The sequence below is a fragment of the Convolutriloba macropyga genome, chromosome 1, assembly GCF_964194025.1.
Source record: "Convolutriloba macropyga chromosome 1, txConMacr16.3, whole genome shotgun sequence".
Taxonomy (NCBI): Eukaryota; Metazoa; Xenacoelomorpha; order Acoela; family Convolutidae; genus Convolutriloba; species Convolutriloba macropyga.
Genome location: NC_134468.1, coordinates 68782967 through 68838425, shown reverse-complemented (window position 1 = coordinate 68838425; position 55459 = coordinate 68782967). Strand labels below are relative to the sequence as shown.

The window sequence follows — 55459 nt, the reverse complement described above, 5'->3', positions numbered from 1 at the left end:
GTTAGTGGCGTGACAAAGTGAAACCTAAAAAGGATTTGGTGTGACTAAAACACTACCGAAGACGATCATGAAATATAGGAATTGTGTCCTTTATACTCTCACTCCTTCTATACCAACCTAACTTATGCCACTTTCTCTTAGAGTTACACCAGACTTTTGAGAATTTATTAATTTTGTTTGATCTTACAGTTTTCCTACAAAAACTTATAAGATTAGGCGTCGCCTGACAAAGATTTTGCAAGGCAATTTATCAGGTCTTCGAAGATAGATTTTTTTAATCAGGTCTCATAAGATCTTACACAATATTAGTTCATTTTTGTCAGATCTTACAAAATAAAAATTCTGCCCTATAAGATCTTGCACGATAAAAACTCTGCTGGATAAAAATTTTTATTGTGCAAGATTCTATTTTAATCTTGAAAAATCTTGTAAGATAAACATTCGGAAAGCTGTGAATCATCTTCTTGATAAGATTTTATCAGACCTTATACGATGAAAATTCTTTAGGTGAGGCATTTTCTTCAACTAGAAGACAATTCATAGTTGCTTTCAAGAAGAAGTAAAAATCTATAGCATGCAAAATCTAAGTGTCAGAGAAACAAATACAAAATTATTTTATATTGTCTTTGAGACTTATAAGATATTGTGAAAAAGTTTATTCGAGTATCAGGAATTTATATGAAGCGGTGATTATCAAACTAGGCTGAAAGTTTTTTTTCAGAGACTTAAACTCTCCTGGACTGCTAAGTTGAGCCATAGTAATTAGCCGAGACTCAGAAAAAAACTGACGCCAAAATAAAATCAACAACCTTTTTGTTTCATAATTGATTAGTTGACCTACGTGAACTTTTATCCTGTAAGATCTAATAAGATACTTATCAGATCTTATAAGATAACAATTCAGCAGAATGAAATTATTATCTTATACAATCTGATAAGTATCTTATCATATCTTACACGATAAAAGATCACGTAGGGCAAAAATTTTATCGTGTAAGACCAGATAATATAAAGGTTTTTGATCGGCATCTCATCAGATCTTACTTGATAAAAATTCCAGAACCACTGGGGTATTAACATCAACTCCGCCATAGATCTCTTACGAAAAGCTGATCACAGATCTGAATGTCGGCAAAAGACGGAAAAAGTTTTTTATTATGTTTAGATCTTTTTAGAGCTGATAGGAGAAATTTAATTGATAAAGCTTTAAAGCTTTTTGCAGCTACGGTTGCCGCACTTACCAGCAATAGCAGTGAGGACAATGTTGAAGGCTTTGGACCATCCGGCAGACCACTCAGAACAGCCCACTATCTCCAGTACGAGGAACACCAGAGTGATGCCAGACACAATGGCTGTCACCACTTCCAAACTCCCGATAGCTTTACTGATAACATCTACTTCTTCGTAATCAGGAGTGAAGCCATGCAGGGATCCAAAATGATATATGTCTAAACAGGTTTTAAAGATTAGACGGGAATTATCAGATCATTATCGCACTGATAAGACGTAGCTAGTTGAGGTCATCCTTCGAAATGCAGATTTTAAACCATGATCAAACAATTTCCCAAAAACAAAATATAAGCTCACGTTATTTGTGTCATATTTTTAAACTCTCGTTGGTGTATATTCAATCTAAAAAAGTTTATTCAAGCTAATGTTTATTCAAGGCCAACGAGAATAAAATGGAAGAAAAATGGTAGAAAATGGTAGAAAAAATATCTGGAAAAACTGAAGAGAATAATGTCAGTAAAAAATATGTTAATTTTGAAGGCAAAACCCGTTGCAGTTACGACTAAGCTCCTTTTTCGAATCCCCTTGCTCTATGGATTTTCTATCAACGTGCCCAATGAAAATGACTTCAATCATAATGTTCGGGGCCGATCAACAGAACGACGTTTCAAATGACGCTAGTGAAATTGCCAGACGAACCAAAATATTGAAATTTTAATGCTGGCCAATAAACTTTGAGAAAATGGTATTATTGTTTTTAATTGGCTGATTGCTCACACACGTCTCCATGTTCTAAAATAGGACATCACTGTTACTGTAAATTAGCTGAGAAAGCGCGATAGGCCAAAAAAGAAAAATTCTATTTTTTTGGGGATCTCACTTTCGGTTGTGATTAATTCATATGATGTCCCAGAAGCTGCTGTGGCATAGCTATGGCCCAAGAGACATGACCTGATGCGGTAAAATATGTAATCAAAAATTAAGCTACGTCCACTTTAGGTGGACGTAGCTTAATTTGCGCATAAAGATGAGCGCATAAAGATTGTGTTTTGAATTTGCGCATAAAGATTGAGCGCATAAAGTTAAAGTGTTTTAAATTTCTCAAACAATAACAATCGTTGAAAATTCTATAATTTGGTAGATCTTTTTGTTGAGACGTCGCCATTTCAAATGGTGACAATCACAATTGTTTCAACTGAACGACAATTGCATGCATTCTCAAGGTTAGTCCTTGCTAAACATTGACATTTCGACTATTTTATCCATAATGTATTCCTCAATCATTCATAATGACCAAATTAAAAGAGAAACAAGGAAGAAAGTATTATGCAGAGATTTGTGGACCGCTTTCTGTAGCCATGCCTCTCAATCGTTGTGGGATAGAATCCGGAAACAACGGGCCACTTATCGCGGTTGAGTGGCCCGTCAACTATTTTTAAATTTTCAGCGCATATAGAGATTTTGCATACATTACATATTTTTGTTGGCCAATTAAAACAAAGTTTCGGTGTCCATTTTAAAGTTTATCCATTTTAAAAGCCCTCACAGTAGAACAATTATTTATGTCTGCCAACTGATGAGCAAAAAACCAACAACAATTTCCCGTGAATTGTGTTCTGATCAAATAATTTCTTAATTTTGACTAAACCATTTGCGTGATTACGTAATGTATTACGGCTTCTTATTGCAGAGATACATGAAAGCTGCTACCCTAGTCAAGCCATGATAGATTTTTAATTATTCGAAAAGTACAAATTTGTTATAAAAATGTCTATCAATGCACATTTTAGAAATTGTTAGAACATTATTTAAATCATGTTGTAAGTTTTAAAATTAATAAAAGTAACTTTACAAATTTATAAAATAATTTTTTATTTCACAAAATGTTTTTTTAAGTTTAGAGCACTTGATTTGTATTTTGTTTCTTTTCACAAGTTACAAATCAAGTGTAAATCAAGAAAAAAAGATTCACAGAAGATCTCCAGTCCCTAGCTTGCCTTGCGATGCTTTTTTGAAAATGTTGACATCATTGCGTTCAATTATGCAAAAAATGGTGATATTTAGCTCCGAAGAGCTAGTAGTTTATGTTGTCATTTTGCACATTGTTCAAAGTACATATTTTCTATTCAGTTAAATATGCAAAATACCTTTAGCTTCACATAATCTTGTTTTTAACCCCCCTTATGAAGACAGGAAATATTTGGTGAATAATGTTTGGTGCATTTTTAACGGATTCTTATGGAGTCATTTTTTGATTTATGTACCTCAATGACAGGCTGAAATACCCTTTGAGTATGTTTTCTTGTAATTTTTCATTTTGTGTGACAAGCAGATCTCGGCTTGTTTATTTTCACATCTGAACAAATTTTCATCCGCTCAATTCCGAGGTCCAATTTGACTGTGCCCCCAGTACGTGTTTGTACCCCCATGTTATACCCCCACTTCTCTCGTAGTTACAGAACACGCACCATTACAATATAACATTATGAGGAAATATGACACGTCAACTTCGGTGTCGCAAATAACATGCATCCACTAAGCTCGGGACACAACGTGAAGAGACCTATAGTCAATTATACAGTATTGATGAGACTTTGGCTTTTTCGGTATGAGTTTATGAGTTTATGATCGGACTCAGCTGTGATCAAATTTTAAATTCTTTTTGCTGTCTTTACTCAATGGTGTTATTTTGAACCCACCCCTGCTGCTTATTCCAAACGGCCAGTTCATAGCAAATTTTGAACAAACCCCTCGACGTGAAAGCCAGGCCTCTTTTTCTCCAAAAAATTTTGATGGTAACGTTTAGTTTTCTTTTTTGTTTTTCAGATTCTTTGTTGTGACGGACTCTGCTTCAACCCCTGTCTCAGTGGCATTAAAACTTTTACCCATCATGCGTGTGTGCCATTTTTCATAGTGACACACATTATAAATTGAGGTCCCAGTCAGCACTGATGAGGTCGAAACATAAGACATTTTTGATTTTTTTTCCATTTGTCCCCCCCCCCCCCCCCGCTTAGTGGGTTCCTACTGTTTGCACCATCCAAACGCAGATGCCTTTCGTAAATAATGGTTTCCCTTGTGATGAGCGGATTCAAAACTTGCAAGAATCTTGGAAAATATCAATCAGGGCAAAAAAATAAATCGGGGTACAAATGCTTTAGAAAATATCTTTGAAGCAAATTATTGTTAATTAAACAAATTACAAAACCTAATTCAATGAAAAAAAATTAGCCCGGATTCAAAATCTTGCAAGAATCTTGCAAATTTTTGAATTCTGGAAAATTTATTTGTGTATTTTTGGTAGCTAAAACTAACTGAAAACCAAATATCATGACTGATATCAGAAATCTTGATCAGCAAAACTGAAACTAAATGACTTTTTTCGTAAATGCTTTTTGAATGTGAAATCTTGCAAGAATTCAAAACCAGGGTTATTATGTAATGACACGTACTCACTAGCTCGGGGCTCATAAGGTACTGGGGGCAGGGGGAGGGAGGACACAGACGGAAAAGATTCCAGTTCTTTCAATGCAGAACGCATACGTGAATCTGTTTTGAGCAAATCTGACTGTCACCCAGAACCGCGTAGTGGCTCCAGACACTAGCCAAAAATTCGAAATGACTGCTATGAAGGGTCACATAACGTTGCTTAAATCACGCAATTTGGCAAATTTTTAAATTCGGAAATATTGTGAAAGTCAACTTTTGACTACGTATTTGGGATCTTCTGACATTTGGCGCTACTTGTTTTCAGCATTTTAAAACTTTGTACTTTGTACATGTGTGTTTTATGTATAGGTTGCATGACTCTGCTTGGAGTCTCATGGCGTTCATCGAAAATCATGTAGAACTTCGAGAACTTCATGTAGATGTTAGGCCAGAATCTTGAAGTGATTTCTACAGAGTCCTAACTTGCTTAAAACACTCACGGGCACATTTTGAAATGCCGAAATTCTGCAGTGCCAGAAGTCAAAATGCCAGAAGTTGCAACTTAGCCAAAATTTGAATTCCGTTTACTTTGGTCATTTTAAAACGTGCGCGTTTCGTGTTTTAAGCATGGTTAAGTGACTCTGCAGAAGTCTCTTCAAAATTCTGACTTAATATCTCGAACCACTTCGCGGTTCTCGATAAACGACAGAAGTTCTCAGTGACTTCAAGCGGAGTCACTTAACCATTACTTAAAAACACGACAATTGCACGGTTTAAAATGACGAAAAAATCATAAAATTTACTCTCTGACTGTTTACATGAAAACTTCTGGCACTGAACTTCCGTTAAATATACTTGAAACAAAAAAAACTTCAAATCATTCAAACAAAATAATATAGTAAACATCAACAAATTTCTTAAAGAATCACATTATAAAATTTTCTGTTGATTGTTTTCCTCCTAAAAATAAAAATAACTTTTAAAAGCTCCTACGTTACTAGTCAAAGGAATTTTTTCATGTTGTGAGAGCAAGAAGTCACTCAACGTTTTCTTAAAAACGTTTTCATTTTTTGCCAATCGAAGCCACTGTGGTAACTTATTCCATTTTTATACGCATTGACGAACAATCGAATTCATTCCAAAGCTGGTTTTGTCATTTTGTCTAATTTTGAATTGTTTTGTTCGAGTATTTTGATGAAGAGTCAGATACCCGTGAAAATTTTCAGATTTTTCTGGCCTAGTGATATCATAAGGAAATTTTTTAGCAAAATTTTTGCTATTATAAGCGCAGCTGGAAAGGTCTTTGTCTGGATTAACAGATCTACCGCTTTGTCATACTTTTTGCGTAGAAAGCACAACTTTATACCCCAGTTAATCTGTCGGTTAAGGCGTTTTAGTTTTCTTGCAAATAATTTTGAAAGGAGATTGCCAAAAATGATAATTGTGAAAGCCCAAGTGATTTTAGAAGAAGAATGCGCGCGATCAGGGGAACTTGATGTCTTATAAGGTTAATTGATCTTATAATATAAGCCAACTTCTTCAAGGTTTTATTCAGCAGCTCATCGAAACTAAGATTCCTGTTATTTTGAATACCAAGATGTCTGCAAATTTTTTGTATTGTGAGAACTTCGTTTATATAAAAAAATCCGAGATCAGAATTTTTGCGCGAGAAAAAGATGAATTCGATTTTGTTTTTATTAAAAGTCAGTTTGTTCATCTCCACATATTCTTCTTTTTTTTGTAATTTTTCCGTGACTTTTTCATGTAAGCTACTTTTCTGTCCACAACAGACATACTTGTGTCAACTGCGAATTGAATTACCTTTTCCGTTGTGTTTATATTAGATGAGAAATCGTTCACATATAAAAGAAAAATGAGTGGTCCTGAAACGGTTCCTTGTGTCACACCGCGATACACAATTTCACAATCCGAGAACATGCCATTAAGTTTTACCGTTTGTCTGCGGTTGGCGAAAAATAAAAACAGTAATTCTTTCGCTTCCTGGGAAAAACCATACATTTCAATTTTTTAAAGAAAATGTTATGCAAAATGTAAGTAAACGCTTTTGCAAGGTCTAGAAAAATTGCAACAGTTTTTTGCTTTGATCTAAATTAGCCGAAACTGTTTCAACTGCATCTAAAACTGCATTTGTTGCAGACTTTTTTTTCTGAAATCCAAATTGTTCCTTAGTTATAATTTTATGCTTATCAATGAACTCCATCATCGGAGTCAGAAGCAGGCGCTCAAAGAAAGATTTTTGCAAAACTCGGAGTTACAGAAATTGGTCGATAATTTGTGCTATCTAATTTATCAATTTTTGTACATTGGTGTTACATAGGCTAGTTTTATTTAGTTGGGAACATTTTCTCCTTAATGCCTATAGCTATACCTATAGCTAATTTGCAAGACTTTCTGAGCCGGATTGAGATTTCACCAGGTCCTGCTGCTTTGTTATCGTCCAGCGAGTCAATGACTGAATAAACTTCTTTTCTAGTTACAGTTCTGAATGTGAATACAGGTAAATTAAGTTTATCAGGGTATTTACAAGCAATATCCGAACCTTTTAAAACAGCTAGTTTAGCAAATGATCTATTTAGACAATTGACAATATTTTTTGATTCCCTCGAAATTTCACCACTGTTTAATCTGATTTCATCAACCTTGACACTTTTTCGAAGCCACTGTGGTAACTTATTCCATTTTTATACGCATTGACGAACAATCGAATTCATTCCAAAGCTGGTTTTGTCATTTTGTCTAATTTTGAATTGTTTTGTTCGAGTATTTTGATGAAGAGTCAGATACCCGTGAAAATTTTCAGAATTTTCTGGCCTAGTGATATCATAAGGAAATTTTTTAGCAAAATTTTTGCTATTATAAGCTCAGCTGGAAAGGTCTTTGTCTGGATTAACAGATCTACCGCTCTGTCATACTTTTTGCGTAGAAAGCACAACTTTATACCCCAGTTAATCTGTCGGTTAAGGCGTTTTAGTTTTCTTGCAAATAATTTTGAAAGGAGATTGCCAAAAATGATAATTGTGAAAGCCCAAGTGATTTTAGAAGAAGAATGCGCGCGATCAGGGAAACTTGATGTCTTATAAGGTTAATTGATCTTATAATATAAGCCAACTTCTTCAAGGTTTTATTCAGCTGCTCATCGAAACTAAGATTCCTGTTATTTTGAATACCAAGATGTCTGCAAATTTTTTGTATTGTGAGAACTTCGATTATATAAAAAAATCCGAAATCAGAATTTTTGCGCGAGAAAAAGATGAATTCGATTTTGTTTTTATTAAAAGTCAGTTTGTTCATCTCCACATATTCTTCTTTTTTGTAATTTTTCCGTGACTTTTTCATGTAAGCTACTTTTCTGTCCACAACAGACATACTTGTGTCAACTGCGAATTGAATTACCTTTTCCGTTGTGTTTATATTAGATGAGAAATCGTTCACATATAAAAGAAAAATGAGTGGTCCTGAAACGGTTCCTTGTGTCACACCGCGATACACAATTTCACAATCCGAGAACATGCCATTACGTTTTACCGTTTGTCTGCGGTTGGCGAAAAATAAAAACAGTAATTCTTTCGCTTCCTGGGAAAAACCATACATTTCAATTTTTTAAAGAAAATGTTATGCAAAATGTAAGTAAACGCTTTTGCAAGGTCTAGAAAAATTGCAACAGTTTTTTGCTTTGATCTAAATTAGCCGAAACTGTTTCAACTGCATCTAAAACTGCATTTGTTGCAGACTTTTTTTTCTGAAATCCAAATTGTTCCTTAGTTATAATTTTATGCTTATCAATGAACTCCATCATCGGAGTCAGAAGCAGGCGCTCAAAGAAAGATTTTTGCAAAACTCGGAGTTACAGAAATTGGTCGATAATTTGTGCTATCTAATTTATCAATTTTTGTACATTGGTGTTACATAGGCTAGTTTTATTTAGTTGGGAACATTTTCTCCTTAATGCCTATAGCTATGCCTATAGCTAATTTGCAAGACTTTCTGAGCCGGATTGAGATTTCACCAGGTCCTGCTGCTTTGTTATCGTCCAGCGAGTCAATGACTGAATAAACTTCTTTTCTAGTTACAGTTCTGAATGTGAATACAGGTAAATTAAGTTTATCAGGGTATTTACAAGCAATATCCGAACCTTTTAAAACAGCTAGTTTAGCAAATGATCTATTTAGACAATTGACAATATTTTTTGGTTCCCTCGAAATTTCACCACTGTCTAATCTGATTTCATCAACCTTGACACTTTTTTCACTCGGACTGGCCTTCTGTTTAATTATTTTCCATTGTTCCTGACTTGTTGGTAGTTTTAGAAGAGATTGATGCAAAAATTGTTGTGCGCCTCCCTTAGTCTCCTATTAACTAAGTTTCGTAAGCGCTTAAATTCTTTTTACGTCTCGCTGTCAGGAATTTTTTTCCATTTATTGAACAAAAAAGTTTTTGGGCGATCAAATGCTTCAATTCTTTTGTTAACCAGTGCTTAGAACTCTTAAAATTTTCTCCCCTTTTTTTAACAGTCTGAATTGGTGCGCGTTATTTAACAATTTTCTGAAAAATATCGATGAATGAATCAAACATATCGGTGCCATTCTCACATTGGTTCATTCTACGCCATTCGGCGAGGGCAAGATCTCTGTTAAATTTGGAGCGTGAGAAAATATTGATCTCATTTTGGGGTCTTCCCCATTATAGCCCCCCCCCTCTAGTGGTCAGATAACCTATACCCCCATTATGGTAAATATACCATAATGCGGGGCTATAACTTCATGGGGTCTATATTGGAAAAGACCCTCATTTCGTGTGAATTTTCCAAATTTAATTTTGCTGATCTCTGGAGCATCAGGTTATAAAATGCTGTATTTGGTTATATAGAGGTCAAAATTTTAAAACCTGCAGAGCTCAAAGCTGGTGTTTCAAGCAAGGTTTCATGAGTCCGAATAACACCAGGATTTTCTCAATGACCTAATCAGAGTCACACGCAACTTATTCGTAAATTATGAACGCTGAAATCAAATTGTTACCTTTTATTGATGTGCAATTTTGTGTCGACAGATTTTTGAGATGACAAATGACACATATTTCCCAAAATGAAAACTCCAGCTCAGTTAACTGTAAAGGATCTTGTTACACTGTTGAGGGGACAATGCATACCCCTCTCACGTTCTAGAACTCATTGTCGAGAAAAAGTATATCTTGCAAGGCATCTATTCTGTTTTGCCCCCCCCCCCCCCTCCCCCGTTACAAAATTATATGTAGCACGTTACTATGGCAGAATCTTGCAAAACATTGCATCGTCTTGCAATATTTTCATCCAAAATTGTGCAATATAAAGTTTTGCTAGAAAGATCTGGGTGTGCTATAATTTCGTTTGAAGGCTATGATGGGAAAAACCCAATAATATCTTCTTTGATAAACAGTTTGCAGCCTCTTGAAAGCTATACTTTTATTCATACAAGACCATGCTTAAACTATTGGTTTCGACTAAGGCGGGCATCTCACGCCAACTATATATTTTTAACTCTCTAAATACGTTAGATGACCACCCTATATTTCCTTCCTAAGAAACGGAAGATCAAAATGAGATTATTTTGAGTCAATAACTTGATAAAAAATCATTGTTGTAAACGGAATAAGGTATTAGTTGTCAGCTGTCGGTGGGGCAGGGGTATGAAAAATTTTGCTTCAGTCGTTCAGTCTGTAACAAGATCCCATTACCAATTTTGATGTTTCATTAAACAATTTTGCTTCGAACACACTCGGTTTGTGAGTAATAGAGCTCAAAATAACTGTGAAAAGTAAAGTAATACAAACGAAAAGCAGAACAATTTTCCCATTTTCCATTTTAACAGATGATTTCTTCGCAGGGCATTAATTTAGGCACCTGGTCATCATTTCCAATCAAACTACTTCCGGTCAAATGTGTTGGTTATGCTTCGACAAAAAACAATTAAGGCTGGGAATAAATTCGAAGGAATAAAGTTGATAGCCTTGATAAGAAACATACAAAAACATGGTTAGCCTTGCGTTAGCCTAATCGAGAAATTTTGGTTTTTAAACATAAGAAACCGTTGGTATCGTCATTTTTTATAGCCAAAACGACAAACGACATAATTTCTTACGGTTTTTTATTCGGCTTCATCGTTTTTGTTCGGTATTTAACATAAAAAAGATTGGACATCGTCGTTTTTCAAACGTCAGGGAAATTCGAAATCGTCCAGACAAATGTCATGAACTTTCATCTTCTGGGTTCTAAAAGCAGATTAGTCCAGCAGACCGAACAAAAAACGGTCGGCAGGTTTGGTTTCAAACGTAACCAACCGTCAAAAAATTTGGCTTGTAAACTACAAGAAAGTATGTCAAAAGTAAGTCATTGTGAATTAGTAAATAGAATTTGCATCAATATTCACCAAGTATGCTATATTTTTTATTTCAAAAATTACCAAGAAATCTTTATTACTTCAATTTGATTTGTGAATGAGCTAAATAAAAGATTTTTATTAACTTTGCACATTTTCGATAATTTTTCTCTGAGAAGTTCGTTTGCAATGCCTGCAAAAAGAAATCTATCAGAAGGTTTGACTACATTGTAACAGAAAAATCAAAATTTTCTATGGTTAAAAAAGAACCGACTATTTCTTACATCTGAAACCTAATATACCGACGATCTCATACGTTTGAAAACCTAATAAACAAACTCTTCTGAAGCCGAACACACCGAATCTCTCAAACGTCCAAAAACGGCGATACAGAATCTTTCTTACGTTCAAAACCGACAACGCCAAACAAACCGAACGTACCGGCGCTTTGAAAGTTTGAAACCAAACATAATGAGGGTTTCTTACAAATTTATTGTCGTTTTTGTCTGGTCTTCACTACTAGAGGGATCTTAACATGTTGCTTTGCCACAAAATATTATGACAAGTAAAACCTTGCAGCATATTTGCATGGCTATAAAACATGCAAAAAAACGTGCAGCGAACACCGATTTAGACCTTGGGCCTTGTTTCTCTTATTTTTACCTATTTAGGATTGCAATTATATTCCAAATATTCATGATTACTGGAAATATTATCCATCTCTGACATTCTGTGGGCTGTACATTGCAGCCTCAAAATGAAAAGAGGAAAAGTTAAAAAAGTAGAAAACAAAACTTCCTATATTCCACCAAAATTGTGCCAATTTTGATGATGCAGAAAAAAGAAACGAAAGCTGTAGGATGAAGATAGAGATGGGAGTGATAAAATTAAAAGTAAAATAATCGGGAGAAGCATTTGTTTTTGTTATTTAACCAAAACCGTGGGCTTCGTTTGCTGGGCATTGTTTCTGCTGGACCGAAGATTTTCCCGAAAACTAGGGGAAAATGAGATACGCTTATTTTCAAATGTTTAGCACTGAAACCTATAGAATAAGGAGCTAAATGCTCTGAAATTTTGAGTACATTCCAGTGCCTAGTGATGTAATGTTTTTAGATGAAACTTAGATTAGAAAAAATTTTAAGATAGAGAAAAAGTTTTTTAGTCGAAAATTTTCCATGTGTGCAAGAACGAGGATTTGGCTAAAAACCTAGCTGTGAAGACTACATTACTGAACGTATTTTTAATTTATTTGCAAAAAGCTCCCTAAAAAGTCCTTACAATATCACTTGACAAGAATTATATTCAATTTTACCATTGCATTGTTTTATGATGAATCGCTACTATTACACAATAATACTTTGGTCTGCGTTGTACAAATTTTTAAATGAAAACGGTCGAAATAAAATTCAAAGTCAAATTTCAGTAAAAAGTGGTCAAATAAGGTAACGTTAAAACCCATTGACTATAATCAGGACGTATTAAAATGACCAGGTGAGAAGCTACTCAAAAATTAATTAAAGGGATATCTCAATAACTGTGCTTTTATTTTCCTAATGCCTTGAAAACAGACCCAGATAAGAAGTAGTGAAAAAAATATGGACTTTTTAGAAAAGCATATTATCCCCAGCTTCTCATTCCAGAAAGGAATGACTATTGAAAATACATTAAAGTTTTCTTCACTTACACTCTTGAAAAGAGGTTTTTTTTAGAAAATTTTTCGCTACCTCATTTTAACAACTTGCTTATTTTTTGATCGTACACAAAAAAAATCATTTCTCAAAAACAAAAATCAAACAATTTTGTCAATTGTTTTTTAACTAAAAAGCTTCCTTACAATTTTTTCTTTCTATCAAACACAATAAAGATGAAAAGCCGTTTCATTAAAATTTCATTAAAAGTACAGAAAGCTTGCAAAAGTACGAAGAAAGGACTGTATTTATTTTTAATAAATTTTGTTCTAGTTTCTTTTAACTCAGCGCATTTTACCTTTCCCTCTCCAAGGTATCTCAACACTATAGAAATTTCAAAATTTTAAACAATCTAATTTAAAGATCCTGCAATACGATCTAATGAAAAAAAAGGTGGACCTTAAAAAAACGACGAAAATGCTAATTTCCAAAAAAGGAGAGAGTGCTATTTTTGCTGTTTTTGTTAATCTGAATGTTTTGGAATTTTTTCTGAGTGCTGATTGATTGCTCTCATTGAGTAAATTGATCTGGCTTCAAAAAAAGAATAAGACTCAATTATTTTCACTTAAAACACAATGCTTCAATACAACACATAAAAATTTTAAATAGTCTGCAGAACGTTTGAGTCAAAATTTAGATAACATTGAACAATTACTGTTAGATTTTATTTCTTCTTTATTCTTCAATTTGCTGCTAATAAGTTCATTCGTCTATCTGCTATGATTTCATCGGCGTTCATTAGGTATCTTTTTGATTTTAAAAAAGCTTAATTTTGAAAAGTCTATATAACATTTTTCTTCATGTTTTTTCCGTCCAACATTGAGGTGAAGTAAGCTCCATAATTGCTACTGTAATACTCCGATAAATAGTTCGGCATAGTTTATATGTTTCAAAAAAGCTGTGATATTAAAGCAATTTCCCCCCACCACCACACACAAACACCAAACACCAACACACAAAACGCAAAAGTCACAAATGATCCTTGTATGATTGCAAAGAAATCATATACGATTCTAGAATAGTTGCAAGAAATCAAAAATGATGGCTGCATTATATTAGAGTTTTTGGCACTAGTCAACAGTATTTTGCCATATACCAGCGTGTATCTTACCAAGAAAATTTAACATGTTGCAAAAATGACGATTAAACTGTTTCTTTTCTGCATTTCAAGGTTTATGTAAAAATCTTGCATAGTTAATAGGAAATCAGATATGATATCATTGCATGACAACCAGTAATTCAGAAAAGTCATATATGACCTTGTATTATCACCATGACTCTGCCTGATATCAAGTAAAATTCTATGATGGGTGACCAGGGTAATTACTCAATATTCCTCTTAGCGTTGGCAGATTCATTATAGCTGCCTTTTTATAAGATATATATAGGTTGCAGATCGTGAAATAGTAGTCAAAGCACAAAAGAGTAATTTTGGCATCTGTGTTCTTGTTTTCTACATTTTAAGTGTCAGTTACCGCTTGTTCACAGATCAACTATACATAGTCGTATTTACGTAAGAAAATTCGTGCTCGTAAATTAATATCACATTTCATAGACCTTTTGCAGTTATATTTTGATTATCGTCAACATTTGAGAGATTATTTGGCGCTGGCGAAGGTCAAAAGGTTATAGCGAAACAGCACCTTCATTTCGCGCTTTAATTTGATATCAACTGTGCCTTACAAAGTTTGTACTACTGACTTTTTTCAATTTTCTGAGCTCCAAAGAGCCACTATTGAAAACAGATTTTAATTATCGGAGGCATAACGGAAAGCCAACTACACAGTCGTGAAAATGGAATCTCTTGTACTCCAGCTGTACCAAAAACTCCTCATATTTTTATTATCGACACTCATCTTAAGCTTCGATTCATCTTTGGGAAACAGTTTAACGTGTCGGAGGATACGCTCCTCAATTCCTGTCAATAGGGATAATTTAATAGGAAGATGGTTTGTGGTGAGAAAATCAAAAGACTCATTGGTAAACGAATACTCTTCACTTTGCATGCGAAGCAACATTTCTGTTCACACAGACAGCCGTGGTATGTAACAAACTCCACAAGTCTTATCGATATTTTTACATAGGCATATAAATTTTACGCCCCTGTCCCCTCTCCCAGCCGCACCTGCCATATTTTACATATAGTAAAGTGCTATATAACAATACATAAATTGTAATTGAAGGTATAAAAAATACTGAGGGCTGAAACAGAATAGATCCGATATTTCTAAGGAACCGACTTGCAAGCCATTTGGCGAGAAAGTTTAAATAAATCTGTGGCACTTTGCCAGTTGTTACTTCATTTCTTATTCACTACACTATGGCATCACCCCAGAAAACTAGCCAGCGTAGCTCGGAAAATGCGCATTTTTGGAGACAATTTTGACGACGAAAAAACTCGTCGTCAAGTCGCCAATTCGCTCTATTTCGTAATATTGTGTAAGCGTAAGTAAAAAAAAAAACGGGGTTCTAATGACGTATCAGTTCAACAGGCGTTTCTTAAATTGTCTTGCCCTGCTCAGCTGCGCATAATATGAACTGCCTGTCGCATAATGAACTTTCTTTTGACTTTCCAGTGTTAACAAAACAATTTCCATAACCTTTTGACAATTGTGCAAGGGCAATAAGTCTCGGATTGAAGAAACTTATATTTTAGAAGATCTTGGATCTCCCAGCTTAGTGGGCTTATATCTTTCACGCCCCCCAGGGGCACGTGCTATCTTTTACATAGGCGCTATAAAAGATGCATAGGGGGGAGGCACTATCGCCGAGGACTTTTGCCGGGGAGGACTTTCGCCGATCGATATATTCATTGTAGAGAGTTGAGACTGGTATCATTAGAAAGCTCGCCCAACGTAGAATATGGCTTTAAAACGGTTTTTTTTGTTTTCGTTTATTACAGGGAGTTATCCAGGTTTAAACTTCCGAGAAAAGTAGAGTGAATTCCGTTGTTTTTATTCACCTTTTCCGGAATTTTTGCCTAAATTGTCGTCAATTTTGCTAAAATTTGTTTCATTTTTTAAAAATAATGTTTTAACGACTTTATTTTTAACGACAAAAAAGAATTTTTGATTAAATTTTTTGTCAAAAATTTGGGCTAAATATTTCAAACTTCAGCCTTTTGCAGCAAAAACAGCACGAAATAAGCTTCTTTATTCCAATTTGATTAAGTATACCCCCAAACAACACTAATACAATACTTGTAGACTCAGAAGGAAGCTATCTGTTGAAAATGCTTTGTAATTAAAACTTTGCTGTTTTTTTGCTACTTTTACTCGTTGATTATCAAAAACGCGGAACTTATTTTTGAGTTTTTACTAACAAATTATCTATACGTATAACATTCAAAAAAAATAAGTGTTCCTAATGGAAGATATGCATTGGTAGGGCTAGTTTTGGACCAATCTTGGACTGTTACGATCCAAAAAGAAATCGGATTGTAATCAGTCGGATTTTTTCTTTAAAAATTTTTTTAAAATTATTTAAAATCAAAGCTCAGGAGTGATAGGTCCGATTGGTTTCCTAAAAATCCCCAAGCTAATGCAATTAGTTTTTTACTTGAGAGCTTATGGTCGTTTTGACTTTTAAAAATAATTGATTTTTAAATAAATGAAGGCTTAGTGAACTCTTCCTCTATTTTGTTTCTTAATTTGGTCGATTTGTAGCTTAATGTCACCAAAGAAAGAATGCTTCTTCTTCTAATGATTGAAAATTCAACATGTATTGCGGATTTAAGCCGTAATTTATTGTTTTCTGGCTTTCATACTACTAGATTACAGATTTTTTTTTAGTTAATTGCCAGTTTTTCATGTCTTCTATTTTTGTCACATTATCATATTATTGACAGTTTTCATATCAAAATATTGGCGTTTAAAATAGGGCAAAATTGAGCATATTAAAATACTGAAAGATATGGATTATCGTTTTAACAGCTTCGCCACTTCTTTCTTGAAGAACTTAATTGAATTTCTTAATTTTGTCTCTAACTGTCGTTTTTACTTTGTCTTTTTAGTCGCATAAAACTTCCTGTATAATCACAGGTTTCATTGGCTTTTTATGGTACAGTAGATGAGCAGATGTTCTGAGATGAGTAGATAGGTGAGGGCTTTCATGACTTTGAAATCAACTGTTCTCCAAAATAGAAAAAAAAAACTGATCAACTTCGCAATTTTGTTATATTTATTGTTTTTTTGTTATCTAGTCTCGTTAATAACAGGTCAAATATGACGCTTTTTGTCAAAAACGGTTGGTGTCACAAAATTTAATATTTTTAGAGAATTCGTTATGACCTTATTGGCTTCGACACCGGTTTTTCATCCAAAAAAAATCGAATTAATTCAATTTTTTTTCATATTTCACGTTCTTTTTGTAGACGCAAGACATAATCTTGATGATTGCAGGTCTTATGGGCTTCCTTTGGAAGAATACAGGAACCTATTTTTTAGTTTCATTTTCTAATTAATGGCTTTCATGCCTTTGTAAGTAATTTTGTTTCGAAAAAAAAATCAGAATTTACTTACTTTTGCTCTTTTTTCTTGTTTGTCTACTTGAGTCTCATTAATAAAAAGCCACATACTACATTATTGGTGTTTGAAGAAGGCGCAATCGAAAATATTTTGAGGGCCATAATATGGCCCTACGGCTTCGACAGCGTTTTCTGGCAATTTTCCTTGATTTTCTGTTTGTTGTCTTTTTGTTGTTCTTTTTATCTGCAAAAAATTGAATGCAATTCTTAATGCACTTCTGGAGAAGCATTGGTAATCGCACACATTTGGGATATTTTACATGATTTCTAAAGGTTTTCATTTGATGTTGATTGTTTTTTAAAAAATAAGATGAGTTTTTTAACTTTATTGTTTTTGCCCTTTTTGTTTAATTGTTACAAACCTTTTTATGGACTGGTCCCATATCTTTTCCGGTAATTTTTGTTATTTTGTTTAGTTTCAATTTTATCTGATGGTATTTTGACTTTATTATTAAGTTTGGTATTTTAAAACGGACTAAAATTTTTGATGTAATTAATTTTTGTTGTTCTTGTTTTTTGATTTTGCTGTTCGTCTTTACTCGCTTTCTAAATATTGGCATATCTCATCAATCTAGCTCATCATCTTTTATTCCACTGAGTTATTTGCTTTGGAGGCTATCTTTTCATTCATACACTGATTTTTTGAAAAATACTTGGGTTTTTTTTTGGGTTTTTTTTGTTTTTTTTTGGGTTTTTCTATCTGTTCCTCATTTGATAGACAATTATGCCAAAATTGTGGATGAGCGGGGTCGGAACCTTATGTGCAATCGCACATTACCGAGCCCCCTTGTTGCTAATTAAAAATGAGCTTTATTAAAAATACCTGTGAGCCAAATACAACAACAAAATATATAGCCCTAAATCCAAACGCATAAAAATCTCAAGCAGACAATTTAAATTTAAAATGCGATTCCGGAAAGTGCAACTACTTCATTCTTTTGTTATATTTAAAGACAGGAACAATTCACCGACGTCTGCTCAACGAATCGCAACTCAATAACTCAAGTATTTTGTTACGACAAACTTGCCTACAGTCCTTCGCGGAACGAGGAGGCTCGGTAACGTGCGTTTGCACATACACAGGTCGAGGTGTAAACGCTAAAAATCGCTAAAAAGATGTAAGATTTGCGGTGAATTTGACTGAAAAGTGTAAGATTTTCGCTCAGTGCGATAAATGCGGTGAAAAAACTTTAAAGCGGTGAAATTTTTCTTTTCACAGCTTAAGCGGTGAAAAAAAAACAGTCACCGCTAAAATCGCAAATCTTACAAATAAACAACGTTAATTTCAACGCTTATATTAAATTCAAAGGAACTTTCAATAAAGTAAGTGACAGATGGCGCAGTGCAATAAAAGGTTGTTGACTTGCAGGAGGTGAGAGGTTCGGACTGGTGTACGGCAGTTTCTTTTTGAAAGAAATCCGGTAATTGCGGTGAAAAAAACACACCGCTAAAAACCGCAAATCTTACAAAAATTCACCGCATTCAACGCGCTTTGCGGTGAAAAGATACCGGCGCTTTGTGGTGAAAAAGGTTTTTTCACCGCTTTTCAGCGGTAATCTTATATTAATTTTTGACTAAACCTCAACTCGGGTAATGTTCCGACCCCGCTCATGTTTTTTGCCGACTTAATTATCTTCCAAATGAGTAAGAGATAGAAAACATCCAAGAGTTTTCGAAAATAAACGGTGTGTGAGTAAAAAAAATCGATATAAACTCAAACCAATAAACGAAATAAATGATGCTGCTTTAGAGCGCACATGAGATTTACAATTAACGAGAATACAAGACAAAACAAACAAGAAAACCAAATAACAAGAACAAACATTATTTTCAACCAAAACTCAATGTCTTTTTTCTCAAAAACCCTTCACAATGTCAAAGCAGCATCACGTAAAACACAATTAATTGAAATAGCTTGCAATTCACTAACGATCCGGGACTTTTTCTTTTCACAGATTAAGCGGTGAAAAGAAATTGTCACCGCTAAAATCGCCAATCTTACAAATAAACACCGTTAATTTCAACGCTTATATTAAATTCAGAGGAACTATCAATAAAGTAAGTGACAGATGGCGCAGTGCAATAAAAGGTTGTTGACTTGCAGGAGGTGAGATGTTCGGACTCGTGTACGGCAGTTTCTTTTTTGAAAGAAATCCGGTAATTGCAGTGAAAAAAACACACCGCTAAAAACCGCAAATCTTACAAAAATTCACCGCATTCAACGCGCTTTGCGGTGAAAAGATACAGGCGCTTTGTGGTGAAAAAGGTTTTTTCACCAATATTCAGCGGTAATCTTATATTAGTTTTTGACTAAACCTCGACTCGGGTAATGTTCCGACACCGCTCATGTTTTTTGCCGACCTAATTATCTTCCAAATGAGTAAGAGATAGAAAACATCCAAGAGTTTTAGAAAATAAACGGTGTGTGAGTAAAAAAATCGATTTAAACTCGAACCAATAAACGAAATAAATGATGCCGCATTTGAGCGCATATAAGATTTATAATTAACGAGAATACAAGACAAAACAAACAACAAAACCAAATAACAAGAACAAACATTTTTTTCAACCAAAACTCAATGTCTTTTTTCTTAAAAACCCTTCACAATGTCAAAGCAGCATCACGTAAAACACAATTAATTGAAATAGCTTGCAATTCACTAACGATCCGGCACTTTTTCTTTTCACAGCTTAAGCGGTGAAAAAAAATTGTCACCGCTAAAATCGCCAATCTTACAAATAAACACCGTTAATTTCAACGCTTATATTAAATTCAAAGGAACTATCAATAAAGTAAGTGACAGATGGCGCAGTGCAATAAAAGGTTGTTGACTTGCGGGAGGTGAGAGGTTCGGACTGGAGTACGGCAGTTTCTTTTTTGAAAGAAATCCGGTAATTGCGGTGAAAAAAACACACCGCTAAAAACCGCAAATCTTACAAAACTTCACCGCATTCAACGCGCTTTGCGGTGAAAAGATACAGGCGCTTTGTGGTGAAAAAGATTTTTTCACCGCTATTCAGCGGTAATCTTATATTAATTTTTGACTAAACCTGGACTCGGGTAATGCTCCGACGCCGCTCATGTTTTTTGCCGACTTAATTATCTTCCAAATGAGTAAGAGATAGAAAACATCCAAGAGTTTTAGAAAATAAACGGTGTGTGAGTAAAAAAAAATCGATTTAAACTCAAACCAGTAAACGAAATAAATGATGCCGCTTTAGAGCGCATATGATATTTACAATTAACGAGAATACAAGACAAAACAAACAACAAAACCAAATAACAAGAACAAACATTATTTTCAACCAAAGCTCAATGTCTTTTTTCTTAAAAACCCTTCACAATGTCAAAGCAGCATCACATAAAAAAAATTAATTGAAATAGCTTGCAATTCACTAACTATTCGGGACTTTTTCTTTTCACAGCTTAAGCGGTAAAAAAAAATTGTCACCGCTAAAATCGCCAATCTTACAAATAAACACCGTTAAATTCAACGCTTATATTAAATTGAAAGGAACTATCAATAAAGTAAGTGACAGATGGCGCAGTGCAATAAAAAGTTGTTGACTTGCAGGAGGTGAGAGGTTCGGACTGGTGTACGGCAGTTTCTTTTTTGAAAGAAATCCGGTAATTGCGGTGAAAAAAAAACACACCGCTAAAAACAGCAAATGTTACAAAAATTCACCGCATTCAAAGCGCTTTGCGGTGAAAAGATACAGTCGCTTTGTTCTGAAAAAGGTTTTTTCACCGCTATTCAGCGGTAATCTTATATTAATTTTTGACTAAACCTCGACTCGGGTAATGTTCCGACACCGCTCATGTTTTTTGCCGACTTAATTATCTTCCAAATGAGTAAGAGATAGAAAACATCCAAGAGTTTTAGAAGAAAACGGCGTGTGAGTAAAAAAATCGATTTAAACTCAAACCAATAAACGGAATAAATGATGCCGCTTTTGAGCGCATATAAGATTTACAATTAACGAGAATACAAGACAAAACAAAAAACAAAACCAAATAACAAGAACAAACATTATTTTCAACCAAAACTCAATGTATTTTTTCATAAAAACCCTTCACAATGTCAAAGCAGCATCACGTAAAACACAATTAATTTAAATAGCTTGCAATTCACTAACGATCCGGGACTTTTTCTTTTCACAGCTTAAGCGGTGAAAAAAAATTGTCACCGCTAAAATCGCCAATATTACAAATAAACACCGTTAATTTCAACGCTTATATTAAATTGAAAGGAACTATCAATAAAGTAAGTGACAGACGGCGCAGTGCAATAAAAGGTTGTTGACTTGCAGGAGGTGAGAGGTTCGGACTGGTGTACGGCAGTTTCTTTTTTGAAAGAAATCCGGTAATTGCGGTGAAAAAAACACACCGCTAAAAACAGCAAATCTTACAAAAATTCACCGCATTCAACGCGCTTTGCGGTGAAAAGATACAGGCGCTTTGTGGTGAAAAAGATTTTTCCACCGCTATTCAGCGGTAATCTTATATTAATTTTTGACTAAACCTCGACTCGGGTAATGTTCCGACACCGCTCATGTTTTTTGCCGACTTAATTATCTTCCAAATGAGTAGGAGATAGAAAACATCCAAGAGTTTTAGAAAATAAACGGTGTCTGAGTAAAAAAAATCGATTTAAACTCAAACCAGTAAACGAAATAAATGATGTTGCTTTAGAGCGCATATGAGATTTACAATTAACGAGAATACAAGACAAAACAAAAAACAAAACCAAATAACAAGAACAAACATTATTTTCAACCAAAACTCAATGTCTTTTTTCATAAAAACCCTTCACAATGTCAAAGCAGCATCACGTAAAACACAATTAATTGAAATAGCTTGCAATTCACTAACGATCCGGGACTTTTTCTTTTCACAGCTTAGGCGGTAAAAAAAAATTGTCACCGCTAAAATCGCCAATCTTACAAATAAACACCGTTAATTTCAACGCTTATATTAAATTGAAAGGAACTATCAATAAAGTAAGTGACAGATGGCGCAGTGCAATAAAAGGTTGTTGACTTGCAGGAGGTGAGAGGTTCGGACTGGTGTACGGCAGTTTCTTTTTTGAAAGAAATCCGGTAATTGCGGTGAAAAAAACACACCGCTAAAAACCGCAAATCTTACAAAAGTTCACCGCATTCAACGCGCTTTGCGGTGAAAAGATAGAGGCGCTTTGGGGAGAAAAAGGTTTTTTCACCGCTTTTCAGCGGTAATCTTATATTAATTTTTGACTAAACCTCGACTCGGGTAATGTTCCGACACCGCTCATGTTTTTTGCCGACTTAATTATCTTCCAAATGAGTAAGAGATAGAAAACATCCAAGAGTTTTAGAAAATAAACGGTGTGTGGGTAAAAAAAATCGATTTAAACTCAAACCAGTAAACGAAATAAATGATGTTGCTTTAGAGCGCATATGAGATTTACAATTAACGAGAATACAAGACAAAACAAAAAACAAAACCAAATAACAAGAACAAACATTATTTTCAACCAAAACTCAATGTCTTTTTTCATAAAAACCCTTCACAATGTCAAAGCAGCATCACGTAAAACACAATTAATTGAAATAGCTTGCAATTCACTAACGATCCGGGACTTTTTCTTTTCACAGCTTAAGCGGTGAAAAAAAATTGTCACCGCTAAAATCGCCAATGTTACAAATAAACACCGTTAATTTCAACGCTTATATTAAATTGAAAGGAACTATCAATAAAGTAAGTGACAGACGGCGCAGTGCAATAAAAGGTTGTTGACTTGCAGGAGGTGAGAGGTTCGGACTGGTGTACGGCAGTTTCTTTTTTGAAAGAAATCCGGTAATTGCGGTGAAAAAAACACACCGCTAAAAACCGCAAATCTTACAAAAAGTCACCGCATTCAACGCGCTTTGCGGTGAAAAGATAGAGGCGCTTTGGGGTGAAAAACATTTTTTCACCGCTATTCAGCGGTAATCTTATATTAATTTTTGACTAAACCTCGACTCGGGTAATGTTCCGACACCACTCATGTTTTTTGCCGACTTAATTATCTTCCAAATGAGTAAGAGATAGAAAACATCCAAGAGTTTTAGAAAATAAACGGTGTGTGGGTAAAAAAAATCGATTTAAACTCAAACCAATAAACGAAATAAATGATGCCGCTTTAGAGCGCATATGAGATTTACAATTAACGAGAATACAAAACAAAACAAACAACAGAACCAAATAACAAGAACAAACATTATTTTCAACCAAAACTCAATGTCTTTTTTCTTAAAAACCCTTCACAATGTCAAAGCAGCATCACGTAAAACACAATTAATTGAAATAGCTTGCAATTCACTAAAGATCCGAGACTTTTTCTTTTCACAGCTTAAGCGGTGAAAAGAAATTGTCACCGCTAAAATCGCCAATCTTACAAATAAACACCGTTCATTTCAACGCTTATATTAAATTCAAAGGAACTATCAATAAAGTAAGTGACAGATGGCGCAGTGCAATAAAAGGTTGTTGACTTACAGGAGGTGAGAGGTTCAGACTGGTGTACGGCAGTTTCTTTTTTGAAAGAAATCCGGAAATTGCGGTGAAAAAAACACACCGCTAAAAACCGCAAATCTTACAAAAATTCACCGCATTCAACGCGCTTTGCGGTGAAAAGATACAGGCGCTTTGTGGTGAAAAAGATTTTTTCACCGCTATTCAGCGGTAATCTTAAATTAATTTTTGACTAAACCTCGACTCGGGTAATGTTCCGACACCGCTCATGTTTTTTTGCCAACTTAATTATCTTTCAAATGAGTAAGAGATAGAAAACATCCAAGAGTTTTAGAAAATAAACGGTGTGTGAGTAAAAAAAATCAATTTAAATTCAAACCAGTAAACGAAATCAATGATGTTGCTTCGACTCGGGTAATGTTCCGACACCGCTCATGTTTTTTGCCGACTTAATTGTCTTCCAAATGAGTAAGAGATAGAAAACATCCAAGAGTTTTAGAAATTAAACGGTGTGTGAGTAAAAAAAATCGATTTAAACTCAAACCAGTAAACGAAATAAATGATGTTGCTTTAGAGCGCATATGAGATTTACAATTAACGAGAATACGAGACAAAACAAACAACAAAACCAAATAACAAGAACAAACATTATTTTCAACCAAAACTCAATGTCTTTTTTCCTAAAAACCCTTCACAATGTCAAAGCAGCATCACGTAAAACACAATTAATTGAAATAGCTTGCAATTCACTAACGATCCGGGACTTTTTCTTTTCACAGCTTAAAACGGTGAAAAGAAATTGTCACCGCTAAAATCGCCAATCTTACAAATAAACACAGTTAATTTCAACGCTTATATTAAATTCAAAGGAACTATCAATAAAGTAGGTGACAGATGGCGCAGTGCAATAAAAGGTTGTTGACTTACAGGAGGTGAGAGGTTCGGACTGGTGTACGGCAGTTTTTTTTTGAAAGAAATCCGGTAATTGCGGTGAAAAAAACACACCGCTAAAAACCGCAAATCTTACAAAAATTCACCGCATTCAACGCGCTTTGCGGTGAAAAGATACAGGCGCATTGTGGTGAAAAACGTTTTTTCACCGCTATTCAGCGGTAATCTTATATTAATTTTTGACTAAACCTCGACTCGGGTAATGTTCCGACATCGCTCATGTTTTCTGCCGACTTGATTATCTTCCAAATGAGTAAGAGATAGAAAACATCCAAGAGTTTTAGAAAATAAACGGTGTGTGAGTAAAAAAATCGATTTATACTCAAACCAATAAACGAAATAAATGATGCCGCTTTAGAGCGCATATGAGATTTACAATTAAAGAGAATACAAGACAAAACAAACAACAAAACCAAATAACAAGAACAAACATTATTTTCAACCAAAACTCAATGTCTTTTTTCTTAAAAACCCTTCACAATGTCAAAGCAGCATCACGTAAAACACAATTATTTGAAATAGTTTGCAATTCACTAACGATCCGGGACTTTTTCTTTCACAGCTTAAGCGGTGAAAAAAAATTGTCACCGCTAAAATCGCCAATCTTACAAATAAACACCGTTAATTTCAACGCTTATATTAAATTCAAAGGAACTATCAATAAAATAAGTGACAGATGGCGCAGTGCAATAAAAGGTTGTTGACTTGCAGGAGGTGATAGGTTCGGACTGGTGTACGGCAGTTTCTTTTTTGAAAGAAATCCGGTAATTGCGGTGAAAAAAACACACCGCTAAAAACCGCAAATCTTACAAAAATTCACCGCATTCAACGCGCTTTGCGGTGAAAAGATACAAGCGCTTTGTGGTGAAAAAGGTTTTTTTTCACCGCTATTCAGCGGTAATCTTATATTAATTTTTGACTAAACCTCGACTCGGGTAATGTTCCGACATCGCTCATGTTTTCTGCCGACTTAATTATCTTCCAAATGAGTAAGAGATAGAAAACATCGAAGAGTTTTAGAAGATAAACGGTGTGTGAGTAAAAAAAATCGATTTAAACTCAAATCAATAAACGAAATAAATGATGCCGCTTTAGAGCGCATATGAGATTTACAATTAACGAGAATACAAGTCAAAACAAACGACAAAACCAAATAACAAGAACAAACATTATTTTCAACCAAAACTCAATGTCTTTTTTCTTAAAAACCCTTCACAATGTCAAAACAGCATCACGTAAAACACAATTAATTGAAATAGCTTGCAATTCACTAACGATCCGGGACTTTTTCTTTTCACAGCTTAAGCGGTGAAAAAAAATTGTCACCGCTAAAATCGCCAATGTTACAAATAAACACCGTTAATTTCAACGCTTATATTAAATTCAAAGGAACTATCAATAAAATAAGTGACAGATGGCGCAGTGCAATAAAAGGTTGTTGACTTGCAGGAGGTGATAGGTTCGGACTGGTGTACGGCAGTTTCTTTTTTGAAAGAAATCCGGTAATTGCGGTGAAAAAAACACACCGCTAAAAACCGCAAATCTTACAAAAATTCACCGCATTCAACGCGCTTTGCGGTGAAAAGATACAAGCGCTTTGTGGTGAAAAAGGTTTTTTTTCACCGCTATTCAGCGGTAATCTTATATTAATTTTTGACTAAACCTCGACTCGGGTAATGTTCCGACATCGCTCATGTTTTCTGCCGACTTAATTATCTTCCAAATGAGTAAGAGATAGAAAACATCGAAGAGTTTTAGAAGATAAACGGTGTGTGAGTAAAAAAAATCGATTTAAACTCAAATCAATAAACGAAATAAATGATGCCGCTTTAGAGCGCATATGAGATTTACAATTAACGAGAATACAAGTCAAAACAAACGACAAAACCAAATAACAAGAACAAACATTATTTTCAACCAAAACTCAATGTCTTTTTTCTTAAAAACCCTTCACAATGTCAAAACAGCATCACGTAAAACACAATTAATTGAAATAGCTTGCAATTCACTAACGATCCGGGACTTTTTCTTTTCACAGCTTAAGCGGTGAAAAAAAATTGTCACAGCTAAAATCGCCAATCTTACAAATAAACACCGTTAATTTCAACGCTTATATTAAATTCAAAGGAACTATCAATAAAGTAAGTGACAGATGGCGCAGTGCAATAAAAGGTTGTTGACTTGCAGGAGGTGAGAGGTCCGGACTGGTGTACGGCAGTTTCTTTTTTGAAAGAAATCTGGTAATTGCGGTGAAAAAAACACACCACTAAAAACCGCAAATCTTACAAAAATTCACCGCATTCAACGCGCTTTGCGGTGAAAAGATATAGGCGCTTTGTGGTGAAAAAGGATTTTTCACCACTATTCAGCGGTAATCTTAAATTAATTTTTGACTAAACCTCGACTCGGGTAATGTTCCGACACCGCTCATGTTTTTTGCCGACTTAATTATCTTCCAAATGAGTAAGAGATAGAAAACATCCAAGAGTTTTAGAAAATAAACAGTTTGTGAGTACAAAAAAATCGATTTAAACTCAAACCAATAAACGAAATAAATGATGCCGCTTTAGAGCGCATATGAGATTTACAATTAACGAGAATACAAGACAAAACAAACAACAAAACCAAATAACAAGAACAAACATTAATTTCAACCAAAACTCACTCAATGTCTTTTTTCTTAAAAATCTTTCACAATGTCAAGGCAGCATCACGTAAAACACAATTAATTGAAGTAGCTTGCAAATCACTAACGGTCCGGGACTTTTTCTTTTCACAGCTTAAGCGGTGAAAAGAAATTGTCACCGCTAAAATCGCCAATCTTACAAATAAACACCGTTAATTTCAACGCTTATATTAAATTCAAAGGAACTATCAATAAAGTAAGTGACAGATGGCGCAGTGCAATAAAATGTTGTTGACTTGCAGGAGGTGAGAGGTTCGGACTGGTGTACGGCAGTTTCTTTTTTGAAAGAAATCCGGTATTTGCGGTGAAAAAAACACACCGCTAAAAACCGCAAATCTTACAAAAATTCACCGCATTCAACGCGCTTTGCGGTGAAAAGATACAGGCGCTTTGCGGTGAAAAAGGTTTTTACACCGCTATTCAGCGGTAATCTTATATTAATTTTTGACTAAACCTCGACTCGGGTAATGTTCCGACACCGCTCATGTTTTTAGCCGACTTAATTATCTTCCAAATTAGTAAGAGATAGAAAGCATCCAAGAGTTTTAGAAAATAAACGGTGTGTGAGTAAAAAAATGGATTTAAACTCAAACCAATAAAAGAAATAAATGATGCCGCTTCAGAGCGCATATGAGATTTACAATTAACGAGAATACAAGACAAAACAAACAAGAAAACCAAATAACAAGAAAAAACATTATTTTCAACCAAAACTCAATGTCTTTTTTCTTAAAAACCCTTCACAGTGTCAAAGCAGCATCACGTAAAACACAATTAATTGAAATTTTTTGCAATTCATTAACGATCCGGGACTTGGCTTAAATGAGTTTAGATGGCAAATGTGTAAAAAAGCACAAAGACGAAACTTAAAAGTCTGTTTCCTTTTTCTTAAAAACATTTTTTCTCAAACCAATGAAAACCAATAGCAATCCACTGAAATCAAAGAATAAGTCCATTTAAAACGCAAGAACTGAGAACAGTTGTTGCACAGAATATGTCTTTTTGTTTATAAAAAGACCAAAAATACTGCCAACAAAAAAGAAAAGAAAAAATTTAATGCAAAAAGGTCACCAACTAATAACCACGCAAAATTTTGGAACGGTTTTCAACTCCGGTGGAGCTTAGCTTCTGTATGTTTTTTGTTACAAGACACCGAGAACAGAGTCATGCTTAAACAATGATTCCAAAATCACAAAGTTTTCATGAAAGCTGATAGAACCAAAGCTAGAAGACCATTCTGAAAACGTAGAAAACGTATCTAGAAAACTATTCTGAAAACGTATAATTAGAGTAAAATTCAAACAATAGTTCGAGAGAAAAAGATGTCTTTGGCCATTCATGAGGCTAAGCTACAAGTTGACAGTAATATGAATGAAAATGAGGTAAAATTCAAAAGTTTACTCCAATTTGTGTAAAACAAATATATTCGAAGCCACGAAGACCATTATCTTGCAAAATTCATCTTTTAACAGTTCCACAGGAAAATTTTGAGAACCATAACTGTTCATAAAAAGTCATAGTATTACAAAAAACCAACAAAAATGTTATAAATAGTAAAAACTAAACCAAATTTTTCAAGAAAACTTTATACAAGCCGTCGAAAACCATAAATTATTCGTTAGGAGCACTATCTGTGTTCAATTGCATTCTCTCAACGCTTGTAAAGTAACTTGTCACGAGTTATTAGTGTAAAAATGGAGAAAAGAAAAAGATCATCGAAAATGGGGAATCGACGGACTAAAAATCAAATAAGAAATACAAAAACCAAAGTTAAAAACGAATTCGACTGTTTTCAAGAGAAAAAGATGTGATCTGTTGTTAATGAGGCTAAGCTACAATTTGACAAACATGACTAAAAAGGGAGTAAAGTTCAAAAACTTACACAAAATTGTGTCAAACAAATGTATTCAAATTCATGGACACCATTATCCCGCAAAATTGATCTTTTTACAGTTCCACAGAAAAGTTTTAGCACCAATAATAATTAAAAATTGTCCTAAGACTACAAAAGAACTCGCGTTTTAAAAACTGAATATACAAAATTTGTTCTATTGGCCTCATTTGCGCGTAAAAGGGATCGCCTCATATCTGAGGAATAGTCTGAAATCATCTGGTCTGATTTCACAATGGTCATAGTAATAAAGGAACAAAAGTGCCGAAAAAAATAGAAAAAAAATAAAACGCCACGAACAATTCGATTCTTTTTTTGAAAACGTAATATTAGACTGAAATTTTCCTAGCCACTGCTGCAGATCCTTCAAAAAAATAGTTTTTCCAGTTGCTGGTGAGTTATATATTTCGATAAAAAGTAGTCAATAAATCAAAAACAAATTGATGAGTTTTGGACAATTATCGAACAAAATTATTTAAAAAAATCGCCAAAGTGTTATAGGCAGAACACATTTATATTTAACCGATGCAAATCTAGCCCTTTGTGGCGTTTCAGAAGATTCTGTCAGCTGTTGTTAGGTTTGTAGATCCGGCTATTTTATAATATTTGTGCAACAGATGCATGACTGGTGCGCTTTTGACAAAAACTTCTGAAACTGTGCAGAAATTATTCGATGCGTTAGCCAAAACTTGAGTTAAACAATTCAACAAAATTTTTGTCTTTCAAAATGAAACACATTTCGCAAAATTGACAAAAAATTGGGCCAAATTACGGCAAATGTGAACAAAAACAACTGAAATTAGCCAAACGATCACAATAAATTTAACAATCGATAGCTTGTGCAAAAAACGAATTAAAAAAATTTAATTCTGTATTCTACGCTGAACGCGCTGTCTAAAATTACCACTCACAAACTCTATACGATGAAGAAATCAATTGGCGAGGATTGGCCCAACCCCCATTTGAGTATATGGTTCTTCCACCACCACATCATAATATATAACCCAAAAAAGATGTTAGTTTTTGACAACAATGTTTGTCTCGCAGTCAAAAAATTCCAGAAAGGTACACAATCAGCTGCTGGTAAAATGCAACTTCAGAAATTTACAGCTATGTATAATTCGTCCATTTTAAGGGTATACCGCTTCAACTAATGGGAACGACGAGACAGATCTTGTAATCAAATATATACATTGCAATTGGTGGTTGACCGCATTTACTATCAGCACAGACAAATTTCAGCCTTTGTTTATTAACCCAACTTACCGCACTCTTTTATTCATGGTGATCACATCTAACTTACACTTTCTCTAATTTCTCATAACATCCTATCTTTACTAGCATTTAATTCTGATCCTTTATATTAAATTACATCTTTGAAACATCAAGGGTCAATAGATCACACATAACAAAATAAAACGTTGAGGACAAAGATCCTATAAATGGCACGTATGAAATTCTCATTACATTAACTCAATTATTAATGAGCCAAATTATAAATCAGCAGGTGGATTGAGGTACATATAACTTTTAACACTTTGAACAATTTACAATAAACTTTACTCATTCTATCATGTTAATTGTTTGTTCCGAGAAAAACATCCCAAAAAGATAATTTGTCCTCACAATGCTTTTGTAAGAGTGTATGCAGCCAAGTGGTCGGTAGGCAAATAGTTTAGCTCTAATAGCCGATTTTCGACTAAATTCCGAAAGAAGTGCAATGCGAAATGTTTTGTCTTTCCATGATTCATAGAATTCTTACTGAGAGCAACACAGTTTCTATTATTAGGATCTGTTTATCGTAACAGGTTTGCTTTATGAATGACTTCATACTTGTATCGACCACAGCGTTAAACTCAGCTTTAGCTTCTGAAACAGATCTACCATTCTTTAACTTACCAGCACAGTTGATTACACCTGAGCTATTATTAAGTTTAAAACAATAATCAATTGTAGTTTTTCTCATGTCTATGTTGCCTGATGATACCATCTATACCATCTATGCCCAATGAAACCATCTATACCATTTTCACCTTTCATTATAAAACTGCACTTATCTTGAAAAGCCGGCCTGAAAATTCATTGGTTGAACATTTTTTTTATTTAAAAGTACCAACTTATACTGGTCTGTTTCAAACCAAAAAACTAGTCCTCGGCATTCAAAGTAATGGACTTCCTGGCTTGTCAACTTTTTCAAAACTTTCTGGCTGTTGAATGAATTTTTTTCAGTGTCAGCGTTTAAGTATGCTGTTTTGATGCCATTTGATTAAACTCGGTGTCTCTATATAAATACCTAACTTAAGGTACTCTAATATTTGAAAAAAAGTGTATTCTTAATTGTATTTTCGACCTTGTACCTGGCTAAAACTTCTAGCTAAGAATTTTGCCTTATATCTTGTTATCTTTCCTCTAGGAACCAATTTGAGCAAAAAGTGCCAGCGGCTACCAATGGGATTCATTACTTCGTTCTGTAACAGTTGGCAGACTTTATATTCAACAAATTAGCTGTATTCCAATTTCGCTGATTAATACCAATTTTTATCTCTAATGTCTTTTTCAATGGACTTAGGTAGTAATTCTTTATTCACAATTTCCCCATGAAAGACTACATGATTTAATTTCGTATCTCCATCAAACTGATTATGGTTGTTTATCCCCTCCTTCATTTCTGCGTGTTCAACAAAAAGATATTATTGTTGAGGGTTAAATTACAAGATTTTCAGATTTTTAAAAAACCTTTTCGCATTTGGAATACTTACGAGATAAGACTTACTGTGTTGCTTCGACAACTTTTTCATAGACACAATGCTGGATTTTTTTGTACATTGCTTCATAAGGTGTCTTCTTAATAACTAAATGGAAACAAAAATTTTTTAATTTCACTTGACATAATATACATTTTAATCTCACTTGACATAATAACTGCATCTGGCCTTTAATGATTTTCAAATCCTGACTGCTCTAAAAAACATGTAGCCAGTAAGGTTGTTGTTCCTCATTTCCCCTCAAATTTGCCATTTTCTTGTGTTGTACCCGGTGCTGAAAACTCTAGTCTAAAGCCCTTGGTCTATATAATGGCTTTGTGTCAGTTGAGACATATTCCCCTGCTCCATCACAAGCTAAAGTTAGTGGTTCTCCTATATTGGCAATGAACTGTACAAATTTTCCAGCGGCCTCATCCCTTGACCTCAAAAAACAAAGTTATTAATACCTGCTAAAATTATCCACGAACCCTATTGCATACCTGTTGCAATCGACCGCTTTGGGGTGGATGGGCACTAAACTCTTGGTATAGACAATTTCTAGAAATTATACTGCTCCTGTTCCTGAATTAATTGATACTAGATGTTTCTTTGATTTTTTTGTCTTACAAAAGTCACACTTTGTTTAATCGTGCTCAAATAGTTTTTGTTATACTGCTTGATCGTTTACTTTGTGAATGTTTTCATCGTTGTTATGACCGAAGCGCTTCAGCCACAACCTAGGGGCATCTCCATTATCTAAATTGTACTGCTCTGCGGTTTCACTTTAATCATTGTCTCTCAATTGTAAACTGCACTGCTATGAGATTTCTCCTTAGCCAGATAACCAATTCATCTCTTTCCTTAAAAGAGAAAATCGTTAAACTTTGAGTTGATGTTTCTAATGTCTTACCAAAGAAGAACTCATTGTCTGTTGCGCGAACTTTTGACACTGATACCAGGGTCCTTGTGTTGTTGGGCACAAGCAACGAACTACTTAATCTGTCTTTTTGGTCGGAGTCTTTGGAATCCAAAACTCTGATTGCAACTGTTGCTTTCCCTCTAAAAAATTTTACTAATGTTTGTATCAATGATTGTACCAGAAATCTCCTTGTCTACATCTATGAAAAATTTTTGTTTTTAATAAATAGTATGTTAACACCTGAGTCCAAATTTAGGTGAAATGCAAGATTGTCTTGCGAGGTTTGTACGAAAAAAAAATTCTTCTTCTACATTCTGCTGCTCAACAGAATTCTTCGAGCCCTTCTGAGCCTCCTTCATGCATTGGCTTACAGTTTTTTTTCAAGTTTTTGTTGCTTTCTACAAGATTGGCTACAGTTTCTTGCTCATTACTCTTGTAAAATTTTATTTGGGAAGCTTTGTTTTCATCATGAAAAATTTTCTCAACACCTTTTCACGGGTTCCTTCATTCACTGGTGTTAAGTGGTTTTCCATATCATTTAATCTGGAAAGACAATCTACAATACTCTCAGTTGAACTTTTTGTATGGCTCGTTATTTGTGCTATTTATTCATGTAGCTGAGGTCTCAGGAAACTTTTGAAGCGTTTACACTGTACATTCGTATCTCAAGAGCCATCGTCTTTGTGTGGTCTCGGAAAAGACCTGATGTTTTGTGTAAAGCTTTTACTGACTCGTACTACGAAGCACTCTTCTTTCCATTTCTTCCTGCCCTTTTTCTTTAGCTTGCCTGCTTTGAACCTCCGAAAAACTATTTCTAACAGCGTGCATATAATCAAGATAGGTGCCCTTTCAACTAAAAACTTAAGTTTAAGCGAGTGCATACGAGGAGCCTCGAATCGTTCAGCAAAAAAAGAAATCAAAAACATGCCTCTAACTACTAAATTTTTTTTTGAGCTCATTGTCAAGACTACATGTTTAATTGTTAATAACCGTATTGGAAATTCAATCTCTGACTCAACCTTTAACGCTAATTTTTCCCATTTGAACTCAACATTGAGATTTTATTGTTTTCACAGCCCCAGCTACTCATTACTTCATTTTTCTCAATTATAATTGCTCTCGGTGAACATTCTTTGTAGAAGAGTTCAGGCTGGGGAAAAGTATTTTTGGACTTAGATCGTAGCTCCTTTCATTTCTACAGCGTTCATGAGTTTGTTGCCTGTGGTGAATGTGTTTGTGTTATATGTCAAAGAAGCGACCTGTTGTTATGTTTGTGTATCAAAAAATGCTTTATAGCACCAGTATAGCGCTTATTGTATATGGTAGCACTGATAGGAAAAAAAGAACACTAAGCAAAAAGAGTTCGGTCGACTACATTAATCCACAAGTCGGTGTTCTTTTTTAGTCCTGTAGTATAATTGACAAAATCGAAAACAAGATATTGACATTGAGCCCGGGATTTTCTGCCGCGATTAAGTGCGATGAGGATATCAACACCCTCCGAAGATATTGTACTCGAACCCTAATCCTAGTCCTATTTAAGAATTGTTTTACCACCAATTTATGTCTCTTTCGACCAAACTTGTATTTTACAGAAGCACAGCACACACAATTGAAGATGAAACAGTTGTTTAGACTGAGTTGTTCTCGGCTATACTAGGCAATCCTGGTTCCCCGAAATCTGTGTTATACAGTTAAACCTCCGCACTCCTTAGTGGTCCCCCACAACAGCTCCACTCGTTCTTGAGTCCATAAACAGAGAACAACGTGTAACTAACAAACTTAGCTTCACAAACGAAGTCCCCCAATCACCTACACAAGCTTCCATTTCCACAATTGAAGATTTTCAACCCTCTACACAGCTACCGACACTTTCTCCTTCAAAAATTGCGAATTCCTCTCACTTAATCTTTTCTTGGTTTCAAGTCCTGTCTCTCATTCTCCCTATTGTCTGCCTCTACCCCTGATTTCAGCGACCTTCTAATGCAAAGAGACACAGCAACAGTGTTTGATTATTTAAAATGCAAAATTTCTTGGCCGGTTTCTTTTCGGCTTTTGCGAACGCAGAGACAAATCTTGTTATCAAAAATTTTAATTGATGGTTGACAACTATTAACCCAAAATCAGCCCTTGTTTATCCCACTAAATGACCGCATTTTTACGTTCATGGTGTTCACATTTAACATACAGTTTTCTTGACTTATAACATCCGATCTTTAGTAGCATTTTACTGTGATAGTTTACGTTCTTGAAAAATCAAGGATCAATAGGTTACACATAGCAAAATGAAAAATGGGGAAAAGGTTGGTATAAAGAACACATGCAAAAACACACACACACGCACGCACAGAAACCCACCACGCACACGCGCGCGCACGCACGCACACGCACGCACACGCACGCACACGCACGAAAGTACACACGCACCCGCGCTCACACGCACACACACACGCACACAAACACCCACACACAAACACACACACACAGAGACACACACAAACACACGAACGCACACACACACGCACAAACACACACACACAGACAGACACATACAAACACACACACTCCCTCACAAAAACACGCACACGCACGCACGCACGCGCACATACACAGGCACACACATGCATAAACACACACACTCACGCACAGAAACACAGAAAACACACACCACACACACTCACCACACACACCACACACACACCACACACACACACATACCACACACATACCACACACACACACACCACACACCACAAACACCATACATCACACACACATATCACACACACCACACACTCCACACACACACACACACACTACACACACCACACACCACACCCAAACCACACACACACACACACCACCTACACACCACACACACACACACACATACACACACACCACACAAACACACACACACCACACACAAACCACGCACACACACACACACACCGCACACAAACCACACACACATCACACACACACACCGCACACACCCCACCCACACCAGACACCACACACACAACACACAATTTTTTTTAGACTACAAGGTTATCAACTGTTTCCATCATTAGACTACGAGTTTATCACCACTCTTTTATCGCCACTGTTTAATTAGCAACAGTGGCGATAAAAGAGTGTGATAAACTCGTAGTCTAATACTGAAGTGTTTTTCCAGTGTCGATCGGGCATTAAAATTTATTACACTGGCACTTTATTTAACTGCTTTTATCGCAACAGGTGTTGATTAAATAACCAAGATGTAATTCAGCACGTGGATTGAGGTACGTATACCTTTTAATACCATAAACAATGAACAATTTACTTATAATATTTTGACATTATAATATTATAATAACGTAGAAAAATTTAAAATAAAAAAAAATCAAACAGTGCGCAGGCAACGACACTTTTAAGCACAAAAGTATTTCTTTAGGAATTCATTGCGTCCATTTTTTGTTACAAAATAAACCAGCCAGACCACTAAGATGCACATAATGTGGTGCTGCGTACAAAATCAAAACAATAAGAAAATGAAAATTTATGGCATATGATTACAATAATAGTGAACAAAACCAGTCAGATACCCAAATTTGGAACACATCTGGTACGCGACAGAGTAACTACCTTCGAAGGATTTCTGAAGCACCACAGGTCACAAATGGGCTAATTTCAAATAAAAGAAGAGGATATACTGAAGCAATGGCCAAATCGGAAGCTGCAATTGAACACAGATTGAACCATCGCCTCACATGAATGATCTCAGATGATAAAATCAAAAATAGATATGAGAAAGCTGAAATAGGAAAGCAGGTAACGTAACAGATCTAAGTTAGAAAAAAAACGTGCAAATAATTATTTTTCAGAAAACTTTTTTCCATAAGCCCGCCAATGTAATCCTAATCGTTTCAATGTATCAGTATTAATATTAGTACACCTTATGCAAAAATATATTCAACTTGTAATCGTATTTTTGAAGATGATATCACCCTATTAGATAAAATTATGAGTGTTCTAAAAGCCATAAAGCTCAAATACACATTTCTTATAAAGACAACCCAGGTTGAGGTCCCAGACGGAAGCAAGTATGTCCAGACCGAAGATGAACGCACGAGGGGGGGCGTCGTGCGTTCAAAATTACATAGTCTGGAAACATCAAAAAACGCACGAAAGTCTGAACATGAACGCACGAAAGTCTGGACATGAACGCACAAAAATTGGTTGAACGCACGAAAATTGGGTGAACGCACGAAAGTCTGGACATGAACGCACAAAAATCGGTTGAACGCACGAAAATTGGGTGAACGCACAAAAGTCTGGACATGAACGCACGAAAGTCTGTCGAACGCACGAAAGTCTGGACATGAACGCACAAAAATCGGTTGAACGCACGAAAGTCTGGACATGAACGCACGAAAGTCTGGTGAACGCACGAAAGTCTGGACATGAACGCACGAAAGTCTGGTGAACGCACGAAAGTCTGGACATGAACGCACGAAAGTCTGGCGAACGCACGAAAGTCTGGACATAGGCAACTTCCGTCTGGGACGGTCTGGACATAGGTACTTTCCGTCTGGGACGGTCTGGACATACTTGCTTCCGTCTGGGACCTCAACCTGGGAAGCACATTAACAAGAATAATGCGCAGAAAAATGTATCATTTCTTGAATTATTATTTAACTCATTCCGGGTTCTTTTACAAATTGCTATTCCACCCTCGCCAAAAATAAAATCGGTAAAAAGATCGGGAAGGCACCACTCTATCCACTCTATTCAATCATTTTCAGCCAGGTAACTTTGACCTGACTTGTGATCACGTTGACTTGGGAGTCTCGCCACAAGAACAAATCAAGTACCAAAACAATTTTATTATGATTATGCTTTTGATCAAGAACAGCACCTAACCATATTGTTCTCAAGATTTGAAAGTTAACTATGAAGCAAGTTGTCAACAGCAAAAATGATCCTTGAATTGAAAGAGGGAGTAATTGAAATTATTATTGACCTTGTATACCCATGTACGAAACCATGCTTCAAAAAATCTCAACAACTCGGGTAACTATGTCCAAAACAACACTATTGGTCAATAAAAGTAGTTATTTCCTATTATTTAGGTTGGCATTTGCGATTGGATACTAGAATTTGCTACAACTGCATTGAACTGTTCCTCTACTGTCAAAGGCACAGTCTTAACGTGTACCCGTCCTCACAATCAAGATTACTCAAGAACGATTTCGTAGCTGACTACAAAGACAAATATGTCATTAAAACAAGACCAAATTTATTTATCATCTACCAAGACAAATTTTTCCTCGTCATCTACATTTGCAGAACATTAAGAACCAACCCACCGTCGTACGCTACTGAATACGAACATCTAGAAAAAATTGATGAAATGGCATTTGTTCTGTCAAGGTCACGTGCTCCTGATCAAACTGTAACCCGATTGGTTGAACGACAGCTGAAGTTCAAAGGAATTGACTTGGAAATGATCACAGTAGAAAATATTGCTGATTGTAATTGACTTAAATAATAGCGCTTTTAATTTTCGATAGAAGTTAAAAATTAGTTTAAATTTAATTTAATTTACCCTTTTCCCTCAGATTCTGACACCTTAGGGTACACACTACATGTGCACTGCTCTGCCTCTCCAGCTTGAGAAAATGCGACGAAAGTGACGCAAGAAGCGTCGTTTTTTGTCAAAATTTGTCGATTTTGTCGGTTTTTTATGTAGGAAATGTCGATTGTTGTCGTTTTTGTCGGTATTGTCAGTCTCAATTTGTTTTAAATACAAAAGAAGTAGAGTAAAAATTAAGTGACTGGTGAAGCAGTGGAGGAGAAGGTGGATAGTAATTTTGGGGTCGAAAGTTCGAACCCCGACAGGGACTGTCATTTTTGTAAGATTTTTAGAACCGCAAAAACCGACGATTCTTACGTTTAAATACCAACGAAAACCGATCAAAACGACGAAAAAAACGTAAGTGTTTTGATCGGTATTGGCAAAATAAAACCTACGAAAACCGACAATTCTTACGTTTGAATCTAACGAAATTGTCAAGGCGGGACAAGCCCAAGAACCTGAGCAAAAGCGGGTTGCAATAATATAACGGAATGCAATAAATCCTGGCAGGAATTTTTTATTTATTATCAATTCAAGCCAAAGGAAAACGCCGCTGAGTTTGATTTGAAATTTAAAGAATTGAGGAAAATGTTTTCCATAGTTTAGCCACACCAATTGGTAGCATTTTACTCCAACCAAATGAGCTTGATGACAAAACATTTTGATTTTTCTTGTTTTGAAGCCAAACATGCCATTAACTTCCTACGTTAGAAAATCGATCCTAACCACAATACCAATGAAGAACAAAATGTTTGTGTAGCTTTTATCAAAATAAACGGAGCATAGCGAAAAATTTGGAAATAGTTTTCACTTTTTTTGAAACGGTGTTTTTTTTCTGGCACTGATTGGTATTGAAAATATGTCAATTGCTTAAAGTATGAAACAATATACGTACCTCAATCCACGTGCTGATTTATAACTTGGATATTTATGAAATGAGTTAATGCAACAAGGAGCTAACACGTGGTATTTATACCAGATTTGTCCCCAACTTTTCATATTGTTATATGTGATATGTTGACACTTGATCCTTTAACCCTTGAACCGTTGATCTTTTAACGAAGTAAATTATCAGAGTAGATAGCTAGTTAAGATCGGATATCATAAGAAGTCAAGGAAGTTATAAATTAAATGTGATCACCATGAATGTAAAAGTGCGGTAATTTGAGTTAATAAATAGGGACTGAATTTTGTGTTTATCGCCACAGTTGTGAACCACTATTTCTAATTTAACTATTCGATTACAAAATTTGTCTCTGTGTTCCCATTAGCCGACAGGTTATGGGCCCAGAGCGTTTCTAAGTTAAGTAATCAAACCCCCTCGTAAATAAAAAAAAAATTTGTTGCTGCGCCTCTTTGCTATAAAAGAGGGTCGCTGAAATCACTGAGGGGAGGAAGACAGAGAAGACAAGGAGAGACAAGCCTTGTAGTCAAGAAGTGGCCGAGTGAGACCAGAAGGAGCAAGAGTAAGAAGCTTGTGCAACTGGTTGGGGGACTTCAATTGTGGAGTTGGAAGCTTGCGTAACTGGTCGGGGAACTTCATTTGTGAAGTGAGCAGCTTGTGTAGCTGGTTGGGGGACTTCATCTGTGGAGTCAAGAGCTTGTGTACCTGGTTGGGGACTTCAATCTTGGATTGCTAAGTGTGTGTAGCTAAACAGTAGATTCTGCTCGTGAAGTCAAGAGTGAGTGGAGCTGTTGTGGGGGATCATTAAGGAGCGCGGAGTTTCAAATGTATAACAGAGCTGTCAGGGAACCAGGATTGCTTAGTATAGCTGAGAACAGCTCAGCGTAAACGACTGTTTCATCTTCAATTGTGTGTGCTGTGCTTCTGTAAGATACAAGTTTGGTCGAAAGAAACATAAATTGGTGGTAAAACATTTCTTAAATTGGACTAGGATTAGGGTTCGAGTACATTATCTTCGGAGGGTGTTGGTATCCTCATCGTGCTCAATCGCGGCAGAAAAACCCTGGCTCAAGGTCAATTTCTTGTTTTCCATTTTGTCAAGGATATTACAGAACTCGAACAGAACACCAACTTCTAGATTAGTTTAGTCGACCAAACTCTTTTTGCTTAGTGTTTTTTTGTTTCTCTAACAGTGCTACCATATACAACAAGTGCTAACCTGGTGGTATAAAGCAGTTTTTGGATACACAAACATAACGACTCACCGCTTCGTCGCCCTATAACAAAGCCGCCAACAGGCAACAGATTCAAAAAAGCTGTAGAAAGGAAAGGAGTTTTGATCTCCGTCCGAACGAGACTTTTTCACAGCCCATTTTTTTACAAAATAATATTTACCTATAGCAGTGATAGCTTAGAAAAACAAAGGACAGATTGTTTGGGGCAGCATAAGTCTTTGGTTCAGTAGGGAACATTTAAAGTTAACGAGTTAGTTTGAGACGACCGGAAACTAAACGAAAGTAAGGAAGTCTTAACAATGAGCTCAAAAACAGAAACACTGGTATTCAGCGGGCGTGAGGATGATTTCTCGTATTTAGCTGAACAGTTTGAGGCTCGTATGCATTCTTTAAAACTTGGCAAAGTTCTTAGTGGAGAAGGCACCTGTCTAGATTATGTGCAAACTGTTAGAAATAATTCTTCGGAGGAGCAACGCAGGCAAGCTATAGAAAAGGGGCGTCAGAAATAGTTAACAGCCATAGGATCAAAAACGAATGTTTATTCATAGATATAGACAAGGTATATTCGGGTACCATCTTTAATGCAAACAGCAGTTAAATCTTAATTAGTGGGAAAGGAACAGTTGAAATTCGGGTTTTGGATTCCAATGGTTCAGAGCGAAAAATAAGATTAGGTAATGCTTTGCTTGTTCCGAACAACACAAGGAATCTGGTATCAGTGTCAAAGCTTAGGGCAACAGGCAATGAGGTTTTATTTGGTAGAACATTGGAATTACGAACTAAGAACGGAACAATTTTCCTTTTGAGGAAAGAGATAGTTTTTTACCTGGAACAACATTGAGTACGAAGAAATCTCAGAGCAGAGCAATTTAGCAAACGGAGATCCCCTTAGTTTGTGGCATAAGCGTTTGGGCCGTAATAATGTTGAGGACATATACAAACTAAAGGGTCACTCAGTCGGACTAAAACTAAGGGAGCACAACTTAACAAACTGTGAAACATATCAGCTAAATAAATCAAAGAAACTTCCACTACCAAAAGACTCAGGAACAAGAGCAAGCGAAGCCTTAGAAATTGTCCATACTGACATTTTAGGGTCAATCCAACCGGAAGCGGTCGATGGCCACAGGTATGCAATAGGGTTCGTGGATAGTTTTAGCAGATATCAGAATCTTTATTTTTTGAGGTCAAGGGACGAGGCTTTTGAAAAAGTTGAACAGTTCCTTGCAGACATAGGACAACCAGGAACCTTAGTTTGTGACGGTGCAGGGGAATATGTCTCAAATAACATAAAACAATTGTGTAGACAAAATGGTGTAAGACTTGAGTTCTCGGCACCGTACACACCACAAGAAAACGTAAAGGTTCAGAGGAATTGGGGGACAGTCATCCCAATGGCTAAATGCCTTTTAGAGCAGTCAGGTTTAGAAAAAGAGTGTTGACCATATGCACTTAATATGGCAAGTGAGATGAAAAACTTTTGTTTCCATTCAGATATTCAAAAGAAACCTTTTGAGGCAATGTACAAGAAGAAACCTAACTTAGAGTCTATTGAAGTGTTTGGTTGTTCAGCTTCTGTCCATGTTGAAAAAAATTTCCGAGGTAAGATTGATAGACCTTCTCAAAAAGGAGTATTTTTGGGGTCTTCACAGAATAGTAAGACTTACCTGATAGATATTCGAAGTGACAAAGGGGTCTTTAAGGTTAGAAAATCTTGGAATGTAACATTCAACGAACACGAAATGTTTATTGAAGTTAAAGAAATGAAGGAGGAGATATTCAACAAGCATCAGTCAGATAGTGATAGAGATTTAAACCCGGTAGCTTTTCTTGGTGACATTGTGAACAACGAATTACTACCTGAGTCTATTGATGAAGCAATTAGGGATTCTTTAGGGTCAATCCAACCGGAAGCGGATTGTGAAGGATATTACAGAACTCGAACATAACACCAACTTCTAGATTAGTTTAGTCAACCAGACTCATTTGCTTAGTGTTTTTTTGTTTCTCTAACAGTGCTACCATATACAACAAGTGCTAACCTGGTGGTATAAAGCAGTTTTTGGATACACAAACAAACATAACGACTCACCGCTTCGTCGCCCTATAACAAAGCCGCCAACAGGCAACAGATTCAAAAACGCTGTAGAAAGGAAAGGAGTTTTGATTTAAGTCCGAACAAGATTTTTTAAACAGCCCGATTTTTTACGAAAGAATATTTACCTATAGCAGTACTAGCTTACAAAAACAAAGGACAGATTTGTTGGGACAGCATAAGTCTTTAGGGAACAATTAAAGTTAACGAGTTAGTTTAGGACAACCGGAAATTAAACGAAAGTCAGGAAGTCTTAACAATGAGCTCAAAAACAGAAAGACTGGTATTCAGCGGGCGTGAGGATGATTTCTCGTATTTAGCTGAACAGTTTGAGGCTCGTATGCCTTCTTTAAAACTTGGCAAAGTTCTTCGTGGAGAAGGCACCTATCTAGATTATGTGCAAACTGTTAGAAATAATTCTTCGGAGGAGCAACGCAGGCAAGCTATAGAAAAAGGGAGGGAAGAATTAGAAGAGAAAAAGAAGACATTGTGGTACGAGTTAGTTCGGGCTTTAGACAAAACATCTGTTCTTTTTCTTAGACCACATAAGGGTGATGGTACTAGAGCTTGGGATGTACTGTGTAAACGCTTCAAAAGTTTTGAGAGACCCCAGCTACACAAATTGATAGCGCAATTAACTAGCCTTAGGAAGACTTCAAGTGAGATTATAGTAGATTATCTCTCCAGAGCAGATGATATGCAATACAATTTAACAGTAGGAACGAAAGGATTAGTGAAAAAATGTTTATTTCAATAATTCTAAAAGGGCTTCCGAAGGAAAATGAAAACATCGCAACACTCGTGAACTACAGCAAAAACGAGAAAACTCTAGAAGAAATTAAGCGAGACCTGATAAATTTCGATAATGAAAATATGAAAACAAAAACAGAGAGCGTTTTCTTTAATAAGGAACGGAAATGTTTCAACTGCCAGAAAATAGGACATATCGCAAAAGAATGTAGGCTTAAGAAAACGACCCATGAACAAACCAAAGCTTCCCCAATAAAATGTTTTAAGTGTGGTGAGCACGGACATATTGCTAAATTTTGTAGAAAGCAGCAAAAACCTGAGAAAAAGTTTGTAAGTCAAAACAGGAGAACCAATCAGAGAGCCTCGCAAAATTTAGTTGAGGAATAGAATTTGGAAGAAGAAGAAGAAGAAGAAGAAGAAGTATTTTCCTTCTTTCAAATGTCAGAAAACAACCTTGCAAATGAGCTAGTTTTGGACTCAGGTGCTACCAGTCATATGATCAAGGACGAATATTATTCATAGATATAGACAAGGAATATTCGGGTACCATCTTTAATGCAAACAGCAGCTAAATCTTAATTAGTGGGAAAGGAACAGTTGAAATTAGGGTTTTGGATTCCAATGGTTCAGAGCGAAAAATAAGATTAAGTAATGCTTTGCTTGTTCCGAACAACACAAGGAATCTGGTATCAGTGTCAAAGCTTAGGGCAACAGGCAATAGGGTTTTATTTGGTAGAACATTGGAATTACGAACTAGGAACGGAACAATTTTCCTTTTGAGGAAAGAGATAGTTTTTTACCTGGAACAACATTGAGTACGAAGAAATCTCAGAGCAGAGCAATTTAGCAAACGGAGATCCCCTTAGTTTGTGGCATAAGCGTTTGGGCCGTAATGATGTTGAGGACATATACAAACTAAAGGGTCACTCAGTCGGACTAAAACTAAGGGAGCACAACTTAACAAACTGTGAAACATATCAGCTAAATAAATCAAAGAAACTTCCACTTCCAAAAGACTCAGGAACAAGAGCAAGCGAAGCCTTAGAAATTGTCCATACTGACATTTTAGGGTCAATCCAACCGGAAGCGGTCGATGGCCACAGGTATGCAATAGGGTTCATGGATAGTTTTAGCAGATATCAGAATCTTTATTTTTTGAGGACAAGGGACGAGGCTTTTGAAAAAGTTGAACAATTCCTTGCAGACATAGGACAATCAGGAACCTTAGTTTGCGACGGTGCAGGGGAATATGTCTCAAATAACATAAAACAATTGTGTAGACAAAATGGTGTAAGACTTGAGTTCTCGGCACCGTACACACCACAAGAAAACGTAAAGGTTCAGAGGAATTGGGGGACAATCATCCCAATGGCTAAATGCCTTTTAGAGCAGTCAGGTTTAGAAAAAGAGTGTTGACCATATGCACTTAATATGGCAAGTGAGATGAAAAACTTTTGTTTCCATTCAGATATTCAAAAGAAACCTTTTGAGGCAATGTACAAGAAGAAACCTAACTTAGAGTCTATTGAAGTGTTTGGTTGTTCAGCTTCTGTCCATGTTGAAAAAAATTTCCGAGGTAAGATTGATAGACCTTCTCAAAAAGGAGTATTTTTGGGGTCTTCACAGAATAGTAAGACTTACCTGATAGATATTCGAAGTGACAAAGGGGTCTTTAAGGTTAGAAAATCTTGGAATGTAACATTCAACGAACACGAAATGTTTATTGAAGTTAAAGAAATGAAGGAGGAGATAGTCAACAAGCATCAGTCAGATAGTGATAGAGATTTAAACCCGACAGCCTTTCTTGGTGACATTGTGAACAACGAATTACTACCTGAGTCTATTGATGAAGCAATTAGGGATGAAAACTGGTACGAAGCAATGAAATTGGAAAACAACTCATTAGTGGAAAATAAAGTATGGGAACTGGTAGAGAACAACGGAAATAAACCCATTGGTAGCCGCTGGCACTTTGCTCTTATGTTTGGTCCTAGCGGGAAGATAACAAGGTATAAGGCAAGATGCGTAGCAAAAGGATTTCGCCAAGTTCCAGGTCGGGATTACAACGAAACATTTTCACCAACAACACGCCTCTCAACAATTCGTGTACTGATAAGCTACGCACTATATAAAAACACCGAGTTGAAACAAATGGATATCAAAACAGCATATTTAAACGCTGACATCGAAGAAGAAATCTTCATGCAACAGCCCGAAGGGTTCAAGAAGTTTGACAAGCAAGGAAATCCATTAATTTGTAAGTTGAGGAAAAAGTTATATGGATTGAAACAGTCCGGTAGAAATTGGTACTTAACAATCAAAAATTTTCTCAGCCAATTAGGTTTCACAGCGGCTATTCAAGATGATTGTCTTTTCATAAAGAAAAATGAAAATGCTATTGAGAGACTAGTGTGTCTTTGGGTAGATGATATGGTGATATTAGGATTGCAGAAAGACTTTTGTGAAACGTTTAAAAATAAAGTTAGTAAGCGATTTCAAATTAGCAGTTATGGAGATCTTAGTTGGTTCTTAAATATAAAAATTGAGCGAAAAAAAGCTAAGTCAAGAAGCTTATGTAGAAAATTTGCTAGAGAAAATTAACATGAGCGAATAGAAAACACTGGAATCACCATTAGATGTTAGCCTGAAACTGTCAAAATTAGATTCACCAGAAATAGGCAGCAATGAGCATAGAGAAATGCAATCATGTGACTATAGGGGTTTAGTGGGTTGCCTGAATTATCTAGCATTAGCGAGTAGACCAGATATTGTGCACGCAGCTAATTCATTAAGTTCTTTTGTTCAAAATCTTGGAAAGCGACATTGGAACGCTGCAAAAGGGTGTTTACGTTACCTAAAAGGGACAAAATCAGAGAAGATGGTTTTTAGAAAAAGTGAGAAACTAGAGTTAACAAGATTTTGTGACTCAGATTGGGCAGGCAACATAGACAATAGAAAAAGTACAAGTGGCTTTTGTTTTATACTTAATAATAGTTCAGGTGCGATCAGTTGGGCTAGCAAGTTACAAAAGTGTGTATCTGCTTCAACAGCTGAAGCTGAGCTTAAGGCCGTAGTCGAGACAAGTATAGAAGCAGTACATTTATTAAACCTACTACGAGAATTAGATTTGGAAATCCAGCAGCCAGTAAACGTCTTTGTAGACAATCAAGCTTGTTTTACTCTTAGTAAAAATTCGATGAATCACGGAAAGACAAAGCACTTTGCCTTAAAAGTGCGCTTCGTTCGGAATTTAGTCGAAAGTCGACTATTAAAGCTAAACTACTTACCTACCGATCGAATGCCGGCAGACACACTCACAAAAGCACTGGGGAGGACCAAAGTATCACTTTTTCGTGATGTCCTTCTCGGAACAAACACCTAACATGATAGGATGAGTATTGAAAATATGATTTTAATTGTTTGAAGTAAGAACAAATATAAGTATCCCAATCCACATTCTGATTTATAACTTGGTTATTTATGAAATGAGTGAATGCAACAAGGAGCTAACACGTGCTATTTATAACAGATTTGTCCCCAACTTTTTATATTGTTATGTGTGATGTTGACCCTTGACCTTTTAACGAAGTAAATTATCAGAGTAGATAGCTAGTTAAGATCGGATGTCAAAAGAAGTCAAAGAAGTTTTAAATTAAATGTAATCACCATGAATGTAAAAGTGCGGCAATTTGAGGTAATAAATAGGGTCTGATTTTTGTGTTAATCGCCACAGTTGTCAACCACTATTTCTATTTTAACTATTCGATTACAAGATTTGTCTCTGCGCTCCCATTAACCGACAGTTGGTCACTTATTGGTTGTAATTGTACAGTTGAAGAAGCTCTCACGGCAATTGGTCATTCCCCCTTTTCAGTTTCCGGCTGCTTCGCTCTTCTAGCAATATTAAATTTAATTCCGAACAATTAAATACTGTTGGTTCCAACCTGGTGGACCAATCTGTTGGTTCCTCAGATTCAGCTCTCAATTTATTCATTGCCCCTGTAATTTTCTTGTCATCCTTATCGCAAGGGTCATCCAATTTTTGTCGACGCTCGATTAAGTTTCTTTGAAGAGAAGAGTTTGTGCTCTACAATTTCTCTAATTGCGGGCAATGGCTTTGTATTTCCACCTCAAGCTGTAATCCTCGGGACCGAATATTTGCAAGGTAACAGCAGTTCTAATGCAAACAGAAGTCCATGAAAGACAAGATTCACCTCGGTTTAATCCGGGAAAAATCTCGGATAAAATTTTCCACAACTCTGGCCTATAAAAAACTCGTCAATTTGTGGGGTCTCGCTGGCTACCTTGAAGAAATAAAGAAAACCATTTTTGCTACTGTAATATTTAAAATGAACACATATAAATTTTTCTGGTCTTGAATTTGAGACGTTCATTCTTTCCCTTGCTCCTTTTTTTAAAATCTAATTCATGACGTTCCTACTTATTTGTTCTTGAACAAAACATTTTTTAGCCTTGTGCTCCAGAATTGGTTCCAATGTACTCCTGCCAAGAGGTTCCATTGAACACTAATAATACAGTGGACGACACCTTTAAGACAATTTTTCAAAATCTGTATTATGAGGTAGACTGTTAAAACTGACACAGCAATATCTTTACTTGTTTTCTAAATTCATAAAGTTTTGTTCTTAAAAATACAGAAAGTGTTAAAATTTTCGCAGGAAAAACTTCTTGCTGGAACTTGTTCTTGCAATGTACAAAATTTTTGACTGTTTTTTGCAACCGATTAAAGCTTTTTGACGGATAATACTTTTACATTTGAGCAAAAATGTTTGAGCGAGTTTACTTTTTCAAATCTTTCGATGAAAACAAAGGTTGCGATGCAATTTTTCATCATTAGCATTCAGAACATTTCTCAACAGTATTTGGTATTTTCGCTTTTCGAATTTCTTCTTTGTTTCTACGTATTGTTGAAGGCCTCTGTCTTCTAGTTTAACCACATTTGGATACAGCGGCTGATATCCTGCGGTTGTATAAATACGATATATAGATTTTGTAGTAGGTTCCAAATATCTGCTAGAAGAAAAAATTGTGACCTTACCCTCTATTAAGACAAGAAATTTTTCTGCGCAGAAAGAAAGCTTATAAATTGTTGCTACCATAAATACAAGTTTTTGCCTATATAAAACGGATCTGGCTTATTCAACGTGAGTTCCTTTCTCAAAGAGTGTTAGTGAAGGGCTCAATATTTCAAACGTTGCTTGAATTTTCAATTGTTTTGAATCTTTCGTAAACTTTTTCACTTTGAATCTTTTCACTTTGAATCTTTCGTAAACTTTTTTTTCATTTTTGCGTGTAGTAAAATTTTGAGTTTTCAATAACGCTTGAAGGAAGCATATCCATGGTAACCTTTAGATTACTAAGTTTCCTTTTTGGTTTTTTAGTTAAAAAAACTGTTATTCTTACCACCTGTCCAAATAGAATTAAATTTTCGTCCAACTATATTGATGCAAATTTTCATTTTTGTCTTGGTGTTAATTTTTATAGAGCAAAAAAAGTTGTTTTGTCTAATCCAAAAATTTTTTGAAGATTCACATTTTTTAAATTGTTAAATAGTTTGACAGCATTGCTTTCTTGATTATTTGAGAATGTAACTCTCTAGGTTTTATTTTATCAAAATAATTGTTTTTGATGAAAATGGTTTTTTTTAAAACCAAGATGATTTTCAAACCTTGTTAGGTTTCTTAATAGCAGCTTTCCCCAATTGTTCCAATGTAATTTTTGCCGGTATTTCCACATTTCCAGTAAGATTTTCTCCTGCACCTGAAGGATTTTCTACAGTTTAGCATACAAAGCTCGTTTTATGAAACTCTGGCTATGCTCCTCGATAAATGTTTTCTCACTTGCCAGATGTAACAATTTTTCTGTAATAGACTTGTTGGTTTTGAAAACTTTCTCTCTAACACTTTGTCACGCAAAAATTGCTTGCCAAATTTTTCTTTCAATTAGTTTGTTTAGAGGGTCCTTAGAGTTCAAAAGCCTTGAATTTTTCTAACTAAGACAACATGGTCATAAAAGTTGTTCTTCTTAAAGGCAGATACGGAAAATGCCGCTTTATACCTGCAAAACTCTGGTTATATGTCTTGCTGAACCTCCGCATATATTAAACTAGAATCTTTCTTTGTTTTCGATTCTCCACTTCTGTTATCACACTTTGTACTGTGCCCCGAGAAAAATTTGCTGCTGAAACAACAATGTTAAAATCGTATCAATTTAATTTAGTTCAAAGTGATGCAGAAGCAAAAATGGCTAGTATTCCCAAATACAAACACAGTGATACGCCATCAGACGCAGCTTCGCACGAACTTGCAATTTTTATTCCACAACTTATTTTTTTGAGAAATGTTTAGAAACAGAATCATTCCTTGCTCTGATTCCACAACAGATTCTTTCTCTCCTTCGCAAAAGTATTTTTTGTAACTTTTGGAGGACCGTTATTATTCTTTTACAAATGGCTGCTCCTCTGAGTAAAAAAGGTTTTCGCACTATGTGTGGATGATTCCAAAATATAAAATCTTTATCGTCAGAGCTGTCCCAGTTGACTTTTCTCTCTTTTTTCTTATTGTTTTCTGTTTCACCTGATATTTAGGCGTAAATGGGTGCTCTCCTATTTATGATTTTTAATCGGTCATAAGGGCCTTCTACAATTTTTTTCAACTTTGCAGCATCCAAATTGAAAATTCAATTGTTTATAATTTCAACAATTGTTTATGGCCTTCTATAGAATTAGTTAATTTTTCTTTTCGTGTCTCTTATTTTTAACCAACGGATTGAGGACTAACAAAACTTCACCTACTTTGTAGCTCAGTCCATACCTACTTCGAGCATCTTAGGTCTTCTGGCGTTCCTGCTCGAAATCAACTGATGCAGCTATTGTAATTTTTATTTCATAGTTAAATTAAAGTCAATTGGTTTTGTGTATTTTGTAGTCTACGATGTGCCATAAATGCATTCCCTAGGTACTGACAGGACAAATATATTACCACATACGCAGAGCAATATTTTGTAACACTGTGGATTAATGATGGATAGTCCACCATCGCTAAGGTTCGGAAATTAGTTCATTCAAGTTGTTATTGTCATATGTACTTGTAGAGGCGTTCTTCTTTTGGTCGATTTGTTCTTTCTATCATCGCCTTTTCTTGTTGGTGGTAAGTTATTATGGATTTCCTCTGTTTTCCGAATTCGGAGCAAAGACTGCGGAATAACTTTGAATGAACTCGACCCTTGGTCACTCTGTAAATTGACCGGACAACCTAATCTCACTATTCATTGCTCCACAAATAAACCGCCGCTGTTTCTGCTTCTCGATTGGGTAAAACTACGGCTTTATACTACTTACTGAATTAATCTACTTCAAGAAAAATGTACTTTTTGTCATGATACTCGGCAAAGGGAACCATGATATTGATCATTTTGAGAAATACTGGTTAAAATAGATTATTAGGTATCTATTTTGTGATGGAACATGAATATTTTTTTCATGCCTTTCCTTTTCAAGAAATCGTCACTGCTTTTTATCAAAGATGATGCACGGTAATTCAAAAATCTTTCTCAAGCCCTATGTTATGTTTTCTTTATCCCAAAATTACCTGCGCTAGGAGAGTTCTACAACAGTCTAAGGATATTGAACGCTCTTTCCTATGATACTAGCATTTGGTTAGCTGTCTCAACGTTGGGTTTGATTTTGTGTTTTCGATATAAACAATTGTATCAAAGAATTGTATACAAAGAATTGTACACGAGACAGAGAATAGTATACTAAAACAATATTTCCATAAAATTTTGAAAGCTCACTTTTCGTTTGTCTTGGCTAATATGTTTTTTTGGTCTACGACTCAAGAGTGTACTTTGATAAGTTTGTCAGTTTGTTGCCAATCTCGCACTTTTACCCCCTGTAAATTCTGCAGTTACCAACCCCGACTCTTTTAATAGTCGATATTGTTTACCCTTATCTTGATGGAAATTGTGTTAACAAAAACTGTCGCTTCCTCATCTTTTTTGACGGAGAACCAGGGTGTAGGATCTTCTTTCCTTCTCTATGTTTAATGTCAAAATCAAATAGAGCAGGTTTTTCTACCCACCATGCGACCATGTTGTCTGGCTCTTCAAAATTGCAGACCCAGACGAGAGCCCTGTTGTTGGTTACTATTAGGAGGAGAAGAACAAGTAAACATTTTTAAAATTTTGCGTAAATTGAACGATTGCAAACAATTCTCGTCTGGTTGCTGATTAATTACGTTGACTTTCACTCAGAGTTCGGATAGCATAGGCAATAGCTCTCTCTCTCCCTCTCTCTCTCTCTCTCTCTCTCTCTTTGCCTCCTTTTTGCGTACCAATTGCCCCAATGCTGCCTGTTTAGGAAGCATCCGTATTCAAAATATACGGATCCCCATCGTTTGGTATCCCAAAACTTGGACTTCTAAAAGCTTCTGTTTGAATTCAGTTACAGCATTTTTGCACTCCGTTCTATTCCAAATTATTTTAATTGCTTGGTAATCTCTAGAGAGGCTCTGCTGTTTTTCTATTATAGCCGCCGAGGTCTAGAAAGGCCGTGACGTCTTTCAGAGAGGCTGGTTCTTTTATTTTTTCCACCACTCTTACTTTGTCAACGGTCGACTTCGGGAACAATGTCTGCCACGAAGCTTACAGGCTTTTCTTTTGGAAAAATGCATTCTGATTGTTCTGTCTTTAGTCCATTTTTTGCTCAGCGTTGGAAAACAAGTTCTAACCGTTTCACATGTTTATCCGAATTTCGTCCGAAAACGATAAAATTGTCTAGATAAGTTAGAGCTTTTTTTCTACTGATGGCAACAAACATTAACTCCTTTAAATGGTCAGTGCCTCAAGAGCAGTTGCTATTCACATTGGAAGTCTCACAATTTTTCAAGTTTTGCTTTTTTGAAATATAGAAAATTTAGAGCCGTACAAAATCATCAACCATTAAGCAATCTGGCTACAAAATTTTTTTCCCCAAAACTCTTTCATATATTTGACTACAGCTTCAGTTTATTGCGTTTTTTACCTTCATTATTATCAATATTGCATTTAACGAGAACATCGGAGGTAGTTCATTATCTTCTGCAGCCATTTAAAAAAACCTGAAAACTCACTTTAATTGGAATAATTGCATAGTATTGCCGTTTTTTGGGCGAAAAGGTTCCTTTTCCTTGGATTGAAAACACAACCAAAACAGTAAAATTCATGTCTAAAAACAATGTTGTTATCTCAATTTTAGTCACCATAAAATCCGCTGTTATTTAAGATTAAACTTTTGAAATTGGACATGAATAATTGTCCAGAAATTAGCGGGCATTCTTCTGTTGTTGGCAGCTAGTATACATCTATTGCACAATCTAATCTGGCTCGGCTCTACCAGTTGGTTGTGGTGAATGCAGTGAAATTATGTAGGTCTACCGCTAGAGTAAGCGGAGGTCTTAAAAAAATCACCACAATTCACCGTTAAAATATGTAATTTCACTGCCCTTACAAGGGTTCGAACCTCTCACATCCTGCATGTCATCCAATTATTCTTTCATTGGGAAATCTCTCAATAACTTCTAGTATTTTTGTTTTAAATATAAATCAATTTCAGCTTACTTAATGTAAATTATGCTTGGGGAGTTTTTGTAAGATTTGCACTTCTTAACGATGAAATTAAAAACTTTAGCGGTAAAATGTGTTGACTTTTTGTAAGATCACGGCTCACTCAAGTGGTGCAATTACCTAAATTCACCGCTTAGAAAAAAGTGTCGAAAAGATGTAAGATTAAGGGGTTTTTTTGTGGAGGGTAATCCTATCAATTCCTCCCTTACTCCTCACTCCTCATTAATTTCATCGCATTCTTTGCTGATCTCACATTATTTTAACAACTTCTTCTAATCGGTGACTTTATGTAAGTTCACCACTAATTTGAGCGGTGAATTCAAATATTCTCACTTCATTCAAGCTTATCTTACATAATTTGGACACTTTTTTGGAGCGCTGAATTCATGTAATTTCACCGCTAGCAGGCGATAAAGGTTTTTTCAACACATTCATCGCCTGATTTCTGTAATTTCATCGCATTCACCGCTTATCTTACAAAATTTTCCGCATTCACCTCTGATTTGACAAAATTTTGCGTTGAATGGCATTGACATCTCAACCCGGGAGATACTGTTTTTACTGAAAAAGAAGCCTTGTTTTCTTGAGCTAGTTCTTTTTTAATTAAAGAAAAATTCGTTTGAAATATTTTGGGCTCCAACATTCAAAACGATTCCTGCATTCCCTAGATGCATGGTTTGTCTGATCGCAGTCTAAATACTTCTCTTTCTTCAAATTCAAGACTAATTTTTACTGCTTGGCACAACTCTCGTGCAACCAATCACGGCTTCTTATGTCGCCCCATGTTGGTGTCAACCGTGCCTTTTTATTGTAATTGTTTTGTGTAATATCAGCGCTGCTTCCAGTTTAGTTATTATAATTTCTATTGATCTCTCAAATTTTTCATGAACTTTACTCTGTACAGCGCAAAAACTCTTGTGCTCTCACTCTTTGCAATCAAAGCTTTCGATTATCTTGCCTCTTAGGATTATTGTTCCTCAATGGTGTAACTAAATCATTGAATGAAATAACTGATTGAGAGGTTTCAGTTGACTGGTTTGCAGAACCCCGCTTTTTGTTGTCCTCCTCTTCAATTCTCGTTACTGGTTCTATTTGTAGTGCTCTTTCTTGTGCTTTGTCTAATGTCGTATCTGCGTCGCCTTAGTTTTTTCTCATGTCCAGTTGCACTTGACTATTTTCAATGCATTCGAGGTACCCCCTCAAAATATGATGATTATTTACCTCATGAGACTCTTGAAGGTTTGCTTTTAGGGCTAATGTTTGCAACTCGCAGAGAAAATTTGTTAACTTTTCACCAGGCTACAGGAATCTCATAGCTAGCCTCCACTGGATCACCACCTGTTTCCTATTAAAATTTTGTCTGAAAGCTTTCATGGTCTCATCATAGATCTTTCTTGGGTTCTCTGACAACTTTTGTAACCTTAACGCATAATAGTGCTGCCGTTCATCAATTTTGCTCTGGGCGCCATTTACTGTTTCTTTTTTTGCCCCTTTTGAAGTTGAAACAAGAGGTCAGATTGTGTAACATAAAGTCCTAACATAAGTAGAAGCGTTTTTGGGGAGTGCCGTGCCATCTGTTTAAATATAAAAAGCTGTTGTTTTTCAAATTAATTCACTTCTTCTGTGGGATATCCAAATAGTTGTTTGAAGTCCAAATCCAACAGGTGCTAGATCTTAAATACATTGTATTTATTTCTTCTAGAAAAACAAAAGAAGTGTTTAAATGGCGTTTTATGTGTCAGTTTTTTTTCAAAATTTAAATCATTTCATTTTGAAAAACATTTTAGTATCCAAAGATCAAGTACAAACTACCTCTTGGTATTCCACTTTTGAAGTGATCATGAAAACTTAAATTTTGCACTCTTTGTGGTTGGATTCCGACAATTGATGTATCCTCTCCTCTGGCCTTGACGCTGAGATGTCAAATTTTCTTTGAAAAGACAACACTTGATTTCCCTAGGAAAAAGGTACGAAGCTCAAATATGCTGGAAGGTGATTTTTGTTTGCTTTTAAGCTCTGTCGTCAATGCTGTAGCTGTCCGTGCGGTAAACATACTTAATGAATTGAGCTTGGTACCTTTTAAAACACAAAGAAAGAAATTGAATTAGCAAATAATTAGAAAGAAGAAAAAGTTTTTACTTTTAAAGATTGTTAAAGTTATTTTGTTGTCTTCTGATTGAATGAATGACGTACGTTGGTTCCTTCAAATCATCGCTTTTATTACGGTAAAATAAATCAATCAATACTGATATGGCAGTTTTGTCAGTATGTCAATATTGCTTGAGGCCCGACTTCTGTTTTGTA

At 35.5% G+C, this 55459-nt stretch overlaps 1 protein-coding gene and 1 long non-coding RNA gene across 4 annotated transcripts; one reads left to right on the top strand and one right to left on the bottom strand.

The window, feature by feature from the left end:
- Positions 1–1319: 1319 nt before the first annotated feature.
- LOC142350927 (uncharacterized) lies at positions 1320–10444 on the bottom strand. Its single transcript, XR_012760931.1, has 3 exons — positions 10390–10444; positions 9696–9783; positions 1320–1448 (listed from the first exon to the last, which is right to left on the bottom strand). It is a non-coding gene; the product is annotated as an uncharacterized LOC142350927 (long non-coding RNA).
- A 3900-nt stretch (positions 10445–14344) lies between these two features.
- LOC142350916 (uncharacterized) lies at positions 14345–38523 on the top strand. Of its 3 annotated transcripts, none has more exons than XM_075402938.1 (2): positions 14345–14759; positions 38042–38523. In XM_075402938.1, exons 1-2 carry the CDS (start codon positions 14513–14515, stop codon positions 38449–38451), a joined length of 657 nt encoding a protein of 218 aa, XP_075259053.1. In that variant the 5' UTR covers positions 14345–14512; the 3' UTR covers positions 38452–38523. The 3 variants fall into 3 exon arrangements, 1 of the variants encoding a protein (XP_075259053.1); XR_012760930.1 differs by lacking the exon at positions 14345–14759 and adding an exon at positions 36134–36211; XR_012760929.1 differs by lacking the exon at positions 14345–14759 and adding an exon at positions 36372–36740.
- The last annotated feature ends 16936 nt before the right edge of the window (positions 38524–55459 follow it).

Excerpts from the sequence above, each read along its gene's own strand:
- LOC142350916 (XM_075402938.1), top strand. The coding sequence starts at position 14,513 with ATGGAATCTCTTGTACTCCAGCTGTACCAAAAACTCCTCATATTTTTA. Across the intron at positions 14,760-38,041 it reads TGTTCACACAGACAGCCGTG|GTTGGCATTTGCGATTGGAT; the intron begins GTATGTAACAAA and ends CCTATTATTTAG.